This window comes from Chenopodium quinoa, unplaced genomic scaffold, assembly GCF_001683475.1.
Source record: "Chenopodium quinoa cultivar QQ74 unplaced genomic scaffold, ASM168347v1, whole genome shotgun sequence".
Taxonomy (NCBI): Eukaryota; Viridiplantae; Streptophyta; class Magnoliopsida; order Caryophyllales; family Amaranthaceae; genus Chenopodium; species Chenopodium quinoa.
In genome coordinates, this window is record NW_018743813.1 from 705,197 (window position 1) to 777,285 (window position 72,089).

At 42.0% G+C, this 72,089-nt stretch overlaps 1 protein-coding gene across 3 annotated transcripts; it reads left to right on the top strand.

Moving 5' to 3' along the window:
• The first annotated feature begins 31,049 nt into the window (after positions 1-31,049).
• On the top strand, positions 31,050-36,728 carry LOC110685422 (UV-B-induced protein At3g17800, chloroplastic-like). 3 transcript variants are annotated; one of them, XM_021861952.1, is made up of 4 exons: positions 31,050-31,185; positions 31,276-31,409; positions 35,264-35,556; positions 35,644-36,728. In XM_021861952.1, the coding sequence occupies exons 2-4, from the start codon at positions 31,305-31,307 to the stop codon at positions 36,479-36,481; spliced, it is 1,236 nt and encodes a 411-aa protein (XP_021717644.1). In that variant the 5' UTR covers positions 31,050-31,185; positions 31,276-31,304; the 3' UTR covers positions 36,482-36,728. The 3 variants fall into 3 exon arrangements, with proteins under 3 accessions (XP_021717644.1, XP_021717646.1, XP_021717645.1); XM_021861954.1 differs by having other exon boundaries at positions 31,294-31,409; XM_021861953.1 differs by having other exon boundaries at positions 31,083-31,185; positions 31,286-31,409.
• Positions 36,729-72,089: the final 35,361 nt, after the last annotated feature.

Genomic DNA, 72,089 nt, shown 5'->3' on the forward strand with positions numbered 1-72,089 from the left:
CTCGAAAAAGCAGTCGTCCAAAAAGAATCAACAGGCCAACAACTCCGATACAGATGATGCAGTCGTCTACACCATTGCAGGCGGCTTCTCAGGAGGCGGCCCCACTATTAGGGGCAATAAAGACAATATCAGACGGTTAGATGTAAATTCCGTTCACCAAGAACGACCCTCCAAATATTCATTTCCTGAGATTGTCATCACTGAAGAAGATCTAGGAGGGGTAAGAGGGCCGCATGACGACCCTATCGTTATTGAATGTAAAGTGGCCAACCAGAGAGTTGGCCGAATCCTCATAGATACCGGAAGCTCCTCAGATCTCATCAGTAGCAAATGTCTGTCGAAACTAAAATATCAGACTGATTGCATACATCCGGCATCCCACCCTTTAGTAGGGTTTGGAGGAGGAGTCGTCCACCCAGTGGGACGAGTGGATTTACCCATCCGCCTGGGCGAAAAAGGGGAAGGACGACACATGGTAGTCCGGTTCCTGATAGTAGAAGAACTCTCGGCCTACAACATGATTCTGGGACGACCAACCCCGAATAATTCCAAGGTTGTTATAATCCCATCTCTTATGTTGCTCAAGTTTGAGAGGGATAATGGAACAGTCGGGTCCCTAAGGGGAGATCAGAGGATGGCCCGAGAGTGCTATCTCTTGGATGTCAAGCCCACTGTTATGGCCACTGGGTCGAGTGGTGGAAAAATAGACCTTGACCATGTCAAGGAGAGTGCGCCTGTTCAAGAAGCAGGCGGCAAGAAGAGAAAGGCATCCGAGACAGGGGCCACAAGAAAAGACAGAAAATAGCAATCATTGGCAGAGGAGCGGTCGGATGAATTCCGCCCTCAGCCAGCTGGTGAGCATACGGACCTGATGTTAGATGACTCGCGTCCTGACAGAACAATCAAGGTTGGGACGACTGCTCTAAGGGACCTAGGTGACGACTTTCACAAACTATTGAAAGAATACAAGGACATCTTTGCATTCAAAGTCCATGAAATGCCAGGCATTAGTCCTGATCTGGCGGTACATAAACTGGCTCGTGGATCCGAAAAAGAAGTCGGTATGGCAGAAGAAGCGGAACCATGGCGAAGAAAGAAGTCAGGCGGCAGCCGCCGAAGTTAAAAAATTACTTGATGCAGGGTTCATTCGACAATGTTACTTCCCAGACTGGGTTGCAAATGTGGTGCTTGTTAAAAAGCCGAATGGCACCTGGCAAATGTGTGTAGACTACACAGACTTAAACAAGGCGTGCCCCAAAGACAGTTACCCTCTGCCTAAAATTGATAACCTGGTCGACTCAACAGCCGGCCATGCTTTGATGAGCTTTATGGACGCCTACTCTGGTTTCCATCAAATTCCTTTATGGAAGAAAGATCAGGAGAAGACGGCCTTCGTCACTGATCAGGGGTTATACTGTTACACGGTCATGCCGTTTGGTCTTAAGAATGCCCCGGCCACTTTCCAGCGAATGATAAACACTGTGTTCTTTGATCAGATTGGGAGAAATGTCGAGGCATATATTGATGATATGATTGTCAAGTCTAAACTTCAGAAAGATCATCTGTCGGACCTCCGAGAAACTTTTGCCACACTCAGGCGGCACCATGTCATGCTCAATCCCAAGAAATGTGTCTTTGGAGTTGAGTCTGGGAAATTTCTCGGATTCCTTATCATCAGAGAGGAAAAGAGGCGAACCCTGAGAAGGTGCAGGCGGTCATCGACATGCAGTTGCCTCGTACCATCCGAGAGGTTCAGAAGTTAACAGGTTGTCTGGCGGCCTTGGGAAGATTTCTAAGCCGATCAGGCGACAAATGCCTATACTTTTTCCAGGCAATTAAGAAAAAGGCAAGGTTTGAATGGGGGCCGGATGCTGAGGCGGCCTTCCAGAAATTGAAAGTTCACTTGCATTCCTTGCCGAGGCTGGTCAGCCCTTTGCCCAAAGAAGTACTCTACATGTACCTGGTCGTCTCTGATCATGTGTTAAGCGCTGTTCTCCATGCTGAAAGAGACGGCTGTCAGCTCCCGGTCTACTTTGTCAGTCATGTACTGAAAAATGCCGAGTTGAGGTATCCCTTAGTGGAGAAATTTGGTCTTGCACTCTTCATGGCTGTTAAAAAATTGAAGCCCTACTTTTTGGCACATGCAGTCGTCGTGTATACAGACCAACCATCAAGCGGCCACTGACCATCATGGAGTCGTCAGGCCGAATGATCAAATGGGCCATAGAAATACAGAGCCTCGAAGTTACTTTCGAGCCTAGAAAAGCAGTGAAGGGGCAAGCCTTTGCTGACTTTATTGTTGAGATGACTCGTCCTCCTGACTCTCAAGTTACAGACCAAGTCTGGAAGGTATATGTGGATGGAAGCTCTACTTCAAATGGTTGTGGAGCAGGAGTCATATGTCAGTCGCCAGAGGGCGACAGGTACGAGTATGCTTTACGCTTCAGTTTTCAGGCCTCAAACAATGAGGCAGAATATGAAGCTTTACTAGCCGGAATCCGCATGTGCAAGGCGGCAGGAGCAAGAAAAATAGACGCCTGTTCCGATTCACAATTGATAGTGAGTCAGTACAATGGCGAATACGAAGCAACCCATCCGACCATGATCAAGTATTTACAGGCGGTCCGACAAGCAGCCGGCTCCCTTGAGGATTTCCATCTGACCCAAGTGCCGAGATCAGAAAACAACCAGGCGGATGCACTTTCAAAATTAGCATCATCCGCCTCCTGTGATACTCCTCGAACTGTTTTTTGGGAAGTAATGGAGAGGAGAAGCATTGAGGAAGAACCTATTGGAATCTTAGACAGAAGCTCAACCTGGATGGATCCAATCAGGGCATATCTGACAAATGGTACCCTGCCGGATGATCATCAACAGGCGGCAGCACTGAAAAACGAGCAACCAGTTTTGAAATAATAAAGGGAGAAATTCACAAAAGGGGGTACCTTCAACCCTTCTTAAAGTGTGTTACTCCAGAAAAGGGGCGAGAGATACTAGACGATCTTCACTCTGGTTACTGTGCTTCCCATATAGGCGACAGGACGCTTGCTCAACGGGCAAGGTAGCAGGGCTAATTTTGGCCTACTTTAGAAGCAGATGCGATGGAGATGGTGAAAAAATGTGACAAGTGCCAAAGGTTTGGCAAACTAATTCACCGTCCGGCTACTGACCTCACTACCATTCATAGCCCACTACCGTTTGCTAAGTGGGGCATGGATATTCTGGGTCCATATACGCCTTCTACAGGCGGAAGGAGGTACATACTTGTTGCCGTCGACTACTTCACTAAATGGGTAGAGGCGGAGGCTGTAAAGGGAATCAAGACGAAGGATATAATTTCATTCATTTGGAAAAATGTCATCACTCGGTTCGGGGTTCCCATGTCTATGGTTTTTGATAATGGTCCCCAATTTGAGACGCCTGTTCTCAAAAGCTGGTTGGGTGACCAAGGAATTGCACACTACTTTGCATCTGTCGGCCGTCCACAAGCAAACGGCCAGGTAGAAGCCTTTAATAAAATCATCTCAGACGGTCTCAAGAAAAAGATTGAACGAGCAGGCGGCCTATGGGCGGATGAATTACCACATGTTCTTTGGGCCATTAGGACGACTGAAAAAGGGGCGACTGGAGAAACTCCATTCCTCCTAACTTATGGTGCGGAAGCTGTTCTTCCAATAGAACACTACGAGCCGACTCTTCGAGTAATGCTATATGAAGAAGAGGCAAACTGGGAAGCCATGCGCCTGACATTAGACTCACTTCCTGAAAGGAGGGGCAATGCTGTCTTGCGCCATGAAATTTACCGCCTGAGAATGACTAGATCATACAACAAAAAAGTACACTGGCGTCCACTCAAAGTGGGGGACTTTGTACTTAGAAAAATGGAAGCAATTGGTAGGGCTAATGAGTCTGGAAAACTAACTCCCAACTGGGAATGACCCTACCGAATCTGTGAAGAGGTCAGGGACGGTACCTACCATCTGGAAACACCAGACGGCCAACCGTTGCCTCGAACTTGGAATGCAGATAATCTTAAGAAATATTTCTTTTGAATGATATAAATAGTCAAGGGCTACTTAATAAAAGTTTGCATACTTAATATTCAATTTTGTACTAAGAGGGGCACGCCTACTAATAAACAGTCGGCTACTCTCCATACTCAGTTTTCATTTTTACTTAAGAGGGGCATGCCTACTGACAAACAGTCGGCTACTCTCCATGTTTAATTTTTTATTCTTACTTAAGAGGGGCAGGCCACCTATACATTTACAGTCGCCTACTCTCCATTGAGTATTTCACTTTATCATCAGAGGGGCATGCCGTCTGTACCTTTACAGTCGGCTACTCTCCATTGAGTATTTTACTCTATCTTCAAAGCATGCCGCCTGTACCTTTACAGTCGGCTACTCTCCATTGAATATTTTACTCTATCACCATAGGGGCATGACGTCTGGATATATAGTCGGCTACTCTCCATAGAAGAGGGCCGACTGGTTCCAAAGCACACAGCCACCCCTCTTATACTTAGCTAAAAATGATCAGGGCCTGGCCGACCCTGTGCCTAAACAGGCGGCTACCCTCCTCTTACTTAGCACCTACGTTCACCAAGAACTAACCAAGGCCACAAGTCGAATGATCAGTCCAGGCGCCAAGCCAACTGATCCAATCTTTAAACTAATACGACCTATCCCAACATCATAGCAGGCGTCCGGCGGCATCCCTCCGGATGAAATTCGTCGCAGAGAGCAGCTCCCTTTTGGGTGGAACATTGCTCTATAAACTAATTACACGGCACCTATACGACTGTCCCCAAGGGCAACCACGTAGCCGTTTTTGAGACAAGGATAACTCTATCACTAACCAAACCAGTGGTAGCAGTTGACATCTGAGTCAGATGACCGCCTGTATTACTTGGGATAAATGCAGGGGGTACCTCTTGAGTTAATAGCCTACAAACATTGGCGAATCAAAAGGTTCAGCCGGCCTCCGCCGCCTGGTACCTTTACTACTCAAGCAGGAGTGACGGCGACTAAGTAACACCAAAGTTAACTCATAGTCACTCTCTCAAACTTAGTATTGAGCCTAAAAGGTATGAGTCGTCCGCCTGTTTTTAGCAAACAGGGGCTCTCAACCACTACTTCTGCTAGGTTAACAACCTATGAGTTAAAAGCCAACAAACATTGGCGAATAAATGGGAACAACCGGTACCCACCGCTTGATACCTCTACTACTCAGTTACTTGGCGACTAGGTAACAATCATGTTTACTTGGTCACTCCTTAAAAATTTAGTATGAAACTAAAAAGGTGTTCATACAGCACCTGTTCACACTAGATTAAATATGGCGGGGAACAGTCGGCCTAGACGGCCTAAAGTCTCTAGCCTAAAAACTTGATAAGTAGAAAACCACTTTCCTACTTGGTTAATTTTACAAATTACAGGACCGCCTGCCTAAAGGGGATCCAGTCTTTAAAATGGTTCGAATACCGATTGGATAAATGGCCGACTGATCGTCTAGCCTGGAAACAGACAACCAGTCGTCCAGGGGAATAGGCGGCGTGACTAACTATCCGTACCTGTCTGCAACTATCAGCCATGTAAAACAGTCGGTATAGTGTACAATTGGATATCAGAATATTCAATACTTAAACAAATTTGAAGCAAAACAAAATATTCATTAAAAGGAAGCCGGTCATTAAAGACCGGAAAAATATTCAGAGCCCCGGCCCTCTGGCCGGGTAAATACAAACAAACGGCACGCAGGCCGTGGAAAGAAGACATAAAGCTTAAGAAGGGGGCATATCTTCAATATTAGCAGCTGTCGCCTGGTCAGCACTCATCTTGCTGGACTCGGCTTCAGCTGCATCCTTCTTTGATGCATTACCCCCAAGCGGCACAAGCGCCACTACCGGCTGCTCCTCCTCCTCCTCCTCCAACGCCTCTTCCTCAGCAGCCGCCAGGATCTCTTGATTATATCTATCAGAACACTAGCGGTACGTTTTTTCCCATGAGGCAAAGTCGGCATTAGGGAAGAGGCGGCCCCAAGTCATGTGCTGGATTTGAGCAGAGTCTTCCATCATCTCCCGGACCAGCTCTTTCTTTTCTTGCTCGGCCTTTTCCGAGGGCTCCTGAGTAAGACTCTTCTCCTGGGTCACCAGGCGTTCCTTTACGCTCGCCAAGGATTTCTCCAAGGTTTCGTATGAGGACATCTTTTGGCGAAGAGGTCTCAGCTCGGCCTTGAGGTTGTTGATGGTCGCCTCCAGCTCGCTATTCCTCTTCTAGGCCGCCTCTACTTGAGCCCGGATAGCGGCGGTAGCCTGCGCCTGATAATAAAGAATATCAATGGTCAGAACTTCATTTTGGGCAATTTGAAACATTGCCTTATCACAATCAGAGGCGGCCATAGCTTTTGCAGCCTTTACCTCTTTGTTCTTCCGGTCAAGCGGCTTGCGAAGGCCGTTCACTCGGAGCAGGGCCTAAGTAAAAAGGGGAACAGGCGTCAGTTTCCAAACAAAAAAAGAAAACAGGCGTCCTGGAATTCAAATACTCAAAAATATGCTAAGTATACCTCAGCAAGGACCCCTGCAATCCCGTCTAGGTCAAGGGTGCCGACACCCCTGACCGCCTCCCTTTCAGCTGGAGGAACGGCCTTGATCATAGACTTGGCCACCTCGACCAAGTCAGGCTCCTGACGGCCAGCTGCATCAAGCATAAACAAACGGATTAGACCTAGTAAAGAAGGGAGCAAGTCTAAAATTTACAAGGATAATTTCATACTTCTAGGTGGCCCAGCTGGAGTGTTAGAAGAAGTGGCCGGCTGTTTCTCAGCCGCCGCATGTTTCCTGGCAGAACCAGGAGAGCTCGCAACAGTCGTCCTCCGGGCCTTGGGGTCCGGCTGTTGGGAAGAAGAAGCTCTTGGAGCGCCCGTCTAAAAAAGAAGAAAAGAGTCATTATATGCATAAACACAACTCCAATAAGAGGGTGAAAGGTTCGAAGCCCACCAAGGGTGCCCCTTGTTGGGGGAGTCAGTTGAAGACTGTTGCATGATGGAGGCCCGCAACATGGCCGTCGCAGTCTTGGAGGCGGTAATTTTCCTCATGGCGTGCACTGCAAAAACAAATAGCAAAGTTAATAAAAGTCATAACAAGAAATGCACGGAACAACAGAGTATTCGACAGGCCGGCTACCTCTTGAGCACCGACTGCTGAGGCCACAGGCGGCCAAAAAGTACTCGTCGTAGAGCCATTTGAAGCTCGGGACGCAGTGCAGGGGTACTTGCTCTCGTACCCCTGAAGTAGAGTTCACCTTCGACTCTACTTTGAAGAGTCCTTTATCTAGGATCTCTTTCTTAGCCTTGGGGGGAACAGACGGCATGCTGCGGCCGCCTGCAAGAAGGGGCGGATTCCTGTTCCACCTATTGAAGCGCTTGTTCAGCTCTGTGTCTGAACTCTCAATGATAAGGAAGGTGCTCCGCCAGTCCTTCCATTTGTTTGCTTTACCTCTTGTCATGAGGTAGCCCCTGTGGCTCGTCAATTGATACCAGCCGGTGCCGCCTGCCTTAGGGGTCCGGCTGAGGTAGTTCATGTGGGCGAAAGCCTCGAAGTTCGGCTCCACCCCGTGTAGTTCGCACTCGGCCACATAGCCGAGTACGTTGACCCTGGAGTTCGGGGCTTACTGCCATAACCCCAACTCATACCCATCCAAGATCCGCTGAACAGCCAGATGTAGTGGGAAGCGCAGCCCAGCCTTGATGGCCGCCTCGTAGCAGCCAAAGCAGGCGCCATCATAACTGGTACCAGCCGGCCAGACGACTGTGTCTTTTGGATCCGGCACGAACACTAAAAAGCCGGGGCCCATTGTGTGGTTTGCGATAAAGCTCTCCACTTTCTCTTGCATGGCTATGATCCGGCCCCGAGGTACCGTGCAGTAGTAGGGGGTATTTTGCTCTCGGTGAGAGGCGGATGGCTCCGCCCACTCGTCCCCCTTCTCAACTGCGTGAGAAAGCCTCGCCTCTTGTAGGCGACTGTTTTTCTCTTCTGTGTCCAGAGAAGCATGGCCAGAAGAGCTAGACTCGGAATCGTCCTCTGACGAGTCCGAAGAGGACGACTCCTCCCCTCTCCCGGAGGGGCCCGCCTCCTCTCCTTTAAAAGGAGCAGGAGAGAATGTAGAATTGTCAACTGTAAAATGGGAAGGGGTCACTTTGACTCCTCCCTCAGAACTGCCGGCTTTCAAGCCGCTTTGTTTCACTTCCACATCTGGCGCCTGGTCAGATGTTTCACTAATCGGCACCCTGTGGGAGGAGCCGTCTGAGTTTGAGATCCTGGCAGTCTTTTTTGTTCTGGCCATCATGCTCTGTATAGACACAGATACAGTCGGACTTTGTATAAAGGGCAAAGATGGGTCTAGAAAAGGGCAGGCGGCACTCCTAGTCCTAGATTCAGCCGTCCCCGGTGACCGGCTGATCACTAACCTAGGTCGTGTCGTGTGCTTCCGTGGTGCCATTTCAAAAAAGAATAAAGTAAAGAGAAAATTAAGAGTAAGAGAACCGACGGTTACCTGAACGAGTGACGATTGATGAAGTTCTGAAAATCCTTGGCAGTCGGCTTGTCAGAGCAGGCGGTAGGCAGAAAGGGTCCAAAATGTCAGAGCAAGTTCAGGGGTCTGAATGTTCTCTCACAAAGTTTTCAAGTGTGAAAATGACCGAAGTCAACACTCCTTTATATAGGCGAAGTGAGAATGCGAAGGGTCACTTCCAGAATTCAAAATTTTGGCGGGAGAATCTCTCGGCCTCTCGCCGAGTGACACTTGTAGCAGGCCGTCGCCTGTTACAGGGCGATACCTGTCACAGGTAACACGTGACCAGTCACGTGCCACCAGTGAGGGGCAAATGATTAGGGGATTTTTCCCCACCAATCACCATCTGACAAGTGGACCAATCAGGTTCCGCCATGTGTCCGTCACATGGGCCAATAGGAGTCTGCCACGTGTCAAGCAATGATTCGTCCACTATGGACCAATTACGACACGACACGTGTCCCTCCCATGACACCTGGGATAACCAGTCACCTAGGCCCAACATCCGAGGGAAGCCCAATCAGCCCAAGGTTAACCTAAACCTAGATTGGCACGTTTCCCGAGGTTATAAATACCTCCCTTAATCCTCATTAAGGGGGGGACGCGAACAATGCAGATTACACACATTAAACACTCTCACCTAGAGAGACCCAATCACTTTAATTTCCGCATTAATTACTCCTTAATCAAGTACTAACTTGACCGTCGGAGGCGGATCTCCAATCATCCGGAGCATCCGTTTGTTTTGCAGGTACAGGCGTCCGGTTCTAGTCTCGGAATTGTAACTCTCCCGCAGGACATCAGAAAACCCCGAAATAAGAACCCTTTTGAATCCCCGCTTGAGTTGGGTTGGCCTTTACGGGTGAAATCCCACTCCCAACAGACGTCATCCTCAGACGTTCAGCAACAGATAGGTGCTGCCTTAGTTTCGCACTCATCACGTATTGATTGTGGTGCAGATCAATCTCCCCGCTGGCCAAACGTCCAGAAGCATGCCAAGGCCATGCTAGAAGCCGTCCGGAAGAGGGATAAGGACAATATCCCTGGGATAGAGACGTTCAATCTTGAACGCATTCTATCCCTTCTGGCTGAGGTAAGAAACTTGTCAATTCAATTTTATTTTTTCCAAGTAATTATCCCGCCTGTAATTCTTATACCGCCTGCTTTTTTGCAGGCCATGCTGCGGGTGGACGGGCTCAAACGTCCTTATTCCCGTAAACGGGAAGAGGTAAAAAGGGCCAAGAAGTCCGCCATAGACGCTGATAATATTATTTTCCACTCGACTATCGTAAATGAACTTGAAACTAAAGCAATAATTACGATACAGGCGTCTAAAATCCAGCAGCTGGAGCTAGATCTGAAGGCGACCGACCAGCGGGCAACGGATGCTGAGACGACCAAGAAGGGGGCGGAGGAGGCCTAGAAGAAGGCAGACGAGAGCGCCAAACAGGCTGATGAGGCGCTCAAGAAGGCCCAGGCTGACCTTGGCAAACTGAAAACCAAGGTTGAGAGGCTGGAGAAGGATGCTGCTCAAGCTCAGAAAAACTTTGTAGCAACCCTGGAGGCGGAGCAAAATCGCGTTGTTGCTGAGATTGATGTTGAAAACAACGCCCGCATGAAGATTTCTTGGGCTGCCTTGTACCCAGACGCTGATTATAGCATCAGGGCAATGGCACACAGCTATGCCGAGTACGTGGTGTACTTGAGAGAGCAAGGCGAGCCAGAGCCTGCCTCCTTTGAAGCCTGGCTCAGCAACAATGAGCCGACCGCGCCTGAGCTTCCTGGTCCCGGTGAAGCGCTCTAAATTCCCTCTGATGATGAGGAGAAGGGGGAGAACCAAGAGGCTCCGTCTGCAGGCCAGAAGTGACCCCTCAGCGGCAGTATGCCAGTCTTTGCTTTTTTAATTTTCTTTTTATTCAGCGGCTGTATGCCAAAACTTGCTTTTTCCGACCTACGTGCCGAGTATTTGTGTATTTACCGGCTGTGGAGTCGGGTAATTAACAATTTCTTTCTTCCGGACGGGGTCCGGTTAACATTTTAATCCACTACAACTGTTTGGTTGGGTGGACTATTTAATGCACCGACTGAGTCGGTTTTGATCATATTGCATCTGAGTTTTTATTTTGTCCAAATTTAAATTTTTCATTTTTGCCTAACTTATCAAAAGCATGCGGTGATTTTTCATTTTTGCCTAACTAATCAATAGTCCGGCTGTCCTTGCCCCTAGACGGCTGTGTGGTTGGTTTCAAGTGGAGTTGGTTGATTGACTTGAAAACGTCTGATGCTGCAAAGAGCATGATATGTTTGTAAGTCAATCAATCACAGTAGTGATTTCCCCAAACCAAGTGCACAACCGTACACCAACAGACGTTTCGGTCACTACACAGACGGCGTATGTCCGTCTTGGTAGAGATTTCATAGCCATTGAACTCTTGCCCCAATTGGGGTGAGGTGCAATTTTTGGAATAGATAACCTAAGTGAAACCTTCAGCCGGTGACCGGATAATGCCCCATGGCATCCGGTATTCGGCAACTTGATCATTCTTCACAAGTCATTTTGGTCAGACGGCTATGAGTTGACCAATTAGGTTGTTCAATCGTTGATGTCTGCATGGGTACGTAGAACCGACAAATAGTCTGTTCTCTGCGACGATTGCACCCAGAAGGGTGTCGCCGGACGCCTTTGTCCATGTTGGGACAGGCGATTTTATAAAATGAGCAACCATCCGGCCATTTTAGCCTCTGGTCTTGTTTGAGACCGGTTGTATAGCCACTAAACGTTTTTTTGCTTAGTTTTTAGTCAAAGTATTGAATTTACGCTAAGTCTCGAACTCAGTTTTTTAAACAAACGAGTCTGTCTGGGTATTATCCAGACGGACAGGCAAATATTAGATCATACTAAGTATCAAACTTAGTTAGATAAATGGACAATCCGTCTGAGTATTACCCAGGCGGATAGTCAAGCAGTTGAATAAACAAAGTATCAAACTTAAATAAACAAGAGATCCGAGTATTACCCAGGCGGTCAAACAAATGTAACCTTCACTAAGTATCGAACTTAGTTAGGTAAATGGGGAATCCGCCTGGATATTAACCGGATGGATAACCAAACGATAACTCAATTTTGCAAACAAAGTCTGAATCTTCATTAACTGACTCACTGTTTACAAAAAGTTTACATTCTTAGAAGTAGTACTTTTTTAGATTGTCTACATTCCAGGTTCTAGGCAGACGCCTGCCGTCTGGAGTTTCCAGGCGGTAGGTGCCGTCCCTTACTTCTTCATAGATCCGGTAGGGGCCTTCCCAATTTGGGGTTAGCTTTCCCAGCTCATTGGCCCTACCGGTTGCCTCCATTTTTCGTAACATTAAGTCGTCAACTTTCAAAGGACGCTTGTGTACTTTTTTGTTGTAGGCTCTCGTCATTCTCAGACGGTAAATCACATGACGCAAGGCGGCATTGCCCCTGCGTTCCGGGAGTGAATCCAATGCCAGACGCATTGCTTCCCAGTTTGCCTCTTCATCATATAGCATGACTCTGAGAGTCGGCTCGTAATGCTCGATGGGCAAGACGGCTTCAGCACCGTAAACCATGAGAAATTGGGTTTCACCGATTGCCCCCTTTGATGTTGTCCGGATGGCCCATAGGACATGGATTAACTCTTCGGCACATAAGCCACCGACTCTTTCTACTTTCTTCTTAATGCCGTCTGAGATGAGTTTGTTGAAGGCTTCAACTTGGCCGTTTGCTTGGGGCCGGCCAACAGATGCAAAATAGCTTGAGATCCCCTGATCTCCCAACCAAGTTTTTAGCTGAGGCGTCTCAAACTGAGGACCATTATCAAATACCATAGACATAGGTACCCCATACCGGGTGATAATGTTCTTCCAAACGAAGGAAATTACGTTTGAGGTCTTGATGTTTTTAACCGCCTCAGCCTCCACCCACTTGGTGAAGTAATCCACAGCCACCAAAATGTAGCGCTTTCCGCCTGGAGCAATCGTGTAAGGACCTAGAATGTCCATGCCCCATTTTGCAAACGGGATTGGGCTGTGGATGGCTGTCAGATCAGTAGCCGAACGGTGAATGAGTTTGCCAAATTTTTGGAACTTGTCACATTTCTTCACCAACTCCTTGGCGTCTGCCTCAAGAGTGGGCCGAAAGTAATGTCGTCTGGCTCTGACAGCTAGGGACCTGCCGCCTATGTGAGAGGCGCAGAATTCCGAGTGCAAGTCTTCGAGAACTTCTTTCCCCTTTTCTGGGGTGACACACTTCAACAAAGGCTTCAGAAACCCCGCCTTGAAGAGTTCTCCATTTTTCAACTCGAATCTTGCAGCTCGCTTTTTCAGGACGGCTGCTTCCTGTGGCGAATCAGGAAGTGTGCCGTCTGAGAGATAGGCCCGGATGCCATCCATCCAGGTAGAGCTTCGGTCCAGAATTCCAACGAGATCCTCATAGATGCTTCTCTTTTCAAGAACTTCCCATAAGAACTTCCCACAGCCGTTCTTTGTAGAGCTCCCGTCTACGTACACTTTCCAAACCTGGTCAACATTATCCGGAGCCACCGGACGAGTCATTTCAACAATGAAGTCAGCAAACGCCTGACCTTTCACTGCCTTTCTTGGTTCGTAAGTGATTTCAAGGCTCTGCATATCAATAGCCCATTTCAACATTCTCCCGGATGAGTCCAAGGTAGACATTGGCCGCTTGAGTGGCTGGTCGGTGTAAATCACCACCGGATGTGCCAAAAAGTAAGGCTTCAATTTTTTGAATTCCATATATAAAACAAGGCCAAAATTTTAAACCATGGGGTACCGGAGCTCAGCATTTTTAAGAACATGGCTAATGAAGTAAACCGAGAACTGCACGCCGTCTCGCTCAGCAAGGAGAACGGCACTGAGGACATGGTCTAAGACAGCTAAATACATGTACAACATCTCCCTAAGCAAAGGACTGACCAACCTAGGCAGAGAATGTAAATGCTCTTTCAACCTCTGGAATGGCGCCTCAGCATCATCCCCCCATTCAAATCTGGTCTTCTTCCTGATTGCTTGGAAGAAGTAGAGGCATTTGTCGCCTGACCGGCTGAGGAACCTCCCCAGGGCGGCCAGACAACCGGTGAGTCTCTGAACTTCCTTGACCGAACGAGGTGACTTCATGTCAATCACCGCCTGTATCTTTTCAGGGTTAGCCTCTATCCATCTTGATCAATCAGGAATCCGAGAAACTTCCCAGACTCAACACCAAAGACGCATTTCTTAGGATTTAACATAACCTTATGCCGCCTGAGTGTGGTGAAGGTTTCTCGGAGATCAGCAAGGTGATCCGCCTGTATCTTGGATTTGACTATCATATCATCAATGTACGCCTCCATATTCCTCCCAATCTGATTAATGAAGACCGTATTAATCATCCGTTGGAAAGTGGCAGGCGCATTTTTCAAGCCAAACGGCATCACAGTATAACAGAATAGCCCCTGATCAGTGACGAAGGCCGTCTTCTCTTGATCTTTCTTCCACAGGGGTATCTAATTGAAGCCGGAGTAGGCATCCATAAAGCTCATCAAGGCGTGACCGGCTGTAAAATCGACCAGACTGTCGATCTTTGGAAGCGGGTAACTGTCCTTTGGACACGCCTTGTGAGGTCTGTGTAATCAATACACATGCGCCAAGTCCCATTCGGTTTCTTAACAAGGACCACATTGGCCACCCAGTCGGGAAAATTACAAGGTCGAATGAACCTGGCGTCTAGCAGCTTTTTGACTTCGGCAGCTGCCGCCTGACTTCTTTCCTCGCCGTGGTTTCTTTTCTTTTGCCGGATGGGCTTCTTTTTGGTCTACGGCGAGTTTGTGGACAGCAAGATCCGGGCTTACGCTTGGCATATCCTCCACTTCAAAGGCAAAAAAGTCTTTGAATTCCTTCAGCATAAGGTGCAAGCTTGCACCCAAGGTAGCATGAGCTACCGTCCCAACCTTAACAGTACGTTCTGGACGGCTGTTATCCAAAACGAGATCAATGCTTTTTCCAGCCGGTTGGGGACGTAGCTCATCTGGCCGTTCACCGGTCAGTGATTGTTATTTTTTCTCTTTTTTCACCTCCACCAGCAGAGGAGCCTTTCTTTTCTTTCCGGCTGCTGATGGGGCAGGAGCTGGGTCGGCATCCTTGACGTTGTCAAGGTCTATTGGTTCCTGACCGCCTGGGGCCACAGTATCTCGGACGGCTGAGAGATAGCACTCTCGGGCCGTCTTCTGATCCCCATTCAAGGAACCAACAGAGCCGTCATCCCTCTCATACTTGATGAGCATGAGGGACAGGATGATTACTGCCTTGGCTACGTTGAGGGTTGGCCTGCCAAGAATGAAGTTATAGGCGGTCAACTCCTCAACGACCAAGAATCTGACGACAATATGTCGTCCCTGGCCCTTCTCTCCCAGTCGGATGGGTAAGTCAATCCTTCCGGCTTGGTAGACCATCCCACCCCAAAAACCAACCAAGGGGTGGGTGACCAGATGCATGCTGCTGACATTGTATTTTAGCTTTTGCAGGCACCGGAGGCTGATGATGTCTGATGAGCTGCCGGTGTCTATAAGGATCCGTCAAACCAACTGGTTGGAAACCTTACATTCAATGACCACCGGGTCATCATGAGGGCGGCGGATGCTGCCCTTATCCTTCTCAGTGATCAAGACATCTGGGAAGGAAGAGCTAGCAGACGCCTGCTCATCATCATCTTTGTCCATCTTTCGAAGATGGCTCTTGGTGCCCCGGATGGTAGGGCCACCACATGAGAACCCGCCTGCTATAGTGTAGACCGGCTCCTTGTCGGTATCCAAACTACTAGCAGGCTGGGGGTAGTCTTGTAGGACTGACCCTTGTTTTTCTTTTTTGCCCCGGCTGGGGACTTAGAAATGTAGGATTTCAACAGCCCTTTGTTAGCCAGACGGTCCAACGCACACTGAAGACTGAAGCAGTCGTTGGTGTCATGGCCGACCTCCTCATGGAACTGACAGAACTTATTCTTGTTCCGTGTCTGGACAGAACTCTTCATAGGATTCGGCTTCTCAATGGACAGCCGGCCCTTTACCTCCATGAGGATGGAGTTGCAGTCTTTATTAAACTCGTACTTGGGGACGTACGGTTTAAATTCTTTCTTTTTCTTCTGGGACGGCTGGTCAGAGTCAGTAACCGCCCAGACTTCTTTTCTTTTCTTGCTCTCTTCTTTGTTTTTGGCCGGCTGAGCTGACTAGCTGTCTTTCTGTTTGTCTGACTTCTTGGAGTCCGACTTGCTACCAGGCGAGCAGAGGTCGGTAGCTTGAATGTAGCTTTCCGCCTCCCTCAGGGCCGCCTGCAGGGTGAAAGCTCATTTTCTGACTAGGTCGAACTTAAAGGTCGACCCATCTCTCAGACCTTTGAAAAAGTCTATAAAAGCTACCTCATCAGACAGCCCCTGAATCTGAATTCTGATCAGGTTGAACCGCCTAACATATGAGCATAGTCCTTCTCTCTCTCCCTGCTTAACAGTGCTCAAATCAAGGCTTGTTTTCTCAGCAGGGATGTTCATTGAGAAGTTAAAAGCAAACAGGAAGGCAAGCTTTTTGAAGCTATCGATGGACCCAGCCGGCAAATTGCCAAACCATTGTTGGGCAATGCCCTTCAATGTAGCCGGGAAGCACCGACACCAAGTAGCATCATCCAGCCCCAGTAGATACATGAGGTTGGTGTAAGCCATAAGGTGGTCTTCCGGGTTGGTGGTACCATCATAGGTACCAACCAACACATTCTTAACCTTGGTCGGTTGTGCCGCCTCGGTTATCTCCCGGGTGAACGCAGAAGGCTGTTCACCCAGGCGCAGCAGACGAAGTTGCCAGTCCAATGGCTGGACATTTGGGTATGCCGCCTAACCTCCAAAGAAGGCCGACTGCTTAAAGTGAGGAGGATACTGTCCGTAAGCCTGGATAGGCACATACGGTACAGCTCCAATCATGTGAGGGCCAGAATGGACGGTATTACCGCCTGTCTGGCTTTCATGCAAGGAAAATGCATTCCCGGCAGAGGTGTTGTTGAACCTGTTTGGAAAGTTCGACGTTGAAGCCGACTCAGACAGCGATTGGTTTCTCTTCCGGTTAATAATCTCCCGGGCATCAAGAGTTGATTTTTTACTTCTCACCGGCTGCTGAGGCCGGCGAGTGTTATTGGTGTTTCCCCCCCAGGAAGAAGAATTTTTGACCAATCAATGGTCCCGGCTGCCTTCTCTTTTGGATGGGGAGTGGGCTGCCGGTTTTTGACTAACTTCCCCTTCTCTGGAGGAGTCTTCTTCGCCGACTGACCTTTACTTGGGCCAGGCCCTGCTTTTGGTGATCAGCTCTGTAATTTCACCCTTGAAACTCGTCATGAACCTCATAAGTTCGTCTCGGGTGACAGGGGCTGATCCAGCTGCCGTTTGGGTTGCCCCTTCCGGCTGCCCAATGGGTCTGCTCGGACCCGCCTGGGAGGCGCCCTGCGCTAGAGTCTCTCTGGGCCTGATGCGCTTGATTCTGAGAGAGCCGTCTTCGGCTGTGAAGGTTTCGACCAGAGAATCCTCATCCTCCTCATGGTCTGTAAAGACTTCTGGGTCTTCGCCAAGACGGTTAGGGGGTACAAACTCTTGAACTATCTTCGAGGTACTCTCCCCACAAACGGCGCCAAATGTTTTGGAGGTTTTTGTCCCTCAGGAGAGTTACAACACGAAGACTGATCCGGGGTGAGCTGTACCTGCAAAACAAACGGAGACACCAGTGGGGTGGTGCTCTGCCTCCGACGCACAAGTTAGACACTTGAAGGGAGAAAAAAAGTGCGGAAATTTAGGTAAGGATCTGCTCGGATTCCAAGCTCAGGATGTCTCTATCAAAGAGTAAGTGTGCAATGAATGATAAAACGTGCCTCAAAATGAGGGACATATCCCTATTTATAGGGTCTTTGGGAATTGTGCCCCTAATTAGGTTACTGAACCCTAATCATTGGTGGGTTGCGCCGTTTGGCGGCATTCTCGGGATTTGGGCCTGAAGGCCGCCTTTTCCCTTGATATCGGGAATGACACGTGTCGAGCAGGGATTGGTCCATTTTAGACCAATCTGGGGCTGACACGTGTCACCTTCTGATTGGGCCACGTGGCAGGGTAAAATTACCCTAAACATTTGCCCCTCACAGATGTGATGTGGCACGCCACGTGGCATCTGTGACACATGTCACGCTCCGGTTTGCGGTATTTTTACCGTTACAGAGTAACCGTTCACCTTCCGAGTAAATTACGGAAATGTCCCCAAATTTACCCTCTATATATAGTCGTTTTACCCTCATAATTTTGTACGTTTGCAAAAATTTCCTAGAGAGAAAAACTTTGAGAGAGCAAAAGTCACTTGTTTGAGGCAGACATGAGCAAGAAAGTTTGTTCTTCAGCAATACAGCCGGTCCCGCCTACGTTCAGATACCAAATCAAAAGGTACCGTCTCTGTCTCTCTCAGCTCTTTTCTTTTTTCACCGCTTGTAAATATTTCTTGCAATAAATGGATGCATCACCAACACACACGGCACAGCCTAGGTTAGAGTCCAGCCGGTCACCAGGGTCGGCTGAGTCTAGGACTGGGAGTGCCGGCTCGGGGTGTTGGGACCACCCTTTGCCATGGATTCCGACCAGTTATGCGTCTGTGCAGGACACCATGGCTCGGACAATGCAGACGGCCAAGGACCCGAATTACAAGAGCGAAAGCTCAGGCGGCCAAACGCCTGAGGGAGAAACGTCTGGTCAGGGAAACCAGACGGCTCTGGAGAGATCCCCTCCGCGCGCCCCTTCAACCCCTGCAGACTCTTTTTTGGAAGAGTGTGACCAAGGCGGCGACGAGGCCGCCTCTGCCCCCATGGACCAAAGCGAGGGGGAGACGAAGAGTGACAGCTCCACCTCTACCTCCGAGAGCAGCGATGACTTGCCCCCTCTTCCGGATAGCGAGGAGGAAGAAAGGAAAAAGTGGAGTGAGAAGGACTATCCTTTCAGCATCCACGTCTCCTCCAAGGACCGAATCCAGATGGGGGAGAACTTAGAGAATTTTAAGAAAATGCACCCGCTTGGAGACGGGTATAAGATACGGGTGCCGCCTGAGCTGGGCACCATCGCCTGGGGGGATGATCAAGAGAACGCCAACAACTATTTTGGCTGTTATAAGGCGGCGTTCAAAGCCGGCCTTCGCTTCCCCCTTCACCAGGCGGTGAAGGCAATTTTGAGAGGCTACGGCCTTGGGGTCTGGCAACTTACCCCCAACTCCTGGACCAACATTCTGGGGTATGTTGCCGCCTGCGATTTCCAAGGGCTTAACTCCGGCTGGGAGGCTTTTACAAGCATGCATTACCTCAGCAGAAGCCCGAGCGGCTGGAGGGCGTGGTATACTCTAACCACACAGCCGCAATACATGATGACCTTGGACAAGGTCTCAAAGTTCGATGGCTGGAAGCACAGGTTCTACCTGATGTCCGCCCCAACCAGACGGGAAAATTATGAATTCCGTCTGTACAATAAAAAGCCTGACTTGTTGGGTAGGAAGTGCGCTCTTCCCCAGATCCCAGAGTAAGACTTTGACAAAATAATCGAGGCAGACTTTTTCGGCCTCACAGACGCAACTCTGTCAACCGAGGAAACAATAAAAGTCCCTAAGAATTGGATTCCCAAGAGCGCTTGGTTCAGGGATGAATGTTTCCTGGCCGCTTTCGGGCTAGGGCACATGTTTACCAAATGTATGCGCCTGAGTTTATACCGTCAGTAGTATTTTTCTATCGAAATTGATTTAAGATATTGACCAATTTCTTTCTTTCTGCAGAAGAAGCTCTAAAAATGCTGCAGTCGGAGAAAAATCCTAAACGGTCTTCTGCAACCATCCGCAAAGATCTTGCGGAGAAACCTGCGGCTGAGCTCAAGGCCAAGGTAACAAACGCCTAACCTTTCATACGTTGACCCTTTAAAATCATTTTCCCGGATGCTATCCTTAAATTTGGTTATTTTTTCAGGGAGGAGAGGTTGGAAAGTCGTTTGAGAAGCAACTCAAACGGGCTAGGGAGGAGAACCTTGCCGTTCTCAACAAGATCAAAAAATCCACCTCTACATCAACTCCTGGTGCCTCAGCCGGGGCTAAGACGATGCGGATATCGGGGTGATTCGAGAAGGTAGGCGGCAGCGTGTGCCTTGATCTTGTCAACCCCTTATCAGTAGTTGCGGGATTCACCACGCCTGCAAGCGGTTCCCGCTTAGCCGGCTCTGAAGGTAAGAACCCTTTTGAATCCCCGCTTGAGCTGGGGTGGCCTTTACGGGTGAAATCCCACTCCCAACAGAAGTCATCCTCAGACGGTCGGCAACAGATAGGTGCTGCCTTAGTTTCGCACTCATCATGTATTGATTGTGGTGCAGATCAATCTCCCCGCTGACCAGACGTCCAGAAGCACGCCAAGGCCATGCTAGAAGCCGTCCGGAAGAGGGATAAGGACAATATCCCTGGGATAGAGACGTTCAATCTTGAACGCATTCTATCCCTTCTGGCTGAGGTAAGAAACTTGTCAATTCAATTTTATTTTTTCCAAGTAATTATCCCGCCTGTAATTCTTATACCGCCTGCTTTTTTGCAGGCCATGCTGCGGGTGGACGGGCTCAAACGTCCTTATTCCCGTAAACGGGAAGAGGTAAAAAGGGCCAAGAAGTCCGCCATAGACGCTGATAATATTATTTTCCACTCGACTATCGTAAATGAACTTGAAACTAAAGCAATAATTACGATACAGGCGTCTAAAATCCAGCAGCTGGAGCTAGATCTGAAGGCGACCGACCAGCGGGCAACGGATGCTGAGACGACCAAGAAGGGGGCGGAGGAGGCCTAGAAGAAGGCAGACGAGAGCGCCAAATAGGCTGATGAGGCGCTCAAGAAGGCCCAGGCGGACCTTGGCAAACTGAAAACCAAGGTTGAGAGGCTGGAGAAGGATGCTGCTCAAGCTCAGAAAAACTTTGCAGCAACCCTGGAGGCGGAGCAAAACCGCGTTGTTGCTGAGAGTGATGTTGAAAACAACGCCCGTATGAAGATTTCTTGGGCTGCCTTGTACCCAAACGCTGATTATAGCATCAGGGCAATGGCACACAGCTATGCCGAGTACGTGGTGTACTTGAGAGAGCAAGGCGAGCCAGAGCCTGCCTCCTTTGAAGCCTGGCTCAGCAACAATGAGCCGACCGCGCCTGAGCTTCCTGGTCCCGGTGAAGCGCACCAAATTCCCTCAGATGATGAGGAGAAGGGGGAGAACCAGGAGGCTCCGTCTGTAGGCCAGAAGTGACCCCTCAGCGGCAGTATGCCAGTCTTTGCTTTTTTAATTTTCTTCTTATTCAGCGGCTGTATGCCAAAACTTGCTTTTTCCGGCCTGCGTGCCGAGTATTTGTGTATTTACCGGCTGTGGAGCCGGGTAATTAACAATTTTTTTCTTCCGGACGGGGTCCGGTTAACATTTTAATCCATTACAACCGTTTGGTTGGGTGGACTATTAAATGCACCGACTGAGTCGGTTTTGATCATTTTGCATCTGAGTTTTTATTTTGTTCAAATTTTAATTTTTCATTTTTGCCTAACTTATCAAAAGCATGCGGCGATTTTTCATTTTTGCCTAACTAATCAATAGTCCGGCTGTCCTTGCCCCTAGACGGCTGTGTGGTTGGTTTCAAGTGGAGTTGGTTGATTGACTTGAAAACGTCTGATGCTGCAAAGAGCATGATATGTTTGTAAGTCAATCAATCACAGTAGTGATTGCCCCAAACCAAGTGCACCTCCGTACACCAACAGGTGTTTCGGTCACTACACAAACGGCGTATGTCCGTCTTGGTAGAGATTTCATAGCCATTGAACTCTTGCCCCAATTGGGGTGAGGTGCTATTTTTGGAATAGATAACCTAAGTGAAACCTTCAGCCGGTGACCGGATAATGCCCCATGGCATCCGGTATTCGGCAACTTGATCATTCTTCACAGGTCATTTTGGTCAGACGGCTATGAGTTGACCAATTAGATCGTTCAATCGTTGATGTCTGCATGGGTACGTAGAACCGAAAAATATTCTGTTCTCTGCGACAATTGCACCCGGAAGGGGTGTCGCCGGACGCCTTTGTCTTGTTTGAGACCGGTTGTATAGCCACTAAACGTTTTTGTGCTTAGTTTTTAGTCAAAGTATTGAATTTACACAAAGTATCGAACTCAGTTTTTTAAACAAACGAGTCTGTGTGGGTATTATCCAGACGGACATGAAAATATTTGATCATACTAAGTATCAAACTTAGTTAGATAAATGGAGAATCCGTCTGAGTATTACCCAGGCGGATAGTCAAGTAGTTGAATAAACAAAGTATAAAACTTAAATAAACAAGAGATCCGAGTATTACCCAGACGGTCAAACAAATGTAACCTTCACTAAGTATCGAACTTAGTTAGGTAAATGGGGAATCCACCTGGATATTACCCGGATGGATAATCAAACGATAACTCAATTTTGCAAACAAAGTCTGAATCTTCATTAACTGACTAACTGTTTACAAAAAGTTTACATTCTTAGAAGTAGTACTTTTTTAGATTGTCTACATTCCAAGTTCTAGGCAGGCGCCTGCCGTCTGGAGTTTCCAGGCGGTAGGTGCCGTCCCTTACTTCTTCATAGATCCGGTAGGGGCCTTCCCAATTTGGGGTTAGCTTTCCCAGCTCATTGGCCCTACCGGTTGCCTCCATTTTTCGTAACACTAAGTCGTCAACTTTCAAAGGACGCTTGTGTACTTTTTTGTTGTAGGCTCTCGTCATTCTCAGACGGTAAATCTCATGACGCAAGGCGGCATTGCCCCTGCGTTCCGGGAGTGAATCCAATGCCAGACGCATTGCTTCCCAGTTTGCCTCTTCATCATATAGCATGACTCTGAGAGTCGGCTCGTAATGCTCGATGGGCAAGACGGCTTCAGCACCGTAAACCATGATAAATGGGGTTTCACCGGTTTCCCCCTTTGCTGTTGTCCGGATGTCCCATAGGACATGGATTAACTCTTCTGCACATAAGCCACCGGCTCTTTCTATTTTCTTCTTAATGCCGTCTGAGATGAGTTTGTTGAAGGCTTCAACTTGGCCGTTTGCTTGGGGCCGGCCAACGGATGCAAAATAGATTGAGATCCCCTGATCTCCCAACCAAGTTTTTAGCTGAGGCGTCTCAAACTGAGGACCATTATCAAATACCATAGACATAGGTACCCCATACCGGGTGATAATGTTCTTCCAAACGAAGGAAATTACGTTTGAGGTCTTGATGTTTTTAACCGCCTCAGCCTCCACCCACTTGGTGAAGTAACCCACAGCCACTAAGATGTATCGCTTTCCGCCTGGAGCAGGCGTGTAAGGATCTAGAATGTCCATGCCCCATTTTGCAAACGGGATTGGGCTGTGGATGGCCGTCAGATCAGTAGCCGGACGGTGAATGAGTTTGCCAAATTTTTGGCACTTGTCACATTTCTTCACCAACTCCTTGGCGTCTGCCTCAAGAGTGGGACAAAAGTAATGTCGTCTGGCTCTAACAGCTAGGGACCTGCAGCATATGTGAGAGGCGCAGAATCCCGAGTGCAAGTCTTCGAGAACTTCTTTCCTCTTTTCTGGGGTGACACACTTCAACAAAGGCTTCAGAAACCCCGCCTTGAAGAGTTCTCCATTTTTCAACTCGAATCTTGCAGCTCGCTTTTTCAGGATGGCTGCTTCCTGTGGCAAATCAGGAAGTGTGCCGTCTGAGAGATAGGCCCGGATGCCATCCATCCAGGTAGAGCTTTGGTCCAGAATTCCAACGGGATCCTCATAGATGCTTCTCTTTTCAAGAACTTCCCAGAAGATTGACCGAGGCGTATCATGGCAGGCGGAAGATGCCAGCTTTGACAATGCATCCGCGTGGTTGTTTTCCGACCTAGGCACCTGATTCAGCCGGAATTCCTCAAGTGCCTTGGTCTCTTCTTTGACTGCCTGAAGATATTTAATCATAGCCGGATGGGTAGCCTCATAACTTCCCTCATACTGGCTAACAACCAATTGAGAATCATAGTAGGCGTCAATTTTCATGGCTCCTGCCGCCTTACACATGCGTATGCCGGCTAGTAGGGCTTCATATTCCGCCTCATTGTTAGAGGCCTGAAACTTGAAGCGTAGTGCATATTCAAATCTGTCTCCTTCAGTAGACTCATAAATTATGCCTGCACCACAGCCGTTCTTTGTAGAGCTCCCGTCTACGTACACTTTCCAAACCTGGTCAAGATTATCCGAAGCCACCGGACGAGTCATTTCAACAATGAAGTCGGCAAACGCCTGACCTTTCACTGCCTTTCTTGGTTCGTAAGTGATTTCAAGGCTCTGCATATCAATAGCCCATTTCAACATTCTCCCGGATGAGTCCAAGGTAGACATTGGTCGCTTGAGTGGCTGGTCGGTGTAAATCACCACCGGATGTGCCAAAAAGTAAGGCTTCAATTTTTTGAATGCCATATATAAAACAAGGCCAAATTTTTAAACCATGGGGTACCGGAGCTCAGCATTTTTAAGAACATGGCTAATGAAGTATACCGAGAGCTGCACGCCGTCTCGCTCAGCAAGGAGAACGGCACTGAGGGCATAGTCTGAGACGGCTAAATACATGTACAACGTCTCCCTAGGCAAAGGACTGACCAACCTAGGCAGAGAATGTAAATGCTCTTTCAACCTCTGGAATGCCGCCTCAGCATCATCCCCCCATTCAAATCTGGTCTTCTTCCTGATTGCTTGGAAGAAGTAGAGGCATTTGTCGCCTGACCGGCTGAGGAACCTCCCCAGGGCGGCCAGACAACCGGTGAGTCTCTGAACTTCCTTGACCGAACGGGGTGACTTCATGTCAATCACCGCCTGTATCTTTTCAGGGTTAGCCTCTATTCTCCTTTGATCAATCAGGAATCCGAGAAACTTCCCAAACTCAACACCAAAGACGCATTTCTTAGGATTTAACATAACCTTATGCCGCCTGAGTGTGGTGAAGGTTTCTCGGAGATCAGCAAGGTGATCCGCCTGTATCTTGGATTTGACTATCATATCATCAATGTACGCCTCCATATTCCTCCCAATCTGATTAATGAAAACCGTATTAATCATCCGTTGGAAAGTGGCAGGCGCATTTTTCAAGCCAAACGGCATCACAGTATAACAGAATAGCCCCTGATCAGTGACGAAGGCCGTCTTCTCTTGATCTTTCTTCCACAGCGGTATCTGATGGAAGCCGGAGTAGGCATCCATAAAGCTCATCAAGGCGTGACCGGCTGTAGAATCGTCCAGACTGTCGATCTTTAGAAGCGGGTAACTGTCCTTTGGACACGCCTTGTTGAGGTCTGTGTAATCAACACACATGCGCCAGGTCCTATTCGGTTTCTTAACAAGGACCACATTGGCCACCTAGTCAGGAAAATTACAAGGCCGAATGAACCTGGCGTCTAGCAGCTTTTTGACTTCGGCAGCTGCCGCCTGACTTCTTTCCTCGCCGTGGTTTCTTTTCTTTTGCCGGATGGGCTTCTTTTTGGGGTCCACGGCGAGTTTGTGGACAGCAAGATCCGGGCTGACGCCTGGCATCTCCTCCACTTCAAAGGCAAAAATGTCTTTGAATTCCTTCAGCAGAAGGTGCAAGCTTGCACCCAAGGTAGCATGAGCTACCGTCCCAACCTTAACAGTACGTTCTGGACGGCTGTCATCCAGAACGATATCAATGCTTTCGCCAGCCGGTTGGGGACGGAGCTCATCTGACCGTTCACCGGTCAGTGATTGCTATTTTTTCTCTTTTTTCACCTCCACCAGCAGAGGAGCCTTTCTTTTCTTTCCGGCTGCTGATGGGGCAGGAGCTGGGTCGGCATCCTTGACGTTGTCAAGGTCTATTGGTTCCTGACCGCCTGGGGCCACGATATCTCGGACGACTGAGAGATAGCACTCTCAGGCCGTCTTCTGATCCCCATTCAAGGAACCAACAGAGCCGTCATCCCTCTCATACTTGATGAGCATGAGGGACGGGATGATTACTGCCTTGGCTACGTTGAGGGTTGGCCTGCCAAGAATGATGTTATAGGCGGTCAACTCCTCAACGACCAAGAATCTGACGACAATATGTCGTCCTGGCCCTTTTCTCCCAGCCGGATGGGTAAGTCAATCCTTCCGGCTTGGTAGACCATCCCACCCCAAAAACCAACCAAGGGGTGGGTGACCAGATGCATGCTGCTGACATTGTATTTTAGCTTTTGCAGGCACCGGAGGCTGATGATGTCTGATGAGCTGCCGGTGTCTATAAGGATCCGTCCAACCAACTGGTTGGAAAACTTACATTCAATGACCACCGGGTCATCATGAGGGCGGCGGACGCTGCCCCTATCCTTCTCACTGATCAAGACATCTGGGAAGGAAGAGCTGGCAGACGCCTGCTCATCATCATCTTTGTCCATCTTTCGAAGATGGCTCTTGGTGCCCCGGATGGTAGGGCCACCACATGAGAACCCGCCTGCTATAGTGTAGACCGGCTCCTTGTCGGTATCCAAACTACTAGCAGGCTGGGGGGTAGTCTTGGAGGACTGACCCTTGTTTTTCTTTTTTGCCCCGGCTGGGGACTTAGAAATGTAGGACTTCAACAGCCCTTTGTCAGCCAGACGGTCCAACGCACGCTGAAGACTGAAGCAGTCGTTGGTGTCATGGCCGACCTCCTCATGGAACTGACAGAATTTATTCTTGTTCCGTGTCTTGAATGTAGCTTTTCTCCTCCCTCAGGGCCGCCTGCAGGGTGAAAGCCCCTTTTCTGACTAGGTCGAACTTAAAGGTCGACCCGTCTCTTAGACCTTTGAAAAAGTCTGTAAAAGCTACCTCATCAGACAACCCCTGAATCTGAATTCTGATCAGGTTGAACCGCCTGACATATGAGCGTAGCCCTTCTCTCTTTCCCTACTTAACAGTGCTCAAATCAAGGCTTGTTTTCTTAGCAGGGATGTTCATTGAGAAGTTAGAAGCAAACAGGAAGGCGAGCTTCCTGAAGCTATTGATGGACCCGGCCGACAAATTGCCAAACCATTGTTGGGCAATGCCCTTCAATGTAGCCGGGAAGCACCGACACCAAGTGGCATCATCCAGCCCCTGCAGATACATGAGGTTGGTGTAATCCATAAGGTGGTCTTCCGGGTTGGTGGTACCATCATAGGTACCAACCAACACATTCTTAACCTTGGCCGGCTGTGCCGCCTCGGTTATCTCCCGAGTGAACGCAGAAGGCTGTTCACCCAGGCGCAGCAGACGGAGTTGCCAGTCCAATGGCTGGACATTTGGGTATGCCGCCTGACCTCCAAAGAAGGCCGGCTGCATAAAGTGAGGAGGATACTGTCCGTAAGCCTGGGTAGGCACATACGGTACAACTCCAATCATGTGAGGGCCAGAATGGACGGTATTACCGCCTGTCTGGCTCTCATGCAAGGAAGATGCATTCCCGGCAGAGGTGTTGTTGAAGCTGTCTGGAAAGTACGACGTTGAAGCCGACTCAGACAGCGATTGGTTTCTCTTCCGGTTAATAATCTCCCGGGCATCAAGAGTTGTTTTTTAACTTCTCACCGGCTGCTGAGGCCGGCGAGTGTTATTGGTGTTCCCCCCAGGAAGGAGAATTTTTTACCAATCAGTGGTCCCGGCTGCCTTCTCCTTTGGATGGGGAGTGGGCTGCCGGTTTCTGACTGACTTTCCCTTCTCTGGAGGAGTATTTTCTTCGCCGACTGACCTTTACTTGGGGGCTAGCCTTGCTTTTGGTGATCAGCTCTGTAATTTCACCCTTGAAACTCGTCATGAACCTCATGAGTTCGTCTCGGGTGATAGGGGCTAATCCAGCTGCCGTTTGGGTTGCCCCTTCCGGCTTCCCAGTGGGTCTGCTCGGACCCGCCTGGGAGGCGCCCCGCTCCAGAGTCTCTCTAGGCCGGATGCGCTTGATTCTGAGATAGCCGTCTTCGGCTGTGGAGGTTTCGACCTGAGGATCCTCATCCTCCTCATGGTCTATAAAGACTTCTAGGTCTTCGCCCAGACGGTTAGGGGGTACAAACTCTTGAACCATCTTTGAGGTACTCTCCCCACATACGGCGCCAAATGTTTTGGGGGTTTTTGTCCCTCGGGAGAGTTACAACACGAAGACTGATCCTGGGTGAGCTGTACCTGCAAAACAAACGGAGACACCAGTGGGGTGGTGCTCCGCCTCCGACACACAAGTTAGAAACTTGAAGGGAGAAAAAAGGTGCGGAAATTTAGGTAAGGATCTGCTCGGATTCCAAGCTCAGGATGTCTCTATCAAAGAGTAAGTGTGCAATAAATGATAAAACGTGCCTCAAAATGAGGGACATCTCCCTATTTATAGGGTCTTTGGGAATTGTGCCCCTAATTAGGTTACTGAACCCTAATCATTGGTGGGTTGCGCCGTTTGGTGGCATTCTCGGGATTTGGGCTTGAAGGCCGCCTTTTCCCTTGATTTCGGGAATGACACGTGTCGAGCAGGGATTGGTCCATTTTAGACCAATCTGGGGCTGACACGTGTCACCTTCTGATTGGGCCACGTGGCAGGGTAAAATTACCCTAAACAAGACCTACTTTGAAGTTCAAATATAGAGCTTCCGGATATATTAGTGGATTCCTTTGACATGAGTGGAACATTGATTCCATTCAATGATTGATGTAACTATGTACATTCAAACGTCTTCCCGTAACTTGAGATTATAAAGGGTGTATCCGGGTTACCTCATGATTTGAGTGGGAGCCTTGGTTACCACAAGATTGGATTTAGTCTACCTATTTAATTAGGAATGTGTCTTGGCCCCTTGAAGAGGGCGAATTCAGAAAATGCATGGCCGTGCTTAAAAGGATTACATAGGAATAATTTGTTTTGTAATTCTAACTCAGTTTTTCAAGAAAAGATTTGTAGATTAATATGATCACGACATGAGATGCAATCATATTACCAAATCGACACACATTGACTTAAGGAATTTGAATATTGTGCACTTGTCTCAGACAAGTGGGAGATTGAAGGAGTTCTATCTTCGATAACTGCAATTACTAGATATATCAAGGATCACTATTATGGAGATAATAAGTTCGTTCTTTTGGGTCGTCATCATCTGTTGCTAGACTATGAGCGATGATCTTTGGACTAGTCAAATAATCCAAAGTCCGCTAGAATGGATCCTATGAGGTCACACACAAGAGTATTGGGTTAAGCAAGTTAGGCCCTTTTCTTTTGAGCTTCTGGGCAGAGCAGAGCATAGCAGATTTCAGCAGAGCAAAGCAAAGCAGAGCAGATTTCAGCAAAGCAGAGCAGATTTCAGCCGAGCCGAGCAGAGCAGAGCAGATTTTATTTTTATTATTATTATTATTATTATTATTATTATTATTATTATTATTATCATCATCATCATCATCATCATCATCATCATCATCATCATCATCATCATCATTATTATTATTATTATTATTAAATATTAAATATTATTATTATTTTTTTGAAAGAAATATTTATTATTATTATTATTATTATTATTATTATTATTATTATTATTATTACTACTACTACTACTACTACTACTACTACTACTACTACTACTACTACTACTACTACTACTACTACTACTACTACTACTACTAATATTATCACATTATTACTATAATCATTAAATTTTTAAAGTTAAATATTAATTATTATTATTATATTAATTATATTATTATTAAATATTATTTAATTATTATTATTATTAAAAATTAATAATTAGTATTATATTTAAATATTAGTTATTATCTTAATATTAATTGCTATTATAAAAATCAATTATTGTTATTATAATTAATATTATTAGTTATAAGTATTATTATTACTATTAGTATAATTACTATTATTATTATTACTATTACTATTATTATTAAATATTAATTATTATTGTTATTATTATTATTATTGTTATTAATAATTATTAATAATTATTAATAATTTATTATTATTATTATTATTAAATATTAATAATTATTTTTTAATAATAATAATAATAACAATTATTATTAATAAATATTAAATAATATAATTAATATTTAATATTTATTATTTTTATCTATTATTTTTTTTATTTTATTATTATTAAATATTAATTATTAATTATTATTATAATAATTTAATATTAAGTATTAATTTTAAGTAGAGCAGAGCAGAGCAGGGCAGAGCAGATTTCAGCAAAGCAGAGCAGAGCAGAGCAAAGCATATTTCAGCAGAGCAGAGCAGAGCAAAGCAGAGCAAAGCAGCTTTAAAGAACGGGGCCTTAGAGACCCATTAACGAGCCTCATCAGCAATTAACTAATCATGTAATGGATTAGGCTAGCAGAGTTAGATTAGAATTAGATTTTGGGCTTTTGACATGGACTCTTATTTAGAGATAAGATCTATAAATAAGATCTATGCTTAGGGTTGCTTGCAAGCAGTTATAATTCACACACAATGTATTTTGACATCAAGGCACCCAATCCCAAAACCCTAATTCCTCTCTCTATCTCACGGCTATCTCTCTCCTCCCCTCGTCCGTACGGCCGGCCACCCTTGTTGGCGCGTGTGGTGGTTCGTGGTGGTTCATGGTGGTTCGTTGCTCTCTCTTCTCCATAGAAGGTCAATTGAAGGGTTCAAGTGCAATTAACTATCATTAGTGGAGGTCTTAATCTGTGCCCGTGGACCAAGTAGAGGAATCACACTTGAGGTTCTTTATCTACCATTGTTCTTACTCGATCGCATGTGGAATCACGCTTCAAAGATACAACTATATGTTCTTTATGTGTTATGCATTAGATCTTGGGATTAGATACTGTATGAATATGATTCATGTTTATTCCGCAATTAGTACCTATAATCTCCTACACATTACTCGACCCACAAATTTGATATTTTAGCGAAAATCGTAAATAAATAAAAAAAACCCGTCGGGTACTTTGCGGGTCAGCGGGTCAACAGGTTGGGTCAAACGGGTCGGGTATTTTTGAACACCCCGTCTAAATGCATACATGATACCACAAAAATATTCAATGGTACTATTTGATCACTCAATCATATTATTGATCACCCAATCGTACTGCTCTAAATAAAAATATACATTACGTGTAATTACACTATTATCTTTCGTTATGCATTTGTTCTTGCATAACGGGACTCCCTTTAAACAAGCTCACACAAGTCAAACAACCCTTCATTTTCATACGAGTAGTATTGTAACGCGTGGGCATTCTGCAATCACAATTACTCCAACAGGCCTAAAAGCATCCAGATTACCCCCTCTCTCCCCCCTTATTTCACACCCTTTAAAATTACCAATATACCCTCGTCAAAACACGCTTAATCAGTCAACATCGTAATTTCAATCAAACTTACAGGGGTAATCTTGTCCTATTAAAACTCGTTTCCCTCAATGTTATGTTATAAAATACCTCTCACATTTTCCTTCTTTTTTACGTTTATCTTCAAAACTGATTACTATTACTAATTTCGTGTTTGCTTTTGCGTCGTGTTCTTCAGGTTAACTAGTCGAAATTTTCTATTTTTCTATTTATTAATTTTGCAATAATTATTTGTTAATTTTTGAAATGGGTTTATGAATTTTTTTAGAAATTTGCAATACAACAGCTCAAGTAAAGATGGAAGCAGCTGCTACTGTTCTTCGATTGCCATTAAGACCTTCAACTTCAGTTTCAAATGGCAGCAATTTAATTCGTTTTGCCTCTAATTATCGGTTAAGTAAGGTGGGAATTTCTCAAATTTCTAATTAATTTCCAGTATTTGATTATTGTATAGCTTCGATTCTCTGAATATTTAGCAGCACTTTTGTTGATGATTTTTACTTTATTTTATTTTGATGTCAAGTATTCAAAATTGATTTTTTGAGTTTTGATGTGAGTACATACAATATTATGGAGTTTCTTTTTCTGGGCAATTTTTGGGTTAGTTGACTTGACTTTTGACCGAGGACTGAAATGGAGAACTTTATACAATATCATCATTTATAGTCTAAGGTTCGATTAATTAGGAATTAGGATTGTTGGCGCTGTGACCGCGTTCGGCAATCATTTAGGAATTAGGGGCACTATGACTGCGTTTGACAATCAATTAGAAATTGGGGGTAGTGAGTTGTATCTTGTAACTTGTTTGTGAGACAAGATCACAAGAGTAATGTAGAGTTCTAGCCAAAGGAAAGGTTTTTATTGCTATCTTTTCCTTTGGTTGTTAGAGTTTAAACTTTTGAAATTTGAGGCCCCTTATTGAACTAGCATATCCAAGAAGGAAGTTCTCTATGCTAGTAAGATTAATATTTAAAACTTGTTTGCCTTTACGATATTAATCAGTTGAGATATGTAAGTATCATTCTTTAGTTTAGAAACTCAAGATATTTAAGTTGTTTAATTTGGAAGTTTTTATAATGGGACTTTTTATTTAGAATGAGAACCTAATAATAACTCATATATTTAGCATAAATGTCTAGAATAGTAGAATAAATTACTATATTGGGAACACTGAGAAATGAACTAGGTATGTTAGGTGTGAGATTAAACACCGTATGGCTACTATATGAAATATTTTTGAAAATATTGACTTATATCTTTTAAAATTTAATGCAATTTATTGGTATGTGGGGCGGGAAAGTCCTATGGGAGTACAATGAAATTTTTAACTTTTATCATCATTAATACCAGACATGTAACTGTTATTGTGTGTTGTAAATGCAAGGCTTTGCTTACATCTGGTCACATGGGTCCCTTAAACCGCCTTAGGTAAGAGTAGGCTTCATACTCTATTCTAGTACACTTTTTGGTCTTGGATGCTAGTTTTTGCATATACTTTTTTTGTATCTGCATTAAGGGCAAATAATTTGAGTAAGAGGTCAATGACATCAATTAAAATTAAAAAGATGTATTAAAGCAAATTTTTAAATATCTTGACCATAATTTTAAAAGAGGTACCGAGAGGGGGACAAGCGATGATGTGGTGAGTTTGTATGGAAAAGATTTAACCATGAGTGAATGTTTTAATTATCTTGCGTCGATCATCCAAAAAAATGGTGGTGATTGATTAAGGCATGCCCATAGGACTTGACTATGATTGGTCTATGGTACATAATGTTTGGCTTCTAAGATGGAGGTTATAGAAATACGCATGTTAAGGTGGATGTGTGGGAACATTCTAAGAGATACAATCATAAATGAGGTTATTCGTAAGAAAGTGGGTGTGGTAGGCATCGTAGACAAACTATGGGAAAATTTCTTGCGTTGATTTGGACATGTAAGACGGAGACGTGAGGGTGCACTGGTACAAAGAGTTGAACAGTGGGACCATGGAAGGGTTGAATGAAGGAGAGGGAGACCAAAAATGGCTTGGTTGGAAGGAGTTAGGAAGGATATGAAGCATATGGATTTGCATGAGGATGAGGCATTGGATCTTTAGGGATGGACGAGGAAGATTTTTGTTGATGATAACACGGAATAATCACTTTTGGTATATGTAACCGACCTCACTTATGGGATTAAGACTTTGATTGATTGAAAATAATTGTTTTTTTTAAATATAATCATTATCGACCCTAAGCCATATTTTTATATTTAAAGGAAATCTGGACTAGACCTTCCTTAACCTCGCGATTTATTGGTCTTGGGAGTAAGAGAATTCTCAAGTTTCTTTGTCTTGGTCTTGCAAGTTGAACCCAAAGAAATTTTGCTAGTGAGCCAAGTCTTGCTTGGTGAACATATGACTACTAAGTAGCACTGATATTATAATGGAACAAGGACGAAAAACCACTAAATCAAAATTGTAATAAGGGTATGACATGGATACGGAACAAATTGAGGAAAATTCAACTTTCTTTCCATTTGAGTCGCTTCAAAAAGTTCGTCTCACAACTACTTGATTAATTATTTTCAAATACCCCTTTTAGGCTCCTACCCCATGCTATCTACAACTCTTTACTGTTATCTCTTACTTTGTCTACCTTTTCTTGTACACTCACCTACCTTTTTACCCTCTCTTTCTTACTTCAATCACTTTATGTTTCCATGAATTCCAAGAAACAAGTCTCTAAAAGCAAATTGAATTCCTAGAATGGAGAGAATATAAAAACATAGTTCAATTTGATAAATCTTTTAAATTTGAGGTGATAATAAATTTTTAGCTTTAACAGAGGAGGGGGGGGGGGTATCTGGGGAGAGTTAGAGTAAATTGTTTAGTCACATGGATTTCTAGTTTTCTACAACTACAGTTTTCAACATTTCCCTATAGTTGTTTAGCCTTAACCCTACCACATATCTTTTAAGTTTTAATTTCTAGTCGTTCGGTGTCCTTGAAATCAAATAAGAAAAAAAAAAGGAAGAGGAGGAACAAAGGGGTGAAGCCTCAGATGTCAATACATGATGAGTGTCATTGGCAAGGATGGAAATTGGTGTATGGTCTAAATGATTGAATTGGTAAAGGGAGAAAACTCAAAGAAGATAATAGGAGAGATCAGAGAGATAGAAGCTGCATGTGTCCTTACCTTTTATTTTGGGCTAAAAATTTCTAATTTATGAAGAGGTATGTAGGAAAAGATGCTCAGGGTGAGCTCAGCTGTACCCAAGATATTTCCACACACGCCATGCCCATTTTTAGTCAGTTGTACCCGTTCTGAATCACCATCCCTGGTACGTAACCCATCACTAGAAACACCTGTTGGAAGAGGTACTTGTGCTTCATAGTATGACTTTACAAGGTTGCTACAAAGTTACAGTTTAAACTCTAAAGGACTAGTTTATCTTTTATTCAATGTATTATAGTTTAACACAATACTATGTGTTTTTGACCTCTTGATTGTGATTGATCAGGGATTGTATGAGCAGGGCCTCCCAATCATCATTTAGGCCCTATGCAATTGGGATAATGTTTGGCCCTTTCTTAGATTAACGCAAGTCATAGAAAAGTCATTATTGCTAGATATTTTAGAAATCTTTGGTTACTCATTTTTGAAAACTAACTATAAAAACTGTGCTATAAGGAAAACTTGGATGAGAAAAACAAAATCCAATAAGAAAACTGCTTTAATTCAGTCAATCAATCAAAGCCAAGTTGGGTTGGCTACATGAACAAGATGGAGTATTTTTATAAGAAAACTGCATTAAAATTAATAATAAAAAAAAAAAAATCAAAATAGGAGTATTTTTATACAAAGTACTTGTATATAATAGGAAGAAAAAAAAAAGAAAGAAACATAAAAAATCATTAAAAAGTTCCAAGCAACGGCTCATCCAGCTATGCTCTGTTTGCGGCTGTGCACAACACCACTGAACCACGCCACATATAAACAATATTCACGTGATGTGTTATTTACTTAACTGCATTTTTAGACATGAGGCCGTACCCAATTTATGGGCCCTGTGCAGTTGCATTGGACACACCGGTTAAGGGCAGGGCCTTATGGGTTATATTTTTTAGAATAGATTTCAAATAAGTCAACAATTTTTGGTTTCTATTTACAACTTACTGTGTTGCTTGTGCTCTTTTGTGCATTTAGTTCTTATTTTGCAGTGTCCTTTCACTGTAAAAGAATATTAAGATACTAATAGTTGACCTCTTGCAGTCTACCTCTCCATATCATGTAAAGCTCAGGGTTGGAAAATTGTCCTTTAGGAACAGAAAGGCTCTTGTAGTTCGAGCATCTAATTCTTCCAATTCTTTTGACTCTAATGGACCCATCGCTCCCCTTCAGCTAGAGTCTCCAGTTGGGCAGTTTCTGTCCCAAATTTTAGTCAGCCATCCACACCTCGTCCCTGCTGCAGTTGACCAGCAACTTGAGCAGTTGCAGACTGATTGTGAAGCCGAAAAACAGAAGGAAGAGCCATCTGCTTCAAGCTCTGATCTTGTACTATACAGGTTAGTGGTTATATCTAATCCATAAATGTCGTAGATCTTTAGTTCATATAGCACTTATATTTATCATCATTTCAATATTGTGATCAGGAGGATAGCAGAGGTTAAGGCGAATGAAAGGAGAAAAGCTTTGGAAGAGATTTTATACACTTTGGTGGTGCAAAAATTCGTGGATGCTAATATTTCACTGATCCCCTCTATTACTCCATCTGCAGCTGATCCTTCAGGTCGTGTGGATGTGTGGCCTAGTCCAGATGGGAAGCTAAAAGAAGTGCACTCTCCTGAAGCGTATGAGATGATCCAGCATCATCTCGCTCTTATACTTGGTAACCGGTTGGAAGATTCAAGCTCAGTAGCACAGATCAGCAAGCTCAGAATTGGGCAGGTATATGCAGCGTCAGTGATGTTTGGTTACTTTCTCAAGCGCATAGACCAGAGGTTTCAGCTTGAGAAGGCCATTAAGATCCTTCCTGAGCAGATAGATGGAAGAGAAAATGAAGTTACTATGGAAAATGGGGTACACATGGATGTTGAGGACTCTGCTTCATTCCATCATGATCAGGCGCAATTGCATCCTGAAATTTCATCTTGGGCTGGTGGTATTGGTCCAGGGGGATTTGACCAAGGGATAAAACCCTCTCGTCTAAGAAGCTATGTCATGGCATTCGATGCAGAAACACTCACAAGATATGCCACTATTCGATCCAAGGAGGCTGTTTCAATTATTGAAAAGCACACTGAAGCTTTGTTTGGGAAACCAGAGATAGTCATGACACCTCAGGGAACTATAGATTCATCTAGTGAGGAGTTCATCAAGATTGGATTTGGTGGTCTAAGAAGACTTATTCTGGAGGCTGTAACTTTTGGGTCGTTTTTGTGGGATGTTGAGAGTTATGTTGATTCAAGGCACCGTTTTGTCCTTAACTAGGTCCTTAATGGGCAGCCTTCTGCCTTAGGTTATTTAAGACTTGTTCTCTACTAACTTGCCCTATGTGACTAGTGTTTATACATAGATTTGTGGATTTGTGGTTTTCCTTGTCTTTGAATTATTGGATGAAATCTTGGTATTTTTTTTATAAATACTTGGGTTAATTCCTTAACGTAATGATGTGGAGAAACACTTGAGATTATATGGAGTGAAATATACAATACATTAGGTCTTTCTTGGGGATAAATTGTCAAATTATTGGTATTTGATAGCCTACCTTTTTCCACAAATGTGGTACACATATCTGATATGAATATTTTTTATTTGATTTGATTTGAAGTTTTTGTTTGACATATTGTATGACAAATAAAAAAGCTATGGTTTTACAAACGAAGTTAAATAATCTGTAAATTACTTAAAAATGTCATACCAAATAAACAAAAGTACATCTTTTTGTTTGATTTTAACCGTTAAAAATTATAGTCATTTGCTTTTCAACATGCATCTACCTTTGTATCCCACATTCTATTGCATTTGGAGAAAGCATGAGAAAATGAAGAACCAACAACTTTTGACATACATATTAACAATATCTAATAGACATAAAGTGCCTAGAACATTTAGTAAATGAAGTATGAAAACAGAGCGAAAAAGGTAACACAAACTAAGTCACACGTTTAAGTAACTCGATACCCTTAATTGTACGTACCTTTGATCCCATCTCCAACGAAGAGACCATTAACACACTATTAGCCCCCAAAATTGTTTTATAAGGGCTCCCCAGAACATTGTATATTAGGGAAGTAATGGATTGAAAAATCTATAAGATATAATAAAGGATTACTACTAGAAAATAGCTTTTTCCGTCGGAAACACCCTGAAATCCGTCGGAAAAGCGATTTCAGACGGAATTTCCATTGCAAGAGGTTTTCCGGCACCGGAGAAGTCCGTCGAAAATTTCCGACGGAATTTGATTTGCGCAGGTTTAATTGTATGAGTTATGCAATATTGATTCGAGATTCGAGAGATGATAATTGATGTTTAGACTTAGTTTCAATAGGCAGATTTAATTTATAAATGGTTAAGTCAAGATTCGGGAGATGCGATTTAATACCGATAGATTAATTATGTGATTATAATACGTAGCGAAATCCCTTTATAATCCGGTTAATTTATGCATTAACAACTGATTATTATGTTTTATCTCAGAGTATTAATTATTGGTGAACCTATACCCTAGGCTTTTATTTATTGATTTCTCCCTACTTTTATTCTCTCTAGTTTAGTTTGCTTTGGTTTATTTATTTTCCTTAGTTTGATTCTCATAAACATAATTTGGTCACTTGATAATTTAGAATATAATAATTTATTAAGAATAAAAGAACATTGTTTCCCTGTGGATTCGGCCCTACTTCCGTGTCTATTTTAGTTAGTGGTTTTAGGAATTACTTTTGATTAGGTGATACGACTATAGCCTATTAAAATTTGGCGTCGTTGCCAGGGAAACGGTTTTATTTTTATTTCTAGTTGTTATTAGAATCTAGATTATTTATTATTTTTTTATTTATATTTTTTCGTCTTTGAGAACGTAAGTTCTTTGGGACAGTTTGTCATTTTTATTTGTTTAGTACAGATCAAGAATCAGAGATGACTGCACCACCACCACCTCCTCTTGTTCGCAAGCTTAGCGATTATTTGCAGCCATCCCTGACAAATTTTCCACATCTTGCTCCCGCACCTAATCTCGATGGAGTACAATTCGAGATTAAACCCCAATTTATTACTATGATCAAAAGGAAGCAATTTAGCGGAGCTAAGGGTGAAGATCCAAATCTTCATATTTTGGATTTCTGCCAATATTGCAACACTATTAGGAAAACTGGGGTCGCGCAAGACCAAATTAGGGAGATTCTTTTTCCCTTTTCTGTATGTGGAAAAGCTAAATTATGGTAAAATGGATTTGTAACACCCTAATAATTCTCTTTTTAAACTTGTAAATACCCTGAACAAATCCAAGAGAATTACTGACGTGCTACCGCCACAGAATTTTCAAACATTAAGGTTATTTTAGAATTTAGCAACAGAAAACTAGTTCAATTAAATTAAAGTTTCAAACCAATAATTAAAAGGAAAAATACACTTTAATAATCCCAACTATGAGCAATTTACCTACAATAATCCCAACTAACGTTTATTCTACAATAATCCCAACTATTAGGTCAGTTTCCCTCCAGCAGTCCTAAACCGGTCAACAAAAGCCAACAACCTATTATTGTAGGTTGTTTGACACGTGTCAGCGTGTGAGTGGTTAAAAAAATACAAAAAAAAAAACCAAAAAAAAAACTGCCAGCCCTAACAACCACCACCTCCTGCCGCACCCACAACCAGCCGCACCCACGACCAGCAGCACCCACAACCAGTCGCACCCCCGAAACACCACCAAAACACCAGCAGCACCCCCGAAACACCACCTAAATTGCACCAGCAGCACCCACGACCAGCCGCACCCCCGAAACCATTGCCCGTGAAACCACCAGCAGCACCAAATCGCCCCAAAACCCTTGCCCGTGAACTGATTGGAGTTTGAATCCGCGACACCTCGCCGGAAACCACTTCTCACGACACCGTTGCTTTCAATTCGTCAAGGCCTGAATCCGCGAGATCGAAGGCGGTGGTCGGATGTTAGCTACGGGGCTGGGGTTTGGGATGGTCGATATCCCGGTGGTCGGATTTGGGAATGAAGGGGTGGTTGTCGTGGTTGAAGGGAGGAGGGGGTGGTTGTCGTGGCTGATGGGCTGATTTTTTTTTTTTTTTTTTTTTTATAAATTAAACCAATCATGTGCTGACATGTGGAATTTAAAAAACCAAAAAAAAATGTTTACCATTTCAGCAGGTAACCGGTTTTTGGGACTGCTGGAGGAAAACTGACCTAATAGTTGGGATTATTGTAGAATAAACGTTAGTTGGGATTATTGTAGGTAAATCGCCCATAGTTGGGATTATTAAAGTGTATTTTTCCTAATTAAAAACCAAACTAAATGTTACAAGTTGAAACCATTAAGGCCCTTATTCAAAACCCAATTAACAAAGTAGCATTTAATTCAAAGTAGAATTTGAGAAAGTTTAAAGTTTTGTGAGATATTATTCATAAGTAGAACCAACTCTCCACTCAATTACCCATCACTTGATGCAAGTCCCACTTTATGCGAATACCTGTGATTAATCTGTTCCCCAATATTACAAGTGTAAAAATTGGATCGTCACAGGGTCATTGAAAGGCGAAGGCCATAACCAAAGAAAGATACACAAAGCACGCAATCAGCAAAGCTGAGTACATACAAGCTGTAAAATATAATAAGAATCCCTAGCATGCTACTAATAATCAATCATCACGCATCATTAAATTATAGACTCTGTTTTGGGTGTTTTTGTCCCTCGGGAGAGTTACAGCTCGAGGATTGATCCGATTGTGCCTCTACTGGCAAAACAACGGAGACTCCGGGTATTTGGAGCTCCTCCTCCGAAGATTAAGTTAGTACTTGAATATGAGTAGGAGAAGGTGCGAAAAATGAAATGAGATCTTCTTGAATTCCGAGATCATGTGTTCTCTGATGTGAGAAAATATAGGGTAGGTGTAATAAATGATTGAATGTCCCCCAAAATTGGGGGATATCTTCCTATTTATAGGGTCATTAGGGAACGTGCCCCTTCTTAGGTCATTTGACCTAGATTTGGTGGGCTGCGTCGTTTTGCGGCGCTCTTGGGAATTGGGCCTTGAAGGCCACAATTCTGGAAAGCATCTGAGGCTGACACGTGTTGGTTGGCAATTGGCCCAAATGGACCTGCCTAGGCTTGACACGTGGCCCTCTTTAATTGGTCCACATGGATAGGGTATTTTTACCCAAAACATTTGGCCCTCATAGGTGGCACGTGGCTGGCCACGTGGCGCCTGTGACACGTGACATTCAGTAAACGGTGAATAGTAAAAGTCATTCACCTTCTAGGGTATGACGGGGATGCTCTTGTTTTTACCCTTCTATAAATAGAAGGTTTTACCCCTTTTCTCTCCTCATTTCACACCAAAGTATTTGACTTTTTAGAGAGAGAAAGAGAGAACTATTTAAAGAGAGAAGCTCTGCATCCGTCTGTTTAGAATTTGCATTTTTCCCGTCTGCGTTCGAGGAGCACATCCGGTCACCGCGTGTAGCAGTTTTTAGATTTTCAGGGCTAAGTCTAAAGGTAACCGCCTATACTCCTTTCAAGATTTTTATACTTTTCCGCTTGTGTAGTTAAGCTTCAAAAATAAAATCTCCATTGACCCACACGACACTGCCTAGGTCATTTAACTGGTCTCCTGGTACGACTGGATCTTGAACCGAAGTGCCTTTTCTGGACATTCAGACCTTCTTTGCTCATCCTCGAACTCCTCCTTCTTTGTTTCTATGCAGGAAACAATGGCCAGAGTTAAACAAATGGCTGTCAAGCCTTGGAAGTGGCGCGCTAGGAGAGTGCCCGCTGATGAAGTTATTCCTGATGAGGAATATGAGGGTTCAGAGGAGGAGTAGGAGCAGGCGGGTTCTTCTTCGGATGACACCCCTTCAACCCCTAGTGACACAATATTGGAAGAGGCAGACGACGGGGACTATGCCTCTTCCTCAGGTTCTGATGAAATGGGTCAAGCGACGAGGAAGCCGCCGAGAGATCCGGCTTAGAGGCGTTGAGCTCAGGCTAAGAGAATATAGCGGCAGACGAATATCAGCCGCCTATAGGTCCGGAACAGCCCAATCCCATGGAAACTAAGATGCTACCTAGGGACTTAGTTGTCATGTAGAGTAGCTTTAGGGCCATTGCAGAGATGTATCCGGTAGGAGAAGGCTGGAGAATTGAGGTTCTGCCGCCTGAGGCAACGATTACTAGGAGGATGATATTGATAATACCGACAGCTATTTCGTCTGCTATGAAGTCGTGATTAAATCCAGCCTCCGCTTTCCCCTTCACAAAGGGATTAAGAAGATTTTGAATGGGTATGACTTGGGGTCTAACAACTTACCCCAAATTCATGGATAAACATTCTGAGCTATATCACCGCCTGCAAGTTTTAGGACATAGAGCCTAGTTTTGCGGTGTTTGCTCATATGCATTATATGAGCCGAGCCCCAAGCAGTATGGTGCGTGGTACACTCTAACCACAAACCCGCAATACCTGATGTCCTTGGACAAGCCCTCCAAATGGTCTGGATGGAAGGAGAGGTTTTACTTTGTTAGCTCTCCAACACTGGGACACAAACGGTTCCTTTGCCGGTACAACCAAGATCCGGCGCTGTTGGGAAAAAATGCTCTCTTCCCCGGATGTCATCTAGGGCATATGAGCAGATAATGGAGGCGGGGTTTTTTAGACAAAAACTGAGCTCTTGGTGGATGGGATTTAAATAATCGTTCTAAAGAACTGGATACCCCATCCGGAATTTTTTAAGAACGAGGCATTCCTCTCTGCCTGTGGGCTTAGCTCCATGTTCCCACAGGGTAGACTTACTACACATCCGATAATTTGTCGTCTGTATTTATGCCTTTATTGTTTTTGGTAATCTTTTTAACCAATTGTTTCCTTTCTTTTTGCAGACGACGCAAAGAATATGGTTCCTCTTAATTAGCTGATCAACTAAGGAAGGAGCAACTTATTGAGAAAAAGGTTGCCTTGGAAGCCAAGAAAGGAAGGGTAAGCCCGCCTGTTAGACTCAAACTTTCCGGCTGTACCCCTTTCCCTCAACTTATAAATTTCCGTTTGTAATTCCTTATTTTGTTATTTGCAGAGCAGAAGCAAGTCAATTCCCCGCTCAATAACCAAATTATTCAAGAGGCCAGGGGATAAGCCGAGCAAAACCCCGGCTAAGACGGGAAAGAAGAATCCTTTCCACTCCTCATCTTCAGCCAACCTTGACAGATCGGTAACCGGGGAAAAAGTCCAGCTGTTATACTAGCTCTGAGGGAAAGCTTAGAGCAAGGGAAAAAATCGGATGCTTCTACAGGATCGAAGAGTGGAGAGCCACACATAATTGCTGTCGGTTCTACAGCGGCTGAAGCGGATTCTCCTCAGCTTCGCGTCCAAGGTAAGACACGAGTAGAACTCCCCTGGCCGGTTGACTATATGTGAGTCAAGACTCAGGTCAATCCTCCTGAAGGTTAGATGAGCAGCCAGCATGAGTCGGGTGCCGCCTATGCTGCTTTCTCACCAAGTACTTCTTTTGGTGCATATACTCCCTCAGCGGCGCCTGAAATGCAGGTTTTTGCTAAGAGGATGGTGCGGACCCTCACCCGGAAAGAGAAACACTCTATGCCGGTTGTGTAGGTTGTGGACTTCGACCGAATCTAGGGCCAGGTAAATTTTTACTTGGAACCCCATCTTTTAAAGCTTTTAACTCTCTTTTCTAACCGTCTGACCCTACTTTTTCAAGCAATGCTGAGGGTAGACGGGGTTAGGGCCCCTTCAGACGGAAGGGAGAAGAGGTAAATGACGCTAAACAGAGGGCCGTTCCAGCTCTTAACTCTGCTGAATACAACAAAATACAATGTGATATTGAAATTAAAGCAGTAGATTTGAAACAAGTGAGTTGATAAGGAACTTGACGGCTGCTAATGATGCCGCTAACGAGCGGATGGCAAAGCTTGAGCAGGATCTGAAGACTGCCAGTCATATCTCAAGGCCTTGGAGGGAGATGACAAGGAGAATGCCCAGCTGAGAGTAGACATCAGTCGCCTGGGTGTTGAGCTCGTCCAAGAGAGGAACAAGCACAAGGACGAGATTGACCAAGAGCAAAAGCGGCTGGTTGCTGAAAATGAGTGGGACACTAAGGCCCGGCTGCGCATTGCATGGGGTCTGCTCCACCCTACCATTGAGTTTGATGTGCTCAAACTGCGATATGATTAAGCCACTGAGGTGTATGACGCACAACATGTAATACTCGAATATTTTTTTTTATAAAAATAGTTATTTTTATTTATTAAATAACTTTTCTAATCTCATATTTTTATTTTAGAGTTCGGAAAGGTTTAAAACCCTATTTTTAATTTAATTAAATATGACTCTTTATTTTTAAGAGTATATAAACTATTTTAACCCTAATAAAGTTTATTGGCTGTTTATAAAAAAAAAAGGGTCTTATTCATTCACGCTCTTCGTCAGTTTTACTATTCTTCTAGGCATGGGTTTTACGAGGTCGACAAAGAATGTTAATTATTCATTAATTCATCCTTCTTAATCTCTTTAAAAATAAATAAAAAATTGTAGTTACTAAGCCTAATGTTGTCCTTTTTCTTTTTATTGGAGTTGATTGGATGATTTTGTATATTCTTTCATCCAAATTATTTTCCATCATGTGAATTCAAGATTTTTCGACCAAACCAGTAGAGCAACCATACTTGTGTATAAGTGCTTTTGTGTTTTTGAAGCTAAGGTAATCACACGACCGTAATTAATTTTTTTGATTATAAATTGTTAGTATTAATTTTACTCCGTATTGTTATGTGTAAATTTTATAATTTGTGAATTATATATGATCATGATTTATATAAATACAAGATTAGTGTGTGGTATAATATGATTCTAATTGCCGTATTATTTTGTGATATTGATTGATTGTGTTATTTTTTCTAGGGTTTTAATGTTCTTGTTATGCGGAGTATTATTTTTGAGGTTTTAGGGTTGTTAATGCAGAGTATAATTTTTGGGTTGTGAGTTGATTATTTTTGGGTGCTAGTATTATTTCCCTAAGAGTTGAGATTTTTTTAAATCGAATTATTATGTTATTTGGGAACATGTGCCAATATTGAGATATTATCTATTAGTTGGGAATGATTATTTGATCGATGTGTGAGATCAAAAGATTGAGAATTATTATTTTGTTATTGGTTTGAGGCTCGACGTTATAGACCTTAGTCCTTGGCATGTTGGTAATGAGATGATAATCATGAGTTAAGAATGAGGTACAATCTTTATTATTTATTTTTCTATGGTCCCCTATACTGGGAATTGGCCCGTATGTGGTCTGGTTCAAAGTGCTTTCTGGTTATTGGGAGTATTCGAGTTTTTATACTTGTTGGTTTTATTCGAATTTACCCATGTCCAAGGCTAGGTATAGAACAACGAGAACGACACACATATGGGTTATATGAGTTGATTGAGTAAAGGTTCGTATTATTATTCGAAATTGAGTTGACAAAGGTTATTTTCAGAGTACAATGTGTTATGTAGTTTTGAACTACATTGTTTAATTGAGCTAGTATTGTCAATTATTCAATTATACTCTATATTTTGATATGTGGTGATTACTCAGCTTTTTGCTGACGTTTGTGTATTGTTTTGTTGTGCTACTTATGCTTGCGGCCATGCGACGATCTATTTTGGAATTTGCCCTTAATGGTGAACAGTCAAGATTATAACAGGTTGATCCAGTGATGATCGTAGCTAAAGGAGCTCATGTGTTTCGATTAGTTTGTTATAACAAGTTTAATTTTTAAAGTTGTATAAATAGTTCACTTAGATTTATTGGGTTGTAATTATTGGGATTTTTGTAAGCCTTAACACTCGACAGGTTACTGAGTGTGGCGGTAATACCTCCGGTTTAGGTGTATGCTTCCGCAAATTTTACTTAAAGGTCGTTTATTTTCCTTAAATTCTTGTTTATTATTAATTAGTAAATCGGGGGTGTTACAAAATGGTATTAGAGCCTAACCACTCGTGGGATTTACGCAGGGATCTTCATATTCCAGCGTGGTTTATTTAGGAATGAACATATTAATTAATAGTTAGGATTAAAATTGACATAGGTTAAGACGTTTTAAGAGTGTTTCTCTCTATATGCTTGTACTTGCTATGTGTTTTTTATGTGGCTAACTTTGAGTTCGGGGACGAACTCCTTTTTAATGGGGATAGTATGTAATACCCTTAATATTTTAAGTACTCTATCTATATATTTTATAAGGAAAATTTTGGTTTAGTTTTTACTCTATTTCAAATTTACAAATTTTTTTCTACTTTAAATTTCGGGACGAAACTTGTTTTAAGGAGGGTAGATTGTAATACCCTAAAATTTCCTATTTTAAGTTTCAGGGACGAAACTTGTTTTAAAGAGGGTAGATTGTAACACCCGAATATTTTTTTATAAAAAATAATTATTTTTATTTATTAAATAACTTTCCTGATCTCATATTTTTATTTTAGAGTTCGGAAAGGCTTAAAACCCTATTTTAATTTAAATATGACTCTTTATTTTTAAGCGTATATAAACTATTTTAACCCTAATAAAGTTTACTAGCTGTTTTATAAAAAGGGTCTTATTCATTCACGCTCTTCGTCAGTTTTCCTATTCTTCTAGGCGTGGGTTTTACGAGGTCGGCAAAGAATGTTAATTATTCATTAATTCATCCTTTTTAATCTCTTTAAAAACAAAAAGATTGTAGTTACTAAGCCTACTGTCGACCTTTTCCTTTTTATTGGAGTTGATTGGATGATTTTGTATATTCTTTCATCCAAATTATTTTCCATCATGTGAATTCAAGATTTTTCGACCAAACCTGTAGAGCAACCATGCTTGTGTACAAGTACTTTTGTGTTTTTGAAGCTAAGGTAATCACACGACCGTAATTAATTTTTTAAATTTTTTTAATTATAAATTGTTAGTATTAATTGTACTCCGTATTCTTATGTGTAAATTTTATAATTTGTGACTTATATATGATCATGATTTATATAAATACATGATTAGTGAGTGGTTTAATATGATTCTAATTGCCGTATTATTTTGTGATATTGATTGATTGTGTTATTTTTTCTAGGGTTTTAATGTTGTTGTTATCTGGAGTATTGTTTTAAGGTTTTAGGGTTGTTAATGCAGAGTATAATTTTTGGGTTGTGAGTTAATTATTTTTGGGCGCTAGTATTATTTCCCTAAGTGTTGAGATGTTTTTTAAATCGAATTGTTATGTTATTTGGGAACATGTGCCAATATTGAGATATTATCAGTTGTGAATGATTATTTGATCGATGTGTGAGATCAAAAGGTTGAGAATTATTATTTTGTTATTGGTTTGAGGCTCGGCGTTATAGACCTTAGTCCTTAGCATGTTGGTAATCAGTGATAATCATGAGTTAAGAATGAGGTACAATCTTTATTAATTATTTTTTTATAGTCCCCTACAGCGGGAACTGGCTCGTATGTGGTCATGTTAAAGGTGTATTCTGGTTATTGGGAGTATTCATGTTTTTATACTTGTTGGTTTTATTCGTATTTACCCATGTCTAAGACTAGGTATAGAATAACAAGCAAGGCACACTTATGGGTTATATGAGTTGATTGAGTAAAGGTTCGTATTATTATTCGAAGTTGAGTCGACAAAGGTTATTTTCAGAGTACAATGTGTTATGTAGTTTTGAACTACATTGTTTAATTGAGCTAGTATTGTCAATTATTCAATTATACTCTATATTTTGATATGTGGTGATTACTCAGCTTTTTGCTGACGTGTGTGTATTGTTTTGTTGTGCTACTTGTGCTTGCGGCCATGTCTTTTTCTTATGGTAGCCATGCGACGATCTATTTTGGAATTTGTTCTTAATGGTGACCAGTCAAGATTATAACAGGCTGATCTAGTGATGATCGTAGCTAAAGGAGCTCATGTGTTTCGTTTAGTTTGGTATAACAAGTTTAATTTTTAAAGTTGTATAAATAGCTCACTTAGATTTATTGGGTTGTAATTATTGGGATTTTTGTAAGCCTTAACACTCGACAGGTTGCTGAGTGTGGCGGTAATACCTCCGATTTAGGTGTATGCTTCCGCAAATTTTATTTAAAGGTCGTTTATTTTCCTTATATTCTAGTTTATTATTAATTAGGAAATTGGGGGTGTTAAAGTTTCTGATGATGAGGAAGAGTCTGCTGCCAACCAAGGTAATCAGGTTCAGGCTCATGAAGCCCAAACTGATCAAGTCCAGGATGGCCAGGTCTAGGATGAACTAAAAGAAGCAAGCCTCCCACCAGGTCAGAACCAGCCGGAGCAGACCCAGCAGCCTTGATTCAGATTCCCCCCTTTTTTTTCAGCGGCAGTATGCCAGTTTATCTTTCCGGTCGGTGAGCCGAGTATCTGTGTTTTTTTACTGACTAAGGGGTCGGGTAACAATTTTTTTTCTCTTTTGTCCTGGATGTTTATCCGGTTAACACTACTGTAGGGAATATTTTCAAGCGTTAACCCCTAGATTGAACCCCACTGTGGTCATACACTAAAGTACGGTGACGTCCAAAAGGGAAGAAGATAGAGCAAAAGATTTGCCACCAAATTTTAGGAACTTGTAAACCGTTCACGAGGTGAAGGTTACACCCCTTCACGATCCAAGAGATCGACAACTCCATAAGCTCTTGAACCAAATAGGGGTTCGGGGGATGAAGGTACAAATCCAACCTAAAAGAGATTGAACCTGCCCTAATAATAAGCCTCTACTTTATTCTGATCGTATTCATGTGCGCTTTTTGACTAACATACAATCAATAGGATTAACCCCAAACCTGTTTATCTATGTTGGTTGAATTTTAATGCACAAATAAACTATTATTGGCGATTACTTGAATTATAATCAAATTAACCCTAAACAAGATTATTAATTATCTTATTAGGCGTGATTACAAGTACAAAATTCCCTTTAAACATGCATAAAAGGCGTGATCAAACAATAACAATAAAATATATATCAAGCAACATAATAATAATAATCAAAATAATTATAACAATTATAATCATCATAATAACAATCATATTAATAATCAAAATAATAACAATCATATTAACAACCATATTAATAATAATAATAATAATAATAATAATAATAATAATAATAATAATAATAATAATAATAATAATAATAATAATAATAATAATAATAATAATAATAATAATAATAATCATGTTAAAGCATAGCAAGATCCTAAGCATGATAATAACAAGATTAATAACAAAACCTAGCATGTCACTAAGCAATAAAAATCAAAGCTTTAACCCTAACATGATACTAACAATCATAAATATTAGGAAGAACATAAGAAGCATCGTAATAATCATAATAAGCATATTTGATATTAAAATTACCCTAGACATGATACTAGGAATCATAATAACAATCTAAACATGATTTTTACATCATAACATCGATAAAAACCAATTAAGCACTTACTTTGATGCCTCGTACCTCTTTCTAATAACAAAAACACACGTTAGTAACTTCAAGGAAAATAATAATTTAAACAATTAAATCAAATAATAGAAAGAGAGATTTGGGACCAAACCCTCAGAAATTAAACCTTCCACGTCTAGGGCGAAGACAACTTTGAATATGGCTAGTTGTTTCTAGATCTAATGAATGCGGAAGTTTGTTTGTAAAAAGCTAGTTTAGAAAAAGAGAGAGAGAGAGAGAGTAATCAAGAGAATCTTGAGAGTTGGTGAATGATTATAGAAGAGAATGAGAGAGAATTGATGAATGAAAACTGGTTGTAGGTGAATGAAAACGGATTTTAACGACGTTATCTATAAAGAAAATCAGTCAAAAAGATAAAATAAACAAAACAGAGTCTGGCGCATAAAAAACAGAACCAACGCCAACGCTGGCAACACTAGCGCCAGTCGCCAAGCGTAGCGCCAGGCGCTACAGCTGGCGTTTGGCGCTGATTCAGAAAATCACGCGTTTTCTTAAAATCAAATAAAAATTGCCGTACAGGAGGATAAAATCGTATATTCCTAAAAAATGCTCTTTGATTTTAATTAAAACTCTGAAAAGTCAACACAAGTCAATTTATCAATGCTAATTGAATTAGGAATGAAAAGAACATTCTAGAAGAATCTAGAAGACTAAAACCATTCCTAATTGCATTAGGAATGATAAATCATATTAGGCCCTCCTCTAGATCATTGGGTTGCATATAAGGCTCAAAACGGGCCCAGTTCAGTAAATTGGCCATAACTTCCTCAATATTCATCGGAATTGGGCTTATAATATATCGTTGGAAAGTTCTTGTCAAGTCCCATCCAACTACACTACTATTGGAACCATATCATCGACCAACCAAACTGGATTGGCTGTTTTTTAAAATAAGTTTTCAAAAAAACAGAGAGAAGAGAAAAGAAATTAAAACTATCCGCAACACTAAACTTTCCACACTTTCACTTCATTCGATTATGATTCGACATGAAAGGTACTCATCACTGGGTTTGGTTTTGGGGAGACACAAATGGGTGTCTAAAGAAGGCCCCACTTTGACTGAGTTTGGAGAAACGCAAGTTTCGAAAACAAAAGTCAAAGTATCGATAGGGACGAAGAATGATTCAGAACGTTATGCGATCCTAAATCACCCTTGCAACGCCGATACCTGCAAATTAGCGTTAGTTAAACAGATAAAAGAGTTAAGGAACGCGTATCTTGCACCGTCGAGCATACGTTGACAGGGTAAAGTCTTATCCCCTAATAAAAAATAATTACCTAAATCTCTAACTAAAGTAGATAGGGAAGTAGGGTCGAACTCCACAGGGAAACAAGTCTTTTTAATTCTAATTAATTATATAATCTAAATTATCTAAGTAACCAATATTTTTATGAATAAAATCTAAACTACGGAGAATAAGATCGAAAGAAATAAAGTAGGGAGAAAATCAAATATTAAAAGGTCTAGGGCATAGGTTCACTGATAAATAATATTCCAGGGAAAATCATAATAAGTGATCATCAAGCATTGGTTAATCAGATTATAAAGGGCTTACGCTACGTATTATAATCACAGAGTTAATTTACCGGTATTAAATCTCATTTTTCGAATCTCGACTTAACCATTTATAAATTAATCCGCCTATTGAAACTAAGCCTAAACATCAATTCTCATCTGTCGAATCTCGAATTAATATTGCTAAACTCATACAATTAAATCTGGCCAAACCTAATTGCATAGCATTTAATCAATCAATAGGAAATCAACCAAGCATTGATAATTAACAAACACAAAATTACCCCTTCATATCATTTATTAGATCCCCATAAACCCTAGAAATTAAACTACTCACAAATCATCATGATTAAACTAATCAAGCAAATAAATAAAAGCATAATCAAGAAAACAAATAAAATAGTTGAAATTAAAAGGGAAGAAATTGTTACCAAAAATAAATCTGGAATTAAAGGAAGAATTAAGAACAAAAGTTTAGAGAGAATTTAAGAGAGAGAAAAAAATACTAAGTAGAGAGAGAAAGTCTAAGAAAGAAGGTCATCTAAATAATTCCGTACAAAATCGAATTTAAACGTTTTCTAAAACAAGAATTAAAACTAAACTAAATCAGGTCTTCCAGAAAAGCGCGCCAGATCGGGCGAAGGGCCGCCCGATCGGGCGCACCTTTTTCTTTGTGTTCCTACCCAGCAGCATCGCCCGATCGTGCTAGATGCTCGCACGATCGGGCGCGCCTCAGCACTCTCAGCTTACTAATCTTGCCGCGCCCGATCGGGTTAGAGGTTGCCCGATCGGGTCTTTGCTCCTCTTGAGGCTTGGACTTCGATTGGGCTAGATTTCTCGGCCCAATCTGGGTTTCCTCTCGGGTCTCGAATACTTGGTCCAAATGCCTCAGGATCCCAATTACCGAGCCCTTAATCACTGGCTCACACCGATCCTGGGCTCCAAAAGTGGTCGCGTCCTTCTAGCTTCCGTAGTCGATCCATAAAGCCCGGGAAAATGCTCCAAGAGTGCAATTTCCTGTAAAATACAACTAAAACTACGAAAACACTAGAACACACAAATTAGTAATAAAAGTGGCCCGAAAGAGCCAAAAACACTACTAATACGACCGAGGGACGAGGGTAAAACACTATATAAAATTGACATATCAAACTCCCCCAAGCCAAACCTTTGCTTGTCCCTAAGAAAAGAGCTCATCAATGAACATATAAAACATACTTCACCCCAATCATCAAATCACAAACCAACGATTCAAGACAAATCTAACGAACATGCTTCAACATCAATCAATCTTATTCATCTAATCACCCTTCCTCCCCAACAATTGTCAAGTAGAGCAAACCACAAGAGCATATAGAATTCAAGACTAGTGCTCACACACTCAACTCTCATTTATGTGGCGAGTAAAGGATGTACTCGATCGCTCTCCAACCAACCCCTTTAATGTGAACAATTCCCTCCCAACTCACACTCTCGTGTGTATAAAAAACAATGAACGCTCATCCTACTAGTCGACTCGAAATATGCCAAGTCATAACTTGCATTGATAAACAACACTTTCACATTTACATAACTTCTATGCACAAGGTCGGAAGGTCTTTTAAGCTTGTAATGTAAGGCTAGGGTAAAGGTAGGATATATTTGGGATCATGTGGGAGAAAAGCTATGCATTAAGGGAGCCAAAACCTAATAAACCCATGATCAAAATAATGATGATCATACATCTTCATAAACATAACCAACTCCAACAAAAACCACCAAATACAACTCTAATTATCATAAACAATCCCAACACTCACAACAATCACTCATAAAAATATGATAATGTAGAACTTTGAGTGAAAAACAAACTTTGAACTCATTCTTTTTTTCCCTTTTTTTTTTTTCAAACTTGAGTTTTTTTTCTTTTTTTTTTTCTTTAGAACAACCTTCAAATAGAGCATTTGAGCATTAATTTTTTTTTTCTTTTGCTCTTTTTTTTTTTCTTTTTAACTTATATTGGAAATTTCAACTTTGAAACACAACATATCAATATTTTCCAATCAAAAATCAAAGAACAAATACTCTTCTTTTATTCCCACATTGTGCAAATAATATGCACATCACAACTCACTCACCTCACCAACTAATAGCTCCCCCAAGCCAAGCTTGGGACTAGTAACCAATGGGGCTCAAATAGGCTTGTAATGTGGCTAATATAAACAATAGAAGGGCACAAGCAACAACATGGGTAACAAGAAGGGAACAAATGTATCTAAATACTCTGAAGGCTACCTAAAAGAATGAACGCCTTCGTCCTCCTCATGTGCATAGTAATAAGTCATGAAACACTACTCATAGTTGCAAATCAATACTCAAATTCATTGACATACCAGGAATTATGGAACTATCACACATTTCCTAACCAAATCAACTAGTCAAGCACTATATTCACAAGTAGTTGGGCAAAATTGACTCATTTTTAGGAATCCAAGCAATTAAACTTCAAATCATGACCAACAAATCCACAATGCTCATTATCAATAACCAAGAATCAAAACAAATTTTTCTCAAGTACGGGGCACAGGGAAGTATGATTCATAATTCATTGGAACGTATTTTTGAATTTTTTTTTATTTTTCAATTTTTTTGTACTTTTCATATATATAAGAAAGCAATAAAAACTACACTAGGAAAGCCATAAAAACTATACTAGAAAGAAAATAAAAAGAGAAAAGGAAGAGAATTACCAAGTGAAAGAACACACCCTCAAGCCAAATCAAGCAATGCCCTCATTGACTTGGGAGAGTAGCCTACTCCTCATCCTCATCCATCCTCGAATAGCCCCCGCCGTGGCTAGAACCGGCTCCTCCATGGCTAGAGCCACCACCTCCATACCCCGAACCACCTGCAAAGTAGTTAGGGTCCACATTCCCCCAAGCCCCCCAAAAGGTACATCGGTCCCATAACCATGGACCGATGAGTAGTCGACGTAGGTACCAAAGGCACTTGGGTTCGTATATCCACCCTGCGGATATTGGAACCAATCAGGGACAAGTGAACCGGGGGGAATAGCCCCCCGACGGGCGTAGTCATCATACATGGGGTATAAACCCCTCCCTAGGTTCCTCTCCACATGACCTACCCTTCTATCTAGAGATCCTACTCTAGCATCCAAATCCCGAACCAAACCCTCAACTCTCCCTTGCCCCATCTCAATCCTATCTAGTTGGCTCCTAAAACCGAGAAGTCATAAGGGGCGTTAGGGTCTATGTTGTAGTTGGTAGAGGAAGTGGGGATATCGTATGTAAAGGGTTGAGGTGGAGGATAATGTGGTGAATGGTGAGGAGGTGAGTGGTCAATGGGAGAGTGATGGGGTTGAGGCGAAGGGTGAGGTGGTTGCACCTCACCTTGACCGTTAAGCTCAAAAGTGTAAGAAGGCTTCCCCTTCTCAAATTTGGTTAAGGTGGGGTGGGGTAAAGTGAAAGTACTATCCCTCCTACCCGATTCCCGTTGAATTACCCACCAAGTCTCCCCTCCAATGACATTAACCAAATTAAGGCCACCTAGATAGGGTAGGTCCATAATAGTTGGGTCGGCTACCTTACCGTCATCGTTAGGGACAAAGCTAAGATGTTTGACCGCTATATGTGTAACTAGGTCACCAAAATAAATGGGTACCCTAGACCTACCCGCCTCGGCCGCATTGGCCACCCGTTGAAAGTGGTTGGCCATTTTATGGACTATATTGAGCTTTTAACTCCTAGGGATCATGTATGACCCTAGTAATTCAAGCTCATCCCGCCTAACATTGGCGGGTTCATGCCTTCCAAAATGGTAAGGCCAACAAACCGTTGCCAAATCTTTGGCACGGGATGTTGTATCCAAGTACCTTTAGCATGTTGGAGGTTCAAGTTAGGATCCCCCGTAAGGGATTGATAGACAACGGCAATGTTGTCTTGGGGTGGTTCAAGAGGCCTATCTGATTTCAACTCAAAAATTTTACCAAACTCTTTCAAAGTCAATCTAATATCATTATTGAATAACCGAAATTGAACATGAGAATTAAGGCATTTGATTTTATGAAATTAAAACTAGAAACGAATTCTAAAGTTAAATAATCATAAGTATCGTAATGCATGTTAAAGAAACCGCTCATGCCAACTCCTTTGAATAATTTTTCTACATGCTTATCAATTCCTAGTCTAATAAGGGTAGGGTGATGAATGAAACGAGTGGGAATTACCTGCCTCGTGATGAGGTTAAGCATCCTCTGTTTTTGCTCTTGGGTGGTGATGACCACCCTCTCCCATCCTGGAATTTGCAAGTCCGGGTCAATTCTCGCCTCTTGGTTCCTTGAGCCTTCTCCCCTCACCGTTCTTGACCTCTTGAAAGCCACTGATGGTGGAAAAAAATGGGAATTGAGTGGTTTCTCTTTCTTAGGGTTTAGAAAAAGTTGAGAGAAAATGGTAGAAATTAGGTTTAGATTGTAGAGAAAGGTGAAAGGATTAGAAATATGTAAATTTTTTTGAGTTTTGATAGAAGGATTGGAGAGGATCTTAAAGAATAAGTGAGTTTGAATGTGTAAGAATGGAGGTTTTAGAGAGAGAAAGTAAAGAAGAAGATGAAGTAAGAAGGAAATGAGGAAAGAAAGAAGAACAAAAGTATAAGGGACGGCCAAAAAAAAGACGCGCCCAATCGGGCGGATAATTTGAATTCCAGAATTGGAGTTGTGCGCCCGATCGGGCGAGCTCCACCCGATCGGGCGCGAACACGAATGAAAAATTCGCCCTATGGTTCGCCCGATCGGGCGAGCTTCGCCCGACATATCTTTTCCTTCACTCGATTTGCGCCCGATCGGGCAACCTCGCCCGATCGGGCGAAATTTGCTCGAGTTTGTGACTGAACTTGCGCGCCCGATCGGGCAATGAAAAGGCTCGATTCCAGCTCTCTTCTCGCGCCCGATCGGGCAGCCACGCCCGATCGGGCAAGAGAAGACATGAATTTTAACCTCCCTTGCGCGCCCGATTGGGCGAGCTTCGCCCGATCGGGCCCGTTTCCAATCGTTTCCTTTATTTTTCCTCTTCTTCAAATTCTTCTAAGTCTTTTGACCTCTTAAACCTATACCTGTACAAAAACACTTATAAACGGTAAAATTTCACTCTCCTCGCCTCTCTAAAGTAAAAATAAAAGTAAAATAAAATAAAACTAGTCTAGAAAGCAAGAAATACGGGTTGCCTCCCGCAAAGCGCTGGTTTATCTAGGTCCCGCACGACCCTCTTACCACAGTGAAACTAAGAGTGAATCAGAACTACTTAGGTGAAGTATATCAAACGCACCGACTGTAGCCCCCTCATGATATTGCTTGAGTCTTTGGCCATTAACCTTGAACTCGTTACCATGTTCGTCGAAAACTTCTACAGAACCGAATTTGTTGGCCCTTTTTACGATAAAAGGACCCGATCACCTTGACCTTAACTTTCCTGGGAAAAGTTTAAGTCGTGAGTTGAATAGTAACATTTATCACCCTCTTTGAATTCTCTCGGAAGGATCATCTTGTCGTGCCACTTCTTCGTCTTCTCTTTGTAGACTCAAGCACTATCATAGGCCGTCAACCTAAACTCATCGAGTTGATTAAGTTGAAGTAACCTCTTTTCCTCCGCTATTTTGGCATCTAGATTAAGCTCCTTAATAGCCCAATATGCCTTATATTCCAATTCAACCGGGAGATGACATGCTTTTCCATACACGAGTCTATACGGAGTAGTACCCATAGGGGTCTTGAATGCAGTTCTGTATGCACAAAGAGTGTCGTCCAACTTGTCACTCCAATCTTTCCTTGATTTTGACACCACCTTCTCTAGAATGGCCTTGATCTCGCGGTTGGAAACCTCGACTTGGCCACTAGTTTGGGGGTGGTAGGCTAAACCTGTCCTATGGTAGACACCATACTTTTTGAGGAGGGTGTCCAACTTCCGTTCATGAAACTGAGATCCTCCGTCACTTATTATAGCTCTAGGTACACCGAATCTTGGAAAGATTGTCTTCTTAAAAAGTTTGTGGACGAACTTGGCGTCATTGGTAGGAGTGGCGATGGCTTCAACCCACTTGGATACATAATCTACGGCGACAAGAATATAACGGTTCCCTTTTGAAGAAGGGAACGGTCCCATGTAATGACACTATGTTTTCCTTTATTTGCAAACCCTCTTGGATTCCCATATTGGGAATTGTGTATTGCCATGTCTTCTATAACCTGTCCTGCGTCATCCACATTTAAATTCATAAACCTCCCACTAGCTCCCGAATCTAGCACTGATCTAGAAGAATTTCCAAGTCCATTATAAAATGCTTGGATCAATTGCCATTGTGCTAGATTGTGGTGGGGGCACTCTCTTTGTAGATCCTTGAACCTCTCCCAAGCCTCATATAATGTTTCGTCGGCCTCTTGAGCGAAGTTCTGAATAGCACTCCTTAGCACCGCTGTTCTCTCTGCAGGATAAAATTTATTATAGAAATTCAAAGCAAGAGTTTCCCAGTCAGTAATACCAAGTGCAGTTTTATTCAAACCATTAAACCATAATTTTTCTTTGCCACATAATGAAAAGGGAAAAAGAATCTCCCTGATTTGGTCTTGCGTGACCCCGACTTGTCTAATGGTGTTACAATATTGGCAGAAATCTGCGATGTGAAGATTAGGATCTTCACCCTTAGCTCTGCTGAACTGCTTCCTCTCTATCATAGTGATAAATTGGGACTTGATCTCAAATTGAACTCCATCTAAAGCCGGAGTGGAAGTAAGGTGCGGGAAATCTGTGAGCTTCGGTTGCGAATAGTCATTGAGTTTCTTCTGGGCCGTCATCTCTGATTCGTAATCTGAAGGAATATCTGTGTCACTAGAATCAGGGGGAGGATCTCTTCGATCGTTTTCCTCCTCAAAACCCGCCAGAATTTGTGTATAGAGTCTCCTTTGCCTATGAAAAGAGCGCTCGATCTCAGGGTCAAAAGGGATGTAACTCGATCTGGAACACCTGGGCATAAACAAAGAACTAAAGACAAATATGAGAATTGCCTCAAAGAACTAATGTTCTCTGAGGAAAAAAGGGGGATAATCTAGACTACAAAAATATAATCAGAAAACAAAAATAAAACCGTTTCCCCGGCAACGGCGCCAAATTTTGACAGGGTAAAGTCGTATCCCCTAATAAAAAATAATTACCTAAATCTCTAACTAAAGTAGATAGGGAAGTAGGGTCGAACTCCACAGGGAAACATGTCTTTTTAATTCTAATTAATTATTATAATCTAAATTATCTAAGTAACCAATATTTATATGAATAAAATCTAAACTACGGAGAATAAGGTTGAAAGAAATAAAGTAGGGAGAAAATCAAATATTAAAAGGTCTAGGGCATAGGTTCACTAATAAATAATATTCCAGGGCAAATCATAATAAGTGATCATCAAGCATTGGTTAATCAGATTATAAAGGGCTTTCGCTACGTATTATAATCACAGAGTTAATTTACCGGTATTAAATCTCATCTGTCGAATCTCGACTTAACCATTTATAAATTAATCCGCCTATTGAAACTAAGCCTAAACATCAATTCTCATCTATCGAATCTTGAATTAATATTGCTAAACTCATACAATTAAATCTGGCCAAATCTAATTGCATAGCATTTAATCAATCAATAGGAAATCAACCAAGCATTGATAATTAACAAACACAAAATTACCCCTTCATATCATTTATTAGATCCCCATAAACCCTAGAAATTAAACTACTCACAAATCATCATGATTAAACTAATCAAGCAAATAAATAAAAGCATAATCAAGAAAACAAATAAAATAGCTGAAATTAAAAGGGAAGAAATTGTTACCAAAAATAAATCTGGAACTAAAGAAAGAATTAAGAACAAAAGTTTATAGAGGATTTAAGAGAGAGAAAAAATACTAAGTAGATAGAGAAAGTCTAAGAAAGAAGGTCATCTAAATAATTCCGTACAAAATCGTATTTAAACGTTTTCTAAAACAAGAATAAAAACTAAACTTAATCAGGTCTTCCAGAAACACGCGCCCGATCGGGCGAAGGGCCGCCCGATCGGGCGCGCCTTTTTCTTCGCGTTCCTACCCAGCAGCATCGCCCGATCGTGCTAGATGCTCGCACGATCGGGCGCGCCTCAACACTCTCAGCTTACTAATCTTGCCGCGCCCGATCGGGCTGGAGGTTGCCCGATCGGGTCTTTGCTCCTCTTGAGGCTTGGACTTCAATTGGGCTAGATTTCTCGGCCCAATATGAGTTCCCTCTCGGGTCTCGAATACTTGGTCCAAATGCCTCAGGATCCCAATTACCGAGCCCTTAATCACCGGCTCACACTGATCCTGGGCTCCAAAAGTAGTCTCGTCCTTCTAGCTTCCGTAGTCGATCCTTAAAGCCCGGGAAAATGCTCCAAGAGTGCAATTTCCTGTAAAATACAACTAAAACTACGAAAACACTAGAACACACAAATTAGTAATAAAAGTGGCCCGAAAGAGCCAAAAACACTATTAATAACGACCAAGGGACGAGGGTAAAACACTATATAAAATGGACATATCACACGTCTCTGAAAGTAACCGATTTGCTGCTGCTTTGCTGTTGTTTTGATGACCTCCTGCCAAGAGAATGTCATCCCGCTTGAAAACCGCTACGCTTGTAACTGCTTCCAATATTGAAGACTGCTTTGCCTGAAACGATCCTCCCCGCTTTGATAATATTCCACATCTAAGGGAACACTATCGAAGATAACTTCGCCTGAAATCACCTTCAGTTGCTTTTTGACAACTTTCCACAATCTATAGAACGCCATCTTGCCGCTTGTTTTGAAGATCTTCCTCAATCTAGGGAACAACGTCGATCAATGTTTCTACATCTCGAGTCTTTTCTTGAATCATAGTGAAAACCTTTCCAATCATAGCAAAAGTAGTCGAAGACTGCCTCATCATGAACCGCTCTTCTCATATCTTGGTGACAACCTCCACAATCTTAGCGAACACCGTCGAAGACCGCCCATCTCGTGCTATCTTCTCAAATCTTGGGTGACAACCTCCACAATCTTAGCGAATGTCGTTGAAGACCGCCCATCTCGTGCTATCTTCTCAAATCTTGGGTGACAACCTCCACAATCTTAGCGAATGCTGTCGAAGACCACCCATCTCGTGCTATCTTCTCAAATCTTTGGTGACAACTTCCACAATCTTAGTGAATGCTGTCGAAAATAACTTTACTTGAAGTCATCCTCAGTTGTTGCGATAATATTCCGAAGAAAAATTTCCGAAGACCAACGCTTGCCGATCTCTAAAGCTTGCTTGAAATTTGCTTCCGTTAAAACCAGTGCATCGACGGTTTGCTGCTTGTGACCCATTATGTCCGTGATAAGCCAACGTTTAGGCGCTTTAAACTAAGTGAGACGATCTTTAGTCAGGTCGATCACTTATTTGTGGTTGTAATCAAATCGACTACTCAATCATGTCAAATTTCTTATAGGGGCTAACTAGCGTACCAAGGAGCCCGAAATTGCTGTTCTGATAGGCTTCAAGCTCTGTCGCTTCTGAAATATCTCTGTCGCCAAATGCTGTGATCTAGTGCCAAGCGCTGAAATCTATTTCCAGACGCTAGATGTTTTCGTCCGGCGCTGGAGTAGGGTCTTCCCTGTTCTGCTGCACCTGTATTTATTTTTTACTATAGAACTTTACTAATCTCTTTAATTATCTCAGGGTTGACCTAAGGTTTAACATCGCTTGACTTATTGCCTTGACACGACTCAAGGTATAAACTTGACTCGCTGTTATTGACTCGAGGTTGACTCAACTCGAAGTGAAATGAAACGTGTGACTCATGACCCGTGTGTGCATAGTGTTGACTTAATGTGACTCAAAAATGCAAAAAAGCAAAAATTTTCCGTTATTTTTGTGGAGGGTACCAACTTTCCCCCGAAAAAGAAAGACGCGAAAAAGAATTGAAAGTTTTTTGAAGGTGCATGTTGGATGAGCTTAGTCAAATGTTGTTTGATACTTATCTCTCAAGGTGCAAGGATTAACCCATCCTAGGCTATCTCAATTGTTGACTCAATGATGAAAGCATTTGGGTAACTTAGGCATGGAGGCTAAGCACTTCATACTTCGATGCAATGATGATTATGAGTGATGTTGATATGACAAGGCATGCTTCGGCGTTATGTTAAGATTTCATGACAAAGGGTTCCTAAGGGAAGGTATATTTGGTCATGTATGTGTGATGTGTGTGATAATGAGACTAAAGTTAGGCCGCAAGGGCTAAGTGTGTGGAAATATATTATTTTTTAAAAGAGTCAAATGGTGGTGACTCTTAGGCTAGGTAAGCTAATGATGTAGGGATCAAGCCCCCAAGTCTAGCTCTACATGAATAAGGATGAGCACATGGATCCCTTGATATGATCATAGTGTAAGTGTGTGAATGTGAATATGAATGCACTTTTATTACGAACGCACCTCGATGTGAGGTTGCCTACGTATCCGTTAGGAATCAGGCCGAACGTAGCTCTAGCCGAACCTCGCACAAGTGTGTATACCTCAAAAAGGTATTTTAAGGGTTGTAATGTGGTTAGACTAAAGGTTAAGGAAGAAGGGGATAAAAAGGCTCAAGACCCTAGATAAGCCCCCAAGGTGTGCAACCTTGCTTTTGAGTCTTTATATTTTTATGCTTAAGGTTTTCTTCTCTTTTTTTAGCTCTCTTCTTTTGCTTTTATATTTTTATAAGTGTGGGAAATCCCGATCATGCGGTCTATCACTCACTTGGCATTCATGTTTCTTAGGCACGGTACCGAGCACTCGATAAGAGACGCAATCTGAGACGTGTTCTTATCAAAGATATTTTCATATCAAAGACATTGGAACACTTACCCTTTTGTCCACTTTTATTTATTTATTTATTTATTTTTTGCTTTTGCTTATTTTTGCTATTTTAATTTTTTGAAGTCATTCAAGATTTTTATGAAATTGAAAATTGCATAAGTTGCACACAATCCCATACCAAGGTTAGGTAGATATGGGTTAAAGAATGAAAGGTCTATCGTTAGACGAGGCTCAAATTGGTTTATCAAAAAAGGATTTTATATTTGAAAGGTGAAAGCCAATATCATGTGGCTACAAGGGATGCCTCAAATCATTGGTATACCTTATGCTTAATTCGACATGAATTTTTTTTTTTATTTATTTTATTTATTTTTTTAATGATTACAATGAAATGATCATATAAAAGGAAATAAATGCTCATTTTATTAAAAGAAAATATATAATGATCCTACAAAATAAATCTAAGGAGAATAAAAAGGTGCCTATGCTAAACTTATTGGGGAAAGGGTAAATAAAAAAGAAATAGAAAAAAGTGGTCACGAAATCTTGTCGCCGAAGCTCGCCTCTTGTCTTGTGTTGTTTCCTTTATCATCACTCGCTCTTCTTGTTAACTGGAGACAGGAGAAGCTTGTTATTATCAATCAAATGTTGGATAGCCTCCTTTAGCTTCTAACAGCTCTCAGTAGCATGACCCCTACCTTGATGGTACTTGCAGTGTTCGTCTGGATTCCAACTAGGCAATCTCTTTTCAGGTGCGGGATCTTGAATAGGTCCAATGGGAGTAATGAGTCATTTGGCATGGATTCGATCGAAGGCAGTATTGTAGCTCATCCCAATGGGGGTGAAGTCTTTCCTTAGTTGCTTCTTAGATCCTTGGTTATCCATGGCTAAAACTTCACTAAGATCAAAGGTACTAACATTGTTACTAGAGTGGGCGTTTTCGAAAGAAGAAGGATTGTCGTTCTCCTTTCCTTTCTTGCCACCGTGGTTATTATTGTTAGTAGCTTTTTTCTTTGCGAGGTCATCTTCGATTTCAATTCCGATGTCATAAACGGCCTTGAAAGTATTCAGATTGTGTTGATATTTTAAATGCTTCGAATACTTCTCTTGGAGATTCTTGATAAACATCCTCAAAGATTCTTTTTCAGTGGGCACCTCAATCATCTTAGCGGAAGTTTCCCTCCATTTATTAAAGAAAGAAGTAAAGCCTTCATTATCTTTTTGTCTTAGGATCTCAAGTTGTCTATGATCGGTTTCAACTTGAATATTGCACTTGTACCTATCAATGAAAGAGTTTACTATCGATTCTTAGGTAGAGGTTTTCTCTTTGTCAAGGGAGAAGAACCATTGTTGGCAAACACTTCAAGAGATAGTGAGAACAGAGAAGGGAAAACCTTCTTATCGATACCCTTAATACTCATTATGGTTTCGAAAGCTCTTAGATGAAAGTAAGGGTTATCTATTGCCTTGAATTTAGGGATGTCAGTGGCATTGAACTTATGCGGAAGAAGTTCCTTGTCCAGCGAGACCCCTTGTGAACTCATGCCCTGAAATTTATAGTCACTAGATAGCTTTCTCAAACTTTCTTGCATGAGGTTCATTTGTTGTTGCTTCACGGGATCATCAATTTTGAGGGTCAAATCTTTTAACACCTCAGTCACGTCATTCAATTGACTCCTACGTTCATTGACTTCCTCTTGAGTTGCCATTATCTTCCTAGCCTTCCTCTTTTGACGAATCGGTTTATCAAAAAGTGAAACTTGAATAAAGAGGTTGTCCTTGATTAATCGCCCTTCTCTCCTCGACCAAGTACTGTGGAAAAGGAATTTGGGGATATCTATTGTTAGTTATTTGGCTCAAACTTTATTCAACATGCAATGGATGGAAAAAGTGAAGAAAGATGGAATAGAATGTGAAGAAAAAATGATGTAGATGGAAGGATATGGAAAATTAGGAATAGAATGTACCCCCAACTTAAATGACGGAAAGACCGACTCATGCATGAACCTAAGACATGGTCATGGTGATACATGTACTCAAAGTGTGTGCTAAGACTAGTGAGTGTAGGTGACATGTTTGGACTCTTGTCATGACCATGTGGCTAGACTATGTGACTAGACTCAATTAATGACTTAACAAAGTGTTATTGACAGCGAAAATTAACCGAATTAATTAGCAAACTGGTTAATTAGACATTAGGTGATGACTCGACCAATAATCGAACCGTCGGCCAAACGACAGGACTGGCGTCACACTGTGTAGTGTAGCGCCAGACGACAGAGCTTTCGCCAGGCGCCACACTCCACAGAGTGGCGCTACAGTCCAGACTTTGGCGCCAATGCTGGAGCTTCAGTCTGGGACTGTTTTCGGTGTTATTAATCAACAGGGGTATGCCTAAAGTCGTACTAAGTCAATTCTGATTAAAATATTAGACTTTATTGACTCAAATTAATTAATTAATAAATTAATTAGGAAAAGTTCTTTAAGTCATTAATTTATTAAATCTCAACACAAGTCAAAGAAACGGTTAAGAAATCATAGTATATGCACAACAAATAATGCACAATTAGTCAAGTAGGCACAATATGATGCAATGAGTTTGCAACCTAACCATGGCTCTAGTTCTCTAAAGTTCGGGATATGGTTTAGTCAATAGAGGGTCTATGGTTAATTGTCCCAATGCACCGCGCGGAAGCCTTACCGTGAAGGGTTGATGCGAGTGGATGGGATACCCCGATTTTTAGAAAAAACTCGCTTCCATGGTTTGGTGAATTCAACATTCTCGGATGTAGCCTTTGTTGCTCAGAGCGTTCAATCAGGTAGATGGAGCATGAATTCCCAGAGGGTTATGTCCATATGTAGAACGTATATGGGTTTCAGAAAAGTGAGAAAAAATTCAATCAGGAAGTAGGATCGAGCAAACAATACGAAAAACTGGTCGAAATTAGAACGCATATTTTTGGCTCGGTATTTGAAAAATTTGGCGCTAGCAAACAAAGACTGGCGCCAGCTTTTAGCTGTAGCGCCTGGTGCCAATGCTGGCGTCTGACGTTACAGTTAAAATTCTGGCGCCAATGCTCTGGCCCCTGGCGCTAATTCCTACATGCCTCAGCAACTTTTGGTGCTCGATAAAATTTTACAGTTTCGTGCAGTGTTATTTCGGTCTTAGTTGTGAAAGATATTCCTCAAATTTCCTACGTGTAAAATCCTATGTTTTTAACTCATTACGGATGGTCTTTCCAATGAGATCTTTTTTATGCATATGACAATAATGTTAATCAAAATTACGCACATGAAATACTTAGAACGTTTCGAGTCTCATACACTCATTCTAAATCATTGCCGAAACAAATTCAGGAATTAAAATAGAAATCCTCCCCAGTGGATTCGCCAAAAACTGTAGGGAATATTTTCAAGCGTTAACCCCTAGCTTGAACCCCACTGTGATCATACACTAAAGTACGGTGGCGTCCAAAAGGGAAGAAGATAGAGCAAAAGAGTCGCCAACAAGTTTTAGGAACTTGTAAACCGTCCACGAAGTGAAGGTTACACCCCTTAACGATCCAAGAGATCATCAACTCCATAAGGTCTTGAACCAAATAGGGGTTCGGGGATGAAGGTACAAATCCAACCTAAAAGAGATTGAACCTGCCCTAATAATAGGCCTCTACTTTATTCTGATCGTATTCATGTGCGCTTTTTGAGTAACATACAATCAATAGGATTAACCCCAAACCTGTTTATCTATGTTGGTTGAATTTTAATGCACAAATAAACTATTATTGGCGATCACTTGAATTATAATCAAATTAACCCTAAACAAAAATATTAATTATCTTATTAGGCGTGATTACAAGTACAAAATTCCCTTTAAACATGCATAAAAGGCGTGATCAAACAATAACAATAAAATATATATCAAGCAACATAATAATAATAATCAAAATAATTATAACAATTATAATCATCATAGTAACAATCATATTAATAATCAAAATAATAACAATCATATAAACAACCATATTAATAATAATAATAATCATGTTAAAGCATAGCAAGATCCTAGGCATGATACTAACAAGATTAATAACAAACCCTAGCATGTCACTAAGCAATAAAAATCAAAGCTTTAACCCTAACATGATACTAACAATCATAAATATTAGGAAGAACATAAGAAGCATCGTAATAATCATAATAAGCATATTTGATATTAAAATTACCCTAAACATGATACTAGGAATCATAATAACAATCTAAACATGATTTCTACATCATAACATCAATAAAAACCAATTAAGCACTTACTTTGATGCCTCGTACCTCTTTCTAATAACAAAATACACACGCTAGTAACTTCAAGGAAAATAATAATTAAAACAATTAAATCAAATAATAGAAAGAGAGATTTGGGACCAAACCCTCAGAAATTAAACCTTTCACGTCTAGGGCGAAGGCAACTTCGAATATGGCTAGGTGTTTCTAGATCTGATGAATGCGGAATTTTGTTTGTAAAAAGCTAGTTTAGAAAAAGTAAAAGAGAGAGAGTAATCAAGTGAATCTTGAGAGTTGGTGAATGATTATAGAAGAGAATGAGAGAGAATTGATGAATGAAAACTGGTTGTAGGTGAATGAAAACGGAGTTTCTACGACGTTATTTATAAAGAAAATAAGCCGAAAAGATAAAATAAACAAAACAGAGTCTGGCGCACAAAAAATAGAACCAGCGCCAACGCTGGCTGTTTGCGCCAGGCGCTACAGCTGGCGTTTGGCGCTGATTCAGAAAATCACGCGTTTTCTTAAAATCAGATAAAAATTGCCGTACATGAGGATAAAATAGTATTTTCCTCAAAAATGCACTTTGATTTTAATTAAAACTCTGAAAAGTCAACAAGAGTCAATTTATCAATGCTAATTGAATTAGGAATGAAAAGAACCTTCTAGAAGAATCTAGAAGACTAAAACCATTCCTAATTGCATTAGGAATGATAAATCATATTAGGCTCTCCTCTAGATCACTGGGCCGCATATAAGGCTCAAAACGGGCGCAGTTCAGTAAATTGGCCATAACTTCCTCAATATTCATCGGAATCGGGCTTATAATATATCGTTGGAAAGCTCTTGTCAAGCCCCGTCCAACTACAGTACTATTGGACCCATATCGTCAACCAACAAAACTGGATTGGCTGTTTTTTTAAAATAAGTTTTCAAAAACAAAGAGAAGAGAAAAGAAATTAAAACTATCCGCAACACTAAACTTTCCACACTTTTACTTCATTCGATTATGATTCGACGTGAAAGGTACTCATCACTGGGTTTGGTTTTGGGAAGACATAAATTGGTGTCTACGACTACCATTCGATGTTTACCACTTTGAATGAATTTTGCTGAGTGACTCGGCTTGATGAATTTGATAATCTTGTTTCAATTTTTGCACTTAAATTCTGCAATTTTTATTTTTGAATTTTTGCCTAACTTTTTAGAGCATGCAGTAATTTAAATAGTATACCGGCTACTCTTTCCCCTTGCGGCTGTGTGGTTGGTTTTAGTACTTCTTTGATTGATTGACTTTGGAAGGTTTGATACTTTAAAGAGTATGGAATGCTCCTAAGTCAAACAATCACAATAATGATTGCCCCAAACCAAGTACACAACCGTCCACAAAACCAATAAGCTGCCGTTTCACCCAGCTAGGGAGTAGGCTGGATCAAAGCCTAATTTTCCCTTTTGTGGTATTCGCATTTCATAACTCTTACCGAGCCAGTTGGGAACTTGTTTCCTGGTAGTTAATGGAACAAGGAACATATTTTCCGTCTGTCTGATGGCCCACAGACAGCTTAACCTGAAATCCACTACACCTGGTTCGTTTGCCCCGCTGGGATGACTGGTACAATTTTGTTGAATAACCTAACAGAGAACTTCAGTTATTAACCGGTTGAATTTTTTTGACATTCGATCTCTATACTTAACCGTTCTATTAGACTATTTTGGTCAGACAACTATGAGTTAACAATTAGGTCGTTCAATCTTTGCCGTCTGCATATGCTGGTACAGTAAACGATAGAATTACCTTCACGACGATAACACCCGAAGGGGCGTCGCCGGACGCCATACTCATATGGGAGCAGATGAATTTATAAAATTAGTTTACATCCGGCCATTGGCCTCAATTTAAATATCAAGTTAGCCGCTAAGTTTTTAACCTAGCTTATTAATTTAGTAGACTGTCTGTGATTTCAACAGACGGTAATGGATTGTTGCGCATGTATATATACAAAGCAATTAAGTTAAATTAGAAACAAAAAGAAACTTTTCATTGATGGGCTTTTTATTTACAAAAATTTACAAGTCTTAGAAGTAGTACTTTTTCAAGTTGTCTACATTCAAAGTTCTAGGCAGCTGCCTGCCGTCTAGGGTTTCCAGCTAGAAGGTGCTGCTTCTCACTTCGTCATAGATCCGGTAGGGGCCTTCCCAATTAGGAGTTAGCTTTCCTTGTTCATTGGCCCTAGCGGTTGCCTCCATCTTACGTAACACAAAGTCCCCAAATTTTAAGGGCCATTTGTGCACTCATTCGTTGTAGGCACGAGTCATTCTCAGACGGTAAATCTCATGACACAAGGCGGCATTTCCCCTGTGCTCCGGGAGTGAGTCCAATGCTAGCTACATGGCCTCCCAGTTTGCCTCTTCATCGTATAGCATGACTCGTAAAGTCAGCTCATAATGCTCGATGGGCAAGACGGCTTCAGCATCGTAAACCATGAGAAAGGAGTTTCACCGATTGCCCCCTTTTCATTGTCCGGATGGGCCATAGGACATGAATTAACTCATCAGCCCATAAACCACCGGCTCTTTCAATTTTCTTTTTGATCCTGTCTGAGATGAGTTTGTTGAAGGCTTCAACTTGGCCATTTGCTTGGGGTCGACCGACTGATGCAAAATAATGTGAGATCCCTTGATCTCCCAACCAAGTTTTAAGATGAGGCGTCTCAAATTGAGCTCCATTATCAAATACCATAGACATAGGTACCCCAAACTAGGTGATACTATTCTTCAAGATGAAGGAGATGACATCCTTTGTCTTGATGACTTTCACCGCCTCTACTCCCACCCACTTGGTGAAATAATCCACAGCCACAAGAATATAGCGCTTTCCGCCTAGTGTAGGCGTATACGGACCTAGAATGTCCATGCCCCATTTAGAAAACGGGACCGTGCTATGGATTGCCGTCTGGTCAGTAGTCAGGCGATGGATTAACTTATCAAATCTTTGATACTTATCACATTTTTTTAACAAACTCCATGGCATCTGACTCAAGAGTGGGCCGGAAATAATGCCGCCTGGCCCTGACGGCTAAGAACCTGTCGTCTACATGAGAGGCACAATATCCCACATGCAAATTTTTGAGAACTTCTCTCCCCTTTTATGGGGTAACACACTTCAATAGGGTTTTTAAAAACCTCGTTTGAAGAGCTCTCCTTCTCTCATCTCGAATTTTGCAGCATGCTTCTTCAGCACGGCCGCCTCCTAGGGTGAATCTGGGAACGTGCCGTCTGTTAGATACGCTCGGATGCCATCTATCCTAGTAGAACTTCGTTCCAGTACTCCAATAGACTCGTCATCAGATATACTTTGTTTATCCATTACTTCCCAGAAGACTGACCAAGGCGTATCACAAGAGGCGGAGGATGCCAATTTTGACAGAGCATCCGCTTGGTTGTTTTCAGACCGGGGCACTTGACTACTTAGATGAAATTGTTCAAGTATCCCAGCTTCAGCCTTAACCTCTTGCAAATATTTGATCATAGCAAGATGGATGGCTTCACACTCACCATGGTATTGGCTAACGACCAACTAAGAATCAGAGCAGGCGTCAATTTTTGTTTCCCCTGCCGCCTAACACATGCGGATTCCGGCTAGCAGGGCTTCAAAATATTTATAAAAATATTTAATTATTGTAAAATAATCATATAATTAGTAATCAAAAATAATTATAAGTTACACAAAATCATGGGGGCTTACAATTGAATAGAACTGCCCAAGGTAATACTAACTGGAGTAATCTTGTTTTGAAATTTTATAATAAATATAACCCAGCTGTAGACACCTAAAATGTCTCCCCAAAACCAAATCCGATGATGAACAACCTTTCACTTCCATTATTGTTTGGGTTGAGTATTTAATCTTCGGAGTGCTTAAATCCATGTTAACATTCAATACATTTCATAAAATCAGCCAAACAGATAGAAAAACGAATTAGAGTTTTGAAAAGAATAAAACACGATCGCAGCGTCAAACACGCGCGTGGTGCCAAAATCCAGACATTAGCGCCAGACGCTGAAGGTTATCGCCAGGCGCTAATGCTTGTTGTCAGGCGCTAATAATCAGTTTCACGCGTTTTTATTTTTATCATATCTTTTAATCCTAAAGTCCATATAAGTCATATAATATGTATTTGTAAAGCTCTTGAAGTCTACTTTCCAACCCTATTAGAATCATATTAAAATATTTTGTAGATAAAAAGATATATCTGAAATAGTGGAAGGGTGTCAGTTTTGGATAGAGTTTCATATTCCATATATATCTTTTTCGTTATAACTCAGATTTAATATTATAATATATCATTGGAAAGATAATTTCAATATCTATCCAAAAATATAAAATTTGGATAAATACTATGAGGTACAAAAATAAAATCTCAATATATTCCACTTCGTAAAAAACAAGGATTCTTAAAAGGAGTAGTTTTTATTCAATTTCAAACTCTTTAAAACATAATTATCAATCCTAACTTCATTAGGATTGAAGAGAACCTTCTAGAATATTCTACAAGACTATAATCAATCCTAATAGCTTTAGGAATGATAATTAATAATAGGCCCTCCTCTAGATCATTGGGCCGCATATAAAAACCAATTCGGGCCCTGTTTAGTATTTTGGCCATAACTTCCTCATTAATCATCGGAATTGGGCTTATAATATATCGTTGGAAAGGTCTTTTCAAACCCCATCAAACTAAACCATTATTGAACCCTTATCATGGACCAAACTAAACTGGAATGTATGTTTTTCAAAACTAGGTAAGAAAAGAAATATTTTCAAAAACAGAAAGAAGAGATATTTTAATAAAAACATCCTCGTCACTAGACTTTTCACGCTTTTTCTTTGTTCGATAATCAAATGACATGAAAGGTATTCATCACTGGGTTTGGTTTTGGGGAGACACATTTGCGTGTCTACAGAAGCCCCCACTTTGACTGAGTTTGGAGAAACACGAGTTTCGAAAACGAAAGTCAAAGTAGAAATAGGGATGGAGAATGATTCAAAACATTCTGCGATCCTAAATCACTCTTGTAACGCCAATACCTGCAAACTAGTTTTAGTTAAACAGATAAAAGAGTTAAGAAACACGTATCTTGCATTGTCGAGCACACGTCTTTGAAAGTAACAGATTTGTTGCTGTTTGCTGTTGTTTGTGACAACCTTCCACGATCTAGGGAACGCCATCTTGTTGTTTTAATGTTCACTCGTCTCTGAACAATGGAGCTTTTTTGAGGATTGTTCATTCTTCTCTGAACATAAGAGCTTTTAAGAAATGTCCACGCTTCTCTGAACAAAGAGCTTTGAATGATATGCCCACAAATCTGTGAGCAAAGAGCTTCTTTTTAATATGTCCACGCGTCTCTCAACAAAGAGCTTTTGATGATATGTCCACGCGTCTCTGAACAAAAGATCTTGAAAGAAATGTCAAAGCGTCTCTGAAAAAAAGAGCTTGAAAGAAATGTCCACACGTCTCTGAAAAAAAGAGCTTGAAAGAAATGTCCACGCGTCTCTGAACAAAAGAGCTTGAAAGAAATGTCCACGCGTCTCTGAACAAAAGAGCTTGAAAGAAATGTCCACGCGTCTCTAAACAAAAGAGATTTGATGATATGTCCACGCGTCTCTGAACAATAGAGCTCTAATACTTGAATGTTTGTTGCGATAATATTCCGAAGGAAACTTCCGAAGACCAACGCTTGTCGATCTTTAAAGCTCGCTTGAACTTTGCTTCCGCTATGCCAGTACGTCGGCGCTTTTGACGCTTGTGAACCATTATGTCGGTGCCTCTACTGTTTATGTATTAGTATGTCGGTGTCTCTACTGTTTATGAACCAGTACATCAGTGTCTTGCGATGAGCCAATGTTTTAGGCGCTTTAAGCTAAGTGAGACGATCTTTCGTCAAGTCGATCACTTATTACGATTGTAATCAAGCCGACCACTTAATCATGTCAAATTGCTTATAGGGGCTAACTGGCGTACCAAGGAACCCGAAATTGCTGAAAGAGGTTGAAATAACTGCTCTGAGTGGTTGAGCTTTCTGTCGCCGCTGCAATGCCTCTGGCGCCGCGATTTGGCTCTGTCGCCAGGCGCTGGGATCTAGTGCTAGGCGCTGAAATCTGTTGCCAGACGCTAGATGTTGTCGTCTGGCGCTAGAGTAGGGTCTTCCCTATTCTGCTCTTGATGCCGCTGGGATGCACCTGTATTTATCTTTGACTATAGGACTTTGCTAATCTCTTTAATTATTTTAGGGTTGACCTAAGGCTTAGTGTTGCTTGACTCATTGACTTGACACGACTCAAGGTATAAACTTGACTCGCTGTGATTGACTCGAGGTTGACTCGACTCAAAGTGAAATGACACGTGTGACTCATGACCCGTGTGTGCATTGTGTTGTGATTGTGCGACTCGAAAATGCAAAAAAGCAAAAAATTTCCATCACTTTTGTGGAGGGTACCGACTTTCTCCCGAAAAAGAAAGACACGAAAAAGAATCGAAGTGAAGTTTTTAAAGATGCATGTTGAATGAGCTTAGTCAAATGTTGTTTCTCACAGTACAAGGATTGTAACATCTTAGACTATCCTAGTTGACTCGATAATGAAAGTATTTAGGTAACTTAGGCGCGGAGGCTAAGCACTTCATACTTCGATGCAATGATGATTATGATGGATGAGTGAT

Bases quoted from the DNA above. Each gene is read 5' to 3' on its own strand.
- LOC110685422 (XM_021861952.1), top strand. From the start codon at position 31,305: ATGGAAGCAGCTGCTACTGTTCTTCGATTGCCATTAAGACCTTCAACT. The intron at 31,410-35,263 runs GTGGGAATTTCT...GACCTCTTGCAG, and splicing joins CTAATTATCGGTTAAGTAAG to TCTACCTCTCCATATCATGT. The intron at 35,557-35,643 runs GTTAGTGGTTAT...TATTGTGATCAG, and splicing joins TCTGATCTTGTACTATACAG to GAGGATAGCAGAGGTTAAGG.